The sequence below is a fragment of the Syzygium oleosum genome, unplaced genomic scaffold (genome assembly GCF_021117445.2).
Source record: "Syzygium oleosum isolate NSW1041296 unplaced genomic scaffold, Sole_v2.1 Sole_v2.39, whole genome shotgun sequence".
Lineage (NCBI taxonomy): Eukaryota > Viridiplantae > Streptophyta > Magnoliopsida > Myrtales > Myrtaceae > Syzygium > Syzygium oleosum.
This window is the reverse complement of record NW_026607523.1, coordinates 1,551,133-1,620,064: the sequence shown is the minus strand read 5'-3', so window position 1 is coordinate 1,620,064 and position 68,932 is coordinate 1,551,133. Positions and strand designations below refer to the sequence as shown.

Here is a 68,932-nt window from a genome sequence, read left to right as displayed (position 1 = left end):
ATTTTTTCTGACAATTTTCTCAATGTATACACACTCCACTCTCTCATTTGAAGCAGTAATTGTTTAGGACCTTGTTCGTCCCCATCTCGTGTAAAGTCTATGGGCAATGATAAATATAGTTGTGCTGTGATAAATAAATAAATAAATATATATATAATATAGTTTTTATATAGATGATCCATGCAAGTATGGATTTGCTGCGGGTGGACAACTAGTGGGGGGCACTTTCACGGCATTTCAGGTGTCCCACACAACATTACGACGTGTCGTCGTAAATCATAATTAGGTACAATAATGTCATAACATGTCGTAAAATCAATTTGTCACGATACGGCCGATCGCCGTAACCAAGCTTAAAGCGGTTGTAAAAAAATGGGGATATGGTATATCGGTGTATCTTAGAAATTTCCGTGAATAGATAGGAAGAACTTCTACTTGCTTCTTCTAACAGCCAAAACTGATGATGGATCCACGGCAATGGGATGACTATATGGTCAATGGAAATCTATCTCATCATCAATTACATTATTGATTACTTGTAGACTGGACAAGTCATTTTGTCCAGTTTGAAAATATCATGTAAAACAGTCGACTTGTGCCGTCGGCAATATGTTTCCTTCTCGATTGGGTTGCTAAATAGCGTTTGTTGACTTTTCTGCGCAGCAGCTCATGTGAACACAATTCCTTTTCGATTGACAAGTCACTTTTACTTGCAAGTTGCACCAGCACAAGGACCTTTGAGCTCGACTTTGGAGCCCCCGTGTCCTAAGTGGGACAATAGCAGCTTGCTTTGGAGCCGTCAGCATAACATTCAAACATCTGGGGCATGGAAGTTTGTAGCCCTACAGTACTAAACTTCAAAAGCAAAGCAGCATAGCTGGAAACTGTTTAGGTTTGGTTTCGGGTTTCAAGTCACAGAAATCCACTGAGCAGGAACCTGCCTCCTCATTATATGTCTTTCTTCCTATGCCTAGTTAGTGGTTTTAAGATTAGGAAGTGTCTGAAAGAGTTTTCTTGGGGTCATACAGAAGTCGAGTTCAAATATCATTTAGTAATTCAAATCTGGGAGTGCAGCCAGTTTTGACATAGGATCTGGGGATGAGATCATTGCAACAGTTCAATAAGGCTCTTCTTGGCAAGTGGCATCTTTTATCCTACGTAAGTAGCTTCTGAAGAGTCTCTTAATGATGAAATTCGGCACTCGTTAAGGTGATTGGATAACTAGATTCAGAAGGGGGTATTATACACGGAAGATTTCTTGCATTCATTCAACTTGAGCTATTGGGGCATAATTCTCCTTTAGAAGGATGAAAGGGGTGGACATCATGTTATACTCATATTTTGGATTTTGGCACAGTTCATTTCCTTCTCTAGCAAAAATAAAAATAAAAAGCACAACCTCACAATGCTCGACCTGCCTTATGATTCTCACAGTTTTAACAGAAAAGAGGATACGTCCGTATGGCTTGTCAGTAGAAGTGAAATGGATGGCTTACAGCAGCTACTCCATGAACTCAACATAACTGGGAATCCTTTCCCTTGGAAAATTACACCAGGAGAAAGAAAGCATTTTAACCTCCAAGGGGTTGGTCGAGTGTTAAGCACCTAGTTTGGAGCTAACAGATCCAAGTCCAAATCATGGCGTCATCTTCTCATATCAATAGTGGGGGCCACGTCCGCCACTCTGTGGTTGGAGCCTCACCCCATATACCTGCACGAGACGGCACGAAACGGTTTGTATGTATCTGTGGGGATTAGTCAAGCCGCAGGGATACACCCTGCGTTTTCGATAGGAAAATCGAAAGCAACTGCAATGGCGAGCCTTTTGTGGTGGGAGAGTGCTTGGAAGAGAGTCCTAACCACAGAAAAATCTAAACAGAAAGGGTTGGGTGCTGGTGTGGTGGAGGTCTCTTTGTATCCAAGAAAGCAGAATCTGTATCTTTTCGTTTCTCCTTAATTGCCAACAGGTTAAAAAACTTTGGAGTTCAATATGGCCATTATGCATTAGCTGGGTTGTGGCAAGGTCTGCAAGAGACAGGAACTCTAGCTTGATCATACTCTAATGGTTTCAAAGTAAGAGAATGCAATCCAGTCCCCTTTTGGTGTCATTTGGAAGGAGAGAAATGAAGTGCCTTCTGGAATAAAGTAACTCCAACGGGTTTGCCTCTTTTGGAACCTTTTAGATCCTTTCCAGTTGGTTGTGAAAGGGGTGAGAGAGAAAGGGACCGCATACTCAATTTTTTTTTGGGTTAATTACAGATTTGGTCCTCTAAGTTTTAGAGTTTGTGCGATTTGGTCTTCTAACTTTCATTTCATGCAATCATGTCATCTAACTTTCTGAATTTGTGCAATTTGGTCCTCCGAAGTTTTGCTTGTGCAATCAAGTCCCGTAACTTTCTTGGTTTGTTCAATCAAGTGCTTTGTTTACCCACTATAACTAATATTGTCAAATCAGGATTTCTGTTTTCTTGCTTCTCACATTCTTCTATGTGATTTTGGCGTCAAATTAGTATCACACGTCATTAATAAACTTGACGGTTTAGTTTAAGCGTTTGATGGAAGGATTTTATTGCACAAATTAAGAGAAGACTTAATTGCACAAAATTAAACTTATAGGATGACATCACAGAAATCAAGAAAGTTAAAGAGCACGATTGAACAAAAGAGAAGTTTTTTTGCTAGAAATGAACAAAAGAGAAGTTAGATGACAAAAATTGCACAAAAGCTGAAACTTAAAGCACTAAATATGTACTTAACCCACTTTCTTTTAACAAATAAAATGTAGGTTCTTATAATTGACAGTCACAAGAACACAACCTGAATTTTTCAAGCAGAAAGATTCATCTTTTGTTTACTGAGATGCTAACTTACTGGTTCTATAGTATTATCTTATCGTCACGCGTTGCTCTAGTCACTAGAGGCCATGAAAGGTTCAACATCCGATCGATTGACTGGTTCTATTCACAATGTCAAAACCTACACAAAAATGGTATTGATTCTTCTAATGCCCCACCTTCTTACGTCTCTCTGTCTCTCATACATTCTCCAACTGAATGTAACCCTAAAGAAGCATTTTCTATCAGTGGCGAGAATGTAATTTTCGCTAATGGAAGTCCATTCAAAGATGTAGAGTTTGGTATGTGTTTGCTATGAAATCTATCCTTTCTCAATTGGTTATTTTTTAGTCCTGCGCAAATGCGCTGGTGGAGAAAATTCAGTTCATCTCTTGAGTCCTAAGAAACCTTTGTTCTCTTGTTGCTGGTTTCTTTTGAAACTACTGCTGCTGCAAACAGAATCTATAAAATCGATGAAGGTTTAGAACAAATTCATTTTAGGAATGTGATACTTTATGCTCGTTCGAGGGTGTCATGTTATTTCCAGTGCCTTTCATCTGCTTCATTTTCTCGAGATGCATATATTTTCTTTAATTTTGGCTTTACCGTGCATAGTGTTGAACTTGTGAGATCCTTGTTTTGGATATGAACAGGGGACACTACTGATATCCTTTCAAAGACACTTCCTCAACAATGACTTCCGACTGAAAACACCTTCCTCATAGAACTCATAGATCTGCTCTGTAGAGCATACTATACTGAACCTTCATAAGAAAATAAGCTTAGGGCAATGTGCTTTGTGGTGGGTGTTAGTGATCTCTACAGGTCGCACACAATAGCGAACCGAGTTAATATTTTCTCGTGGCGGGATCTACTTAAAATAAAAAGTAGATTTTAATTTATTCTCCTATTTATCTACGCAGTCGTGCACGTTATGAGATAACGATTAAACGTACGATTGAAGGTGGACAGTTTGGCGGGCCCAAATCGCCCGCCCCACTTCTTTAATTCGCGTAGATAATGAGGATATATATATATATGTATGTATATATATATATATATATAGCATGTGGGTGACAAAAAAACCCTAAGAAAGAGAAAAACGCCTTCAAGAGAATACGAAGAGAATCGTTCTCTGTTCGGAGATCTTTGAGAGAGTCTCGAAGATCAAAGGTGATCGGAAAAAGAAGTCCAAGATCTTTAGCTAGCACTTGGATCGTTGGAGACTTTCATTCGTGTGTGTGGATACCGGTAGAGGCGCAACACTTGGGCGCTAATCCGGACACAATCGATTGTCAATTTACTTTTGATCCGTAAAAGGCACGTGTCGAACTTCTGTTTAAATTTCAATATACACATGATCCTATCTAGGGTTTCGATTTATAGATTCCGCTGCGTTTTTAGCACCTGAGAAACCCTACAGTGGGTATATGAACATTTTGAGGAACTTTTCAAGGTCCGCAACCTCGTGCCTTTGGCTCTTAGACTATAGCTTTCAGACACTCCAAACCCGACCCGATCCCCCCATTTGACGCCCCTATTTCCTGGTCAAGATTTTCTCAGGCCAGACGATATTTACCTCCCTATAGTGATCTCATTCCCCTTTGTTGTTGGTCTACTCGTTGTGTATTGCCATATGGAACTATGTCAGGTCTCTTGCTTCTCTAGAGCCTGAGTGGATTGCGTTTTGTCAAAGAAAATTTCTATAGGTTTGGAGCTCGTTACAGAAACATCCAAGATTAATTGCATATGTGAAACGGTTTTGCTAAATACATGTCATGTTCACAGGGGATGGTCATGCTGGGCATTGCAACCGAGGAAACAATACGTACCCATTTCCAGGGTCAGGCCCATCAATCTGGAGTCATCCCATGTGCTCTTGTCGTCAACAAATTTGATTTTTCCTTAACAAATTTTATCTTGGTCAGACTCATCATGTGACTCATATTTCTCCACAAAAGGCATGTTTTGTGTAAAGTCTTCATGTGACCCTCTAAACACTCTCGTTGCCAATTGGAATAAATCGGCAAAATTATGGCCTTTGAATTTTTCTCCAAGATTGAATTTTAATTCACTGGAAGCCAAACTCATGAATTCTTTCTCTGAGAGTGAAGTAAGGCATCTATCTCTAGCCCTCTTGAATTGACCAACAAATAAATCAACCTACTCATTATCGTATTGATAGATTCTGTCCAAATCAACGATCGATGCCTCAGGTATTGCCCTACAAAATTGAGGATGGAATTGTCCTTTTATCTCAGCCCAAGTATGGATTAAATTAGGAGATAGATTGGTACATCAAGTAAATGCAGTTTTCAATATACTGGTCTAACAATTCCTCTATCAGCAGATATTCGTTATGCAATCGTACCTGTCGATTTGTTGAATATCTGGAAATTGGTATATCTGACCTTGTTTGCCCCCTAGGTTCAGGATAGATAGGTGGAAAAGCCCGACCTTCTTGCCCTCTAGGGTCATGATCGAGGTCCTGGTTGTCGACGTTATGACCAACTGGCAAGTTAAGCCTATGGGGTGCATTCCTTATATTTGGAGATGGAAGTAGACCAAAAGGTCTTTCATTAACCACATTTGGTATTACCCCTAAGGGCCGAATATTTTCATTATTTGTCATATGCCCCACTTGTGGAATACTTTGATTTGCCACATTGTTTTTGTCGACGTTGTTAATATGGGGACGATTAGCCTAATTATTCCCACTAACCAAATTAACCCGATTAGGGTTTTCAGGCCTTTCCAAAAGAGAGATTGTTGACACCTATAATTTTCTCTGACGAGGCGAACATGCATTCCTAGTAAAATATATATAACAATAACAAAATGAGACGAAGAATAATAAATGACAGACCAATATATAAATAAACAAAGAGGAGAAACCAATTTCAAATTTTTAGCAAAACATCAACAGATTTTAAAACCCTTCAGCCCAAAATTGAAATGAGCACTAGCCCATTCCATGCGCTAGAGCCCAATTACTTACAACGAGGTTGCGTTGCCCCGCCTTCATTCTTTCGAGCTTTTGCTGGATTCAATTACTTACAACGATCAATTTTTTTTTGTTTAATTTGTGATTATGTTGTCAAGCATATTATATGTATTTGGTTTGATGTAGCGAAATCGTTTGTCAAGCTTATGAATTTTCGAAGTTTATAATATCTCTTTAAATATCAAAATAATAAAACCAAATGAGGTAATAATTGTTTCCTGCAAACCAAAAAATGAGTTGCTAGAGTTGCCATAAGTACCTGTGTTCCTAAGAGAAATTAAACATACCGTAAAACTCAAGGACAACAAACCTTGAGATAACTTTGTATATACGCTAATTATAGTAAATGATTTCGTGATTTCTCATATGAAAGTATATGAATCAAATTTGCCTGCAAACTCAAGCTGAAGCTATAAATCCTTTGGAAACCCTAATTTTCCTTCAAAATGCAATCCGATGTGCATATGGAAATGGAGTCAAATCACTAAGATCAAGCCCTTTGGGATTTTTTTATGTTCGGGTGCTTCCATGGTGTATGCACAGTCTCAAGCTTTTCAAATGAGTATTTTTATTCGGGCTAATTCCAAAAGAAAAAAACCAATTTTATCTTGAGTGACAATTTTGGTTCGAACTTTTTGTTTGTCTCAATAAAAAGCACAAACTTTACTGTAGTCCCAAATCTGACCCCCATGATGTGAAATTTTCGAATTGTTCGGATCAGATTTGAGATTTAAGTGAAAGTTGGTAATTTTTTATGAGACAAAAAAAAAATTCGAGCCAAAATTGTCGCTCAAGGTAAAGTTGGTATTTTTTTTAAATTTTAATTAGGCCTATTTTATTCTCGACCAACAAGAAGAAAAAAGAAAAGATTCGCCCAATGCAAGCACGACAGAACTCACTGGTTTTTTCGGACATTGATGGGACAGAAACTATAAAACGAGGAAATAATTTTTTCATCAGGAACTGCTAGAGAAAACAATTACTATTCTTGTGAACTTAATGTGCAGCTAGAATTGCCATCATCCAACATATACGTGTTGTAAAGAGAAATTAAACACGTTACAAATTTCAAGCACAATAGACTCCAGGATAAATTCAGAGCATGTTTGCTTGGACTTAAATAAAAAGCGAAAATGATTCTTTTTTTCCGGCCAAAAAAAAAAGCTTAACAATATTATTGGAATTTCTAGGAAATTACGAAAATAAATACGCGGCTTTACGTGTTAACCTTTTGAGTGCCGTCAAAATTCCAGGAGTAAGTCGTAAGATTTACATTAAGCAAAAAAAGAAAAAAAGAGAGGAAAAATCTAAGGTCGGTCCACAACTATGTGTAGGGACAAGATTGGGAAGAAAAAAATGAATTAGCATAGTTCTAGAAGCTATATATGTACCTAAGTTTCCACAAATTACAAAAAAAAATAAAATGAAAAAGAAACAATATTCCTCAGCTTCCTTCCCGTTGGCTTGGCTGGACCAATGAACTCACGACCGTTCTCTCTCTTTTGTTTTTTTGTTCTTGGTCACGACCGTTCTTTCTCAGCCGCTCAACTTTGACGGCTCCCGGCTCCAAAAAAAAAAAAATAATTCCATTTTCCAATTTCATTGACCAAAAAACAAAAAAGTTTCCAATTTCAATTTTCCACTTTTGCATTTTAACCTGTCCAGAACCTTAACCTAATATGCAACGTGATTTCTGAACTGTTAATTTCTTCAACGTTGTCTCCGAACTTTAAACCTAATGTCAATGTAATCGCTGAATTTTTAATTTATTCAATATCGAACATTCTCATGTAGTTCGTGTATTAAATTGAACACGTACCGAAAGTCCATGGATCACATCGAACCAAAAAGTTCATGGATCATGTTGAACAAAATTGAAAATTCTCGATGACGTAATCTGAATTTTAATTTATTCACATCGAGCATCTTCATGCGTTCAATTAAATTGAGCAACGTACAAAAATCCATGGATCGCATCGAATCAAAAGTTCATGGATGCGTGTTGAATAAATTAAAAGTTTCGCGACCATATTGAGCATTAAGATAAAGTTAGAGAATCACATTGAACGAATTAATATAGTTTAAGAAACAACGTCGCGCGTTGAGCCAAAAGTTCAAGCACGCACCTTCCGCGTAGTTACCCCTTTTCATTTTTTTTCAATTCCAAATTTAATTTACATAGCAAGAGATCCGTTACGGACGGGCAACGGTTGTCTAGTCAAAAAATCAGCAAAGCTTGTGGTTGTGGACCCCACGCGCCCCCGAACGATTTTGCCCGGTTCAAAAATTCAAAAAGGGGGCAAAAACGCGGACGACGATTCCACCGCCCCCCCACCACTCCCAGGTGGGGACGACCGCACCGGATCGGGCCCCACCCCAGCCCCCCCACCCACTCCGAAAATGCGCACCCCGGCGCATTATATCACCCGGCACCGCCCCGTGACGTTCCGCCGCCAGCTAACCCGACAAAAGAGAGAGAGGCTTCCACGCGAGCGCCATCTCTCTCTTCGCGTTCTTCTCAAGTCAAAGCTCCGGTTTCTCCTTCCTCTCTCTCTCTCTCTCTCTCCACGTCCGCGCGAGCTCTAGGGTTTTGGCTTCTGGAGGAGTACTGGTGGCGGTAGAGTTCGGGGCTTAGCTCGGTGTTGAAGGAGGGAGGGAGGTTGGTGTGGGTGGGTGGGCGTGGGTGGGGTAGCGATGGCGACGATGGAGAGCTTGATCGGGCTGGTGAATCGGATCCAGCGAGCTTGCACGGCGCTCGGCGACTACGGCGGCGGGGACAACGGCGCTTTCTCTTCGCTCTGGGAGGCGCTCCCCTCCGTCGCCGTCGTCGGCGGACAGGTCCCTCCCTCCCTCTCTCTCTCTCTAGATTTCTTCGCGCTCGGCCTTCGGGAAATCGGTTATGGTGTTTTTTTTTTGGCGGAGGAGAATCAGGAGGAATGTCTCTTTCTATTTTTTATGATGAGAGAGGGAAGACGGGGGCGGTCAATTTCGCGAGCCACTTGCGAAACGGGAAATCCAATTTTTTTTTTTTTTAACAAGGGAGGAGAGAGAAAGCGAGGGATTTGACAGGGTATAGTCAAGTCTAAATTAGCAAAACACGATGGATCTGCGAGAGCTTAGATGTGCTCACGATTGATGTCGAGTGGGGAATGTTTTCTCTTGGCGGACGAGTGTTTAACTGTTGGGTCATGGAAGTTCGACTCAGGGAGGGGGGACTGATTGTCTGACCGGTTGTTCAATTTGCGTTTTCGAGTGCAGAGTTCGGGGAAATCTTCGGTTCTCGAGAGCATCGTGGGCAGAGACTTTCTACCCCGAGGATCTGGTACGTCGGTCGAAACATTCGGCCCCCCGTTTTGATTCGATTCGGGACATTCGATACGAATTAGCAGGCGGGTCTTTGTCTGATTGTTTGCTGAGGGTTGTTGTTTTTTTTCTTTTTTTGCGATGATGGGCAGGTATCGTGACGAGGCGGCCTTTGGTCCTGCAGCTTCACAAGACGGAAGATGGAGCACCGGAATATGCAGAGTTCCTTCATCTGCCCAAGAGGAGATTTTCTGATTTCGGTACAGACTGTTTTGCCTTCTGATTCAATTTTGATCAATGTAATGTACTTGGTTTGGTTGCGTCTTCGTTTCTGGGGTACCGAATCAATTTTGCCCTCAGTTCAGCACGTTGAACTGCGTTGATGGATAAAGTGCCCCTAATTTGCAACATGTGAAGAGTAACTATCCAATTATTGAGGACAAAGTTTCTCTAACTAATATTGAAATGACTATTTAGGACTTGGTATTTTTTTGAGTTCCGGCCGATAAAATCCCTGAGTCTTGTTTACAAAGGACTACTATAGCTTAGTTGTCCTTTCTACCTTTTTTTTTTTGCCTCCACAAAGTCGTTTCATACCTTGTCTTACCGTTGGAGCTACAATCTGTTTCTGGTGTCACGTAGAAGTGAGACTGTGAGCCAGTATGAGAGAAGATTGGAGTCCTTGTCTCTATTTTCTAATCTGTCGCAAGTTTTGGTGCACTCTGGCAATTATTGAAATTCGCTAGCTGCTGGTTCCATTGACAGTCCTCCATTGTGTTTAGCATAGCTCGGGAATATTTGTGCTTTATTAGTTTAAAATGGGAATCGCTCTCTGTTCAGTCATCTTTCCCGAGTGACATCTTTTAGGACAATAGTGTGGGGACAGTGACCCCCCCTTAAAATTGGTCTTTTTTATCCAGAACTGATTGCGCTTTCTTACCTAGACCTTAAGTGAAAGTAGTTGAGCTATGCCACTCCTGTTTTCTAACAATTTTCCGCATGGATTGATTTGTAACTTGTTTTATGTCTGCTTGAAATTTTAAAATGATTTAGGCGACATGTTTATATCATAATATTCTCCATTTCTCGTGCTCCATTTAGAATGAACATATAAGGATGGACCTTTTATTCTGTGCGCATTACTATTTTTAGTGTCATCTTCCAGTTTCTGCCCATCCATTGATAAAATCATGATTTTCCTCCCTGTTTGTTGCTCTATTTCTTATCCTGACTCCATAATTGGTCTTGTAATTTCAGCCCTCGTCCGGAAGGAAATTCAGGATGAAACTGACAGGGTTACTGGGAGGTCGAAGCAGATATCTCCTGTTCCAATTCATCTTAGTATATACTCTCCAAATGGTATGTTTGAGCTTGCGTTCTTGCAAGTTGCAATAGATACTTTGCTGTATTTCTTCATTATGCTGCACTCGTAGAATTTCGCAGCACTAGGTCCTATTTGTGGTTGTAAGAGATAAAACATGGGTTTTTTTTTTTTTTTGTGTGGTTTCTTTAGCTTTAGTATTTGTTGCCTGCTTGCTGGTTTTATTTTCGTATTTTGTTCTTGAAATGATGTACAAGATGTTATTCCGTTGATCATTTGTTTTGTTGTTTCTTCCTCCTATAATTAATTTCTTGCTATCTAACTGTGTAATTCAAAATGCTATGTTGACTGCCGATGTACATTCCTTTTTAGGATTGAATGTTGTCGTCGTCCCAAAATGCAGGTTTTTTCTTTTCTATACTAAGAGAAAAAGACTGAGTTGCATCTAATTGATCAGGCAAAATGTAGGTTTTGTGTTTTTCCAGTTTTGTATGTAAAAATGACCGATTCACGTTTATTTTTAACCTTTAGATATGATTTCTTAGTTATTAAGCCTCTATTTGCTCTTTTTGGGGTATGATACAATTGCTAATTGTGTTTCTGATAAATCTATTTCTTAAATTTGGCATGATTGCAACTCTATCTTATCTGCTTCTCTTGAACTTCTTGTTTTTGTCTTTTCTGCAGTTGTCAACTTAACCCTGGTTGATTTGCCTGGTTTAACGAAGGTTGCTGTGGGTATGTTTCTTGTTTAGTTTAACTTAGCATTAAATTTTTACCCAATATGTTTTCCTTGTACTTAAGAGAGATTTTTCCTCTTCAGAGGGACAGCCTGAAACTATTGCTGAAGACATTGAAAACATGGTTCGATCATATGTTGACAAGGTAATGAGATGTTGCCAATTTTTTAGATGCACTATGTTTACTTTGAAGTTTTCAAATGGTCATGACCATATTGTATTGTGCTATGCAATGTATACGGCTGTTTTATCGGGCATAACTTTTGATCGAGTTGAAGGAAAATATTAGCTGTCTTAGTTTTTCTTTCCAGTGCACGCACATCGTCAGGTTTGTAGCTAATGTTAAAAGCACCCGCAAAAGGATGTGATAATTTTGGGGAAGCAGTTTTGGTTTGCCTTGTAACTTGTTCAGGAGTTAGAATATAAGAGTTTCAGGTTCTATTTGCTTTATTTACTCAAGGTTATGTTATGGGAACTGGTTATGTATATACAAGTGAATATGTTCTTTGTGAAACAGCTTGATCAGAGTTATGATGAATTAAGCAGTTGTAGATCATTTTTGTTCAAATCTTTGGATTGACTTGTTTTCATATTTTTGGCATGTTTATTGGGCATTGAAAATAGCTGAGATGGAGATGATTATAAAGTTAATGCTTCTGCACTAATGCTTAATATATGATTAGACTTGTGTTTTTTGTAGCCTAATTGCATCATACTAGCAATATCTCCTGCGAATCAGGATATTGCCACTTCAGATGCGATCAAGCTTGCCAGGGAGGTGGATCCGATGGGTATGGTCTGCTTGTCTGGTGACAGTTACTAAATTTTTTTTCCCGATATGGATGTTATTAGTCATAATTCACAAAGATGTTTTCATCAGGTGAACGGACATTTGGAGTCTTGACTAAGCTGGATTTGATGGACAAAGGAACTAATGCTCTGGATGTACTCTCTCTCTCTCTCTCTCTCTCTCTCTCTCTCTGTGCGTGTCTGTCTGTGTCTGTGTGTGCTTGTATGCACACATGGGCCTGTCTCTGCCCCTGGGCATGTGTATGCGTGAGTGTGCCTGTGTCTTTTGGAATATTCTGTATGCAATTTCTTTTGCTACATGCACCCCTTTTTGGGGCTAAACATCACCACCTACATGTTTTCTTATGTGCACTTTTTGCACTCAGGTTCTCGAAGGAAGATCTTACCGGCTGCAGTTTCCTTGGGTTGGTATTGTGAATCGATCGCAAGCTGATATCAATAAAAATGTGGATATGATTATTGCGAGGCGCAAGGAGCGTGAATATTTTGCAACAAGTCCTGATTATGGACACTTGGCGAGCAAAATGGGTTCAGAGTATCTTGCAAAGCTCCTGTCAAAGGTTTGACCACTATTTGCATCATCATGGAAGTTCTATTACTTTGGAAGGATTTATTTGTAACAAAGTGATCTTGATTCAGCACCTGGAGTCTGTAATTAGGGCACGGATACCGAGTATTACATCCTTGATTAATAAGAGCATTGATGAACTTGAATCAGAAATGGATCATCTTGGCAGGCCCATTGCAGTCGATGCTGGGGTGAGTATTGTGTAAATGTGCAATTATTGATTAAACTGGTGCTCCTTACGCTGTATTTAACTGAACTCTGTTTCTGTAGGCTCAATTGTACACTATCTTGGAGCTTTGTCGTGCATTTGACAGGATCTTTAAAGAGCATCTGGATGGAGGGTAAATTCCTTCACTTTTTATCTCTTGCTCCATCCAGATTGATGACATTTGGTGGTTGAATAACCTTTATGCTTTTTTGTTATACTTTATGATTGGTTGTGTAATTTCTATGGAAAAAACTGGTATCAATGACCGAACTTTTCTTTATTAAAATTATTATTGGTTTGTTGGTTGTACTTCATCTGTCAAGTTGCACGCAGCTGTTTTGTGGATAATATATAATTGGATTATGGTCATGGAGTGATAGTTTAATAGGAAAATATCGTTCCTCGACATTCTGGAGCTGCTCAGCTTTACATAGTACATGTTTTTGTTAACTTGGGAAATGCGGGTGTTTATGGAGTATGGTCACGGAGTGATAATATTCAACTGTGATCTTTTGTTGTAAATGGGAACGTGGGTGTATTCGTAACTCATTAATTGTTAGCTAAAATTGTATTGGTGACAAAAACTAGAAATTACTTATTTCTTTTATGAGTGGAAACTTTTAAATGCTGATCAATAGAATGTTCCTTCATATATTAAATAATTTCATGAAGCTTAAATTCATTCCGTCCTCTCTGTTGTGTATTTCCTTATTAAGTTGGTTGTTTCCTGTGTCCTTTTCAGGCGACCAGGAGGTGATCGTATTTATGGAGTTTTTGATAACCAGCTTCCTGCTGCTTTGAGGAAGCTTCCATTTGATCGGCATCTCTCTGTTCATAATGTTAAGAAGGTCGTGTCGGAGGCTGATGGTTACCAACCTCACCTGATTGCTCCAGAGCAGGGTTACCGGCGTTTAATTGAGGGGTCTCTGAACTACTTTAGAGGCCCAGCTGAAGCCTCAGTGGATGCTGTAAGTAGTTTTTTTGTGTGGAATCTTATGGTGCCTCTAATTCTTCATACTTCTAGGAAACTCATGAGTGTTACATCACAGGTGCATTTTGTTTTAAAAGAACTCGTGAGGAAGTCAATAGGTGAAACACAGGTAATTTGGAGAGACATAATTATATTCAAATCCCACCCTTTACATTAAGTTGAATTGTGGTCACTGATGAAACAGGAGCTTAGGCGCTTCCCAACTCTGCAAGCTGAAATTGCTGCTGCAGCTGGTGAAGCTTTAGAAAGGTTCCGGGAGGATGGGAAGAAGACAGTGATACGTTTAGTGGATATGGAGTCTTCATACTTGACAGTGGAATTCTTTCGTAGACTTCCCCAGGAAATGGAGAAAGGTGGAAATCCCGCTACTGCAGCAACAATGGACCGCTACACAGAAGGGCACTTCAGGAGGATAGCTTCCAATGTGTCTTCCTATGTTGGCATGGTGTCTGAGACCCTTAAGAACACAATTCCCAAGGCCGTGGTTTATTGTCAAGTTAGAGAGGCCAAGCAGTCTTTGCTAAATCACTTTTACACACAAATAGGACAGAAAGAGGTTCTCTCTCTCTCTCTCTCTCTCTCTCTACACGCACACGCATGGAGAAACGCACAGGAAGGACGTCAAGTTGCTTGCTTGTGTGGTTGCATGTGTTAATATTTTAAACAGATAGGACATAAAAAGAGGAGTTATCCAGAGGGCAGATCTGTGGTTACTCCTGTGATTGATGTTTCAAGTATGCCTACCAAAAAAGGAAGAAAGACGACTGGCGAATGCTATTTACTTGGAATGTGTCAAAATGGTGTGGTCTAGCAGTGTCCCCTTATCCAGAAGGAAAAGGGGGAAAAAAGTAGAGACAATTTCTTCGGGAGCTGGAGCATCTGCACCAGTGTTAAAAGAGCATGTCAACCTAGGTGGATTAATGCAAGTGTGCTAGTTTTTCATGGGTGTCTTTGACTCTTTAGGATAATGTGCTGCCTTGCTGTTGTAGGGAAGGGCTACTAGCCCGTTCACTTCTTACAAGTGGTGGGCTGGTGTAACATGTAGTGCAATAACTGTCAAGTTGGAATTACTTGTCTAGGCTGAATGTAATCCCTTTAGAGTCTGCACATTGTGTTCTTGAGCATTCGGCTGCTTTTTAATCGTTTTGGTTTTCATTCCTTTCACAGGGTAAACAGTTGGGTCTAATGTTGGACGAAGACCCGGCATTGATGGAGAGGAGGCTACAATGCGCCAAGAGGCTCGAACTATACAAGGCAGCACGGGATGAGATCGATTCCGTTTCGTGGGTTCGATGAAGTTAATTACATGTACTAAATTTTTCTGTATGATAATAGTATTCATAGACATGGGCGATTTGTTGACTGAGGAAGCCTTGCTCATTCTTTCAATCACATGCCTTATAGATAGATATAGATGTCTTATTTTGTATTGTTTTTCGATGGATGGCCCGGCATGTCACATTCGAAACCATCGGCGCACGTGATTTACCCCCAGTATCTGCGCAGTTCGTTTATTAGATTGTACAGGAGCTCCGTCTGTCTGTGTATATTGATTGAAAGATTCGAAGCCTGGTCGTGTACCTTGCTACCCCTGGATTGGTGACAACTTTTGTGTATGCAGCATCCTCTACGATGGGTGAACTGTCGCATCGCAACACGGTACAAAGGGCGGGTCTAAAATTTTGGTTCACAGGGCCCACTGAGACCAACAATTTCTTGGGCTCTCTAAATTTTCGGGCAACTCATATTCAACCAGACTCACAAAAAACAGTAGAAAAGCTGGTCTTGCCCGGTTGTCTCCTCTAGCTAGTAATGGGTTGAAATTGGTATAGTGTCGACCTGCTGATATTCATATTTGGTTGGGCTCTACTTCGATAAATCTATTTCAGCTTTGCTTCGAACATTTTAGGGAACCGATACTTCTTCACCTAGCCAAATACATAAAAGTTGTCATAGGTGCAATTGGATCTACTTCAGATCCACAATGATAGTGGAGCTCTAGCTTTCCAAACCAATTTGCCATTTTGGGCAAACCATAGTTCGCCAAGCCTACTAATTTTGATTTAAAGGAAAAATAACTAAGTCTGACACCAATTTGGGAGAAAATTACCAAAACAGTCCTAAACCTATTGCAATTGTGTCAATTTAGTCATAAACCTTTTTTTGTGATAATTCAGTTCTAAACCTTTTGCATTTGTGCCAATTCAGTCTATCCGACCAATTTTGGTCAGCTGGCGCTGGCGTGGACCCTAGCCGGTCGGCCGGCAGGCAAACACTGACGTGATAATTTTTAAAGTATATATTTTTGTTTTTTCAAATTTTCTTATTAATTTTTTCCTTTTTGTTCCTTTTTTTTTTCTTCATCTTCTTCGACCTCTAGCCGGTCGCCGGTGACCGAGGAAAATGACATAAGAACAAGATTAGGGTTGATGGGGCCTTTGCTTCTATGGATATTCTCCCTCCGGAGCATATAATAATCTCCCCCGAAGAGCGACCAGAATTCACGTGTCTTATTGTACGTACATTACTAGTTAAGTTGGTTGTCTTTATGCCCATAATCACCAATTATTACATGATTGAGAATTCATCGGCGGTTGGTCGGCACCCAACCACGGCGTGCCATTTGCATTTCTGGGTCCCGTGGCCGATGCCGGCTGTGGCCCTCCTTCATCTCTAGCTAATATATACTCAATTAGCCTAATGAAAGATTAAAAAATAAGTTAAAATAAGAAGACCACTATTCAAAAGGATGCTATCAGGACGAGAATATATGTGCGTCTTCCTCATCGGACTGAAGCACAGGCTTGCTACTGTCAAGCATAACTGAGCGAGTTCTCTCTCATGAGTGGTTGGTATAGTTTTTGATTTGAGCAAACATGGTGAAGCTAGCTTTTGGTAGCTTGGGGACTCCTTCAGCGTGGGGTCTCTGAGATGTTATCTCGCCGAGTTCATCGCGACCCTCCTCTTCGTGTTCGCCGGCGTCGGGTCCGCAATTGCTTATGGCAAGTACACCATGACTGACCGTCTTTTTTGAGGACACATATTCGCGTGATGTTGTCACGTCTTTAAGCACGTTCCATCCCTAAGTTGCATGTACCGATGTCAAAACAAGGCCGGTGAGGAAACATACGAGTTTCTTTCTCGAGAAATTAGTCTGTGTATATACTGAGTGTTCCATTGTGTGTTTCCGATAATTGGTCGGCTTTTGAAGGAATATGTTTTGTGTTGTCTTAGGCAAGCTCACGTCGGATGCGGCCCTGGACCCGGCCGGACTAGTCGCGGTGGCCGTGGCCCATGCGTTTGCACTGTTTGTGGGGGTATCCATCACGGCGAACATCTCTGGTGGCCATCTGAATCCAGCTGTCACGTTCGGATTGGCCGTCGGAGGCAACATCACCATCTTGACCGGCATCTTCTACTGGATCGCCCAATGCCTCGGTTCTATTGTTGCCTGCCTCCTCCTGAAATTCGTTACTAGCGCCGAGGGACATACTCTTGCACAGGACCATAAATAAATCCTAGGATCAATGTATAAAATATGATTTGGCTTAATGATGAAATCCAGTACATAACTATTCAAATCCTTACTCAAATCCTTACTGTAGAGCATACCAACCCATACTGTTGCTGCTAGCATGAGTTCAATAGCAGGCCTAGTTATGGAGGTCATCATCACTTTCGCACTGGTCTACACCGTGTACGCCACAGCAGCCGATCCCAAGAAGGGCTCGCTAGGGATCATTGCGCCCATCGCCATCGGCTTCATCATCGGCGCCAACATCCTGGCCGCTGGCCCGTTTAGCGGCGGGTCCATGAATCCCGCCCGCTCTTTCGGGCCTGCCGTGGTCAGCGGCGACTTCTCTGAGAATTGGATCTACTGGGTCGGCCCGCTCGTCGGAGGAGGGCTTGCCGGGCTCGTGTACGGTGACATCTTCATTGGTTCCTATGCCCTAGTACCCCCTTCTCGGGACTATGCTTGAGAGAGACAAAACTCTTGTGCTCTGTGTTTTAAGTTTCAGCAATTGGGTTTCCTGTTGTTCGTGACGGTGTGTTTTGCTTGTTGCTTCTGTGGGCTTGCTCTTGTTAATAAATCACAAGTGTACAGCAAAATCACTTCAGATTAAACTACCGTTGCTTCTTTTATTGGGTGTCCTAGCGTCGCGACCCGTAGCATGAGCACAACATCTCAACCTTGAATTAACCGCTTCATACTACACAAATTTTACATCCGAGACTTGTCTAATGTCATTCACGCACGAACTTGAGTGAATCTCGAGCCTTCCACTACGTTGTAGTGACTGAGTTGTTAACATGCTCTATTTGTTCAGCGAAAAATGAAGGATTTGAAAAATACTCACCTAAAAATGATCGCTTGAAATAATAAGTCAATGAAAAATATTTTCATTATCGATAACAATTTATCTCTAAACATCTTCGTGGACAACGAAAATATTTTTCATTCATTCATTTTTGTAAGCATTACAAGAAATTATTTTTGCAAAAGTATTTTTCAAATCATTCATTTCACACGAAATAAACGGAGACTCTTAACCAATTTGAATCGTCAAGATGTCAAATCACCCGTCGCGAGGTGAAAAGAAGATGTGGAAATAACATTACAGAGTCGTCCACTATAGTCAGTAGTTTATACAATGAAAGGGCACATGTACAGCACATCAGGTCGAGGCAACAGGCACGCTACTACTAAACCAGCTTATTCCGGCGCGCACCAGGTCCATGCCGGTGTAAATACAAGGCGCAGCTGCCCTGTCCTCGCCAGGGCCTCGACAAGGGCCGACGACCCTCACCAAGCCACAAGAGAGGGCAGACGACCCTGGCTATGCCACAGCTCATCTGAAAACATCACTGAGAGCACAATCCACTTGCAAGAATATAATATCTGTCACCGTCTCATCATACCAATGGCAAACACAATGCTAATTCTCCCAAAGAGATGAGGAAAAAGAAGTGCATTTGATCTCATCAATCCGACAAAGATTGTTTACACAATTCCAGCATCATTATCAGTGCAAGAAAATGTATACCTCGTAGACATCCATGACTGTAGAATGTGTTGGTTCCAATCAAGCCCCAGGAGCAACAGTTCTTTATTACGACACCAGCAACCCACCTTTTTGCTCATTTAGCAAGAAACTTAAAACAATTCATCAAGACTTTTACAACATGTTCAAACCAAAACTCAAGCGAATTACTCCATCTGTATAGCAAGTTCCAGCTAAGTATTCAGATGAATGTAACTCGAATGCCATCCCGCAATTCTCAACTCCACCAGATGGCTGTAATTTGTCAAGAACCATCTCAACAAAAGGTCCAAAAATCATAAAGTCGTTCATGTGAGTTACTTTACCCATAATATAGCTCTCGACAGTGGTTCCGTGTTGGAGCTCTCATTCCATCACCGCAACTCCTCCAGCAGCCTTTATCTTCTCCATTATGTCATTTGCCTCTTCCTTGGTGACACCCTGTTTAAGCAAAACAGGGGCCTTCTCGACAAGGTCCTTAGCCTCCTTCAACCCCAAATTGGTGAATGCCCTGACTTCTTTAATCACTTTAATCTTTGCGGCCGTATCGAATTTCTCCAGCTTCACATCGAATGCTGTTTTCTCCGCCTTTTTCTCCTCGGCCTTGGCGGATCCTGCGCCCGCTCCTCCATGCGGGCCTACGTCCATGCCTTCGGTAGAGATCGTCTGCATCTTGGGATGCCTTAGTCTCTCCTGAAGAGCAGGCCCAATTTGGGCACGCTCTTCGGGCGTCATTCCAGCAATGCGCTCGGCAAGCTGCATGATTTTATCCGAGGGCGGAGGTCTAGGGCCGTACGGATCATAAAAAGCCGGGTATTTATACCTCTTAGGCTTGGCATTGGGATCCCTGGGGACAAAATCATGCTGGAACGAGCGCGACTGCAAAGGTCCCGTAATGCCCCTGAGGCCGAGCCGAACATATGCAGACCTGACAACTAAATCAAAAGAAGACCAAGATGCATTAGCTCATTCGAGCAGCAAGCGAACCGCCCCGCCGCCCGCCCCCCACACAACTCCTCCTACTTCCGACCCCAGTTATCAAATTCAGTCGTCGGGGGCACAAGGCAACGCATATGGGGGACCTAATTCACAGTTCGCAAAGCAACGTCGTTTCGCAAAGCCAAATACACAGTAAAGGTAAGGAAATGAACAGTACCGGAACAAGCAAAAGTCTAGAGACGCTACCTCCCTCCATCCGGCGAACGAATCCAAAGCCAGGCCAAGCCGCCGCCGCCCGCCCCCCCGCTCAATCCTCAGCTCTCGCTAATCGCACGGTCATCTGAACACGAGAAAACCAAGAAAGAAAACGTCAGAGCCCCCCTCCCGCACGCGCGTCCATCAGGAGCCGAGCTGAGAGGAAACGGAACAGCCTCCGAAGAAGAAGAGATGGACTCACCGGCGGATCGGTATCTCCGGCGAGGTGGAGCTAGGGTTTCGGCGAATCAACGGCGAGGGTAGAGAGAGAGAGAGAGAGGGGGGTTGGAATGGTCGAAGCTGAGATTTGAGAGAGAGAAAATAACCCCAAAAAAAAAAAAGAAAAGAAAAAAGAGGAAAGAGTCAAGTGAGATAGGTAGAGCGCATGAGTGACGCTTGTTCTGTTTATTGGGCCCGGTGGGCTATGCGGCCCAAACTTTTTGGCCCAATAAAGAGGGGCTCGGCCCTTCTCCTCCCCCTCCCCCCCTTCGAGCTCCTCCATCGGCGGCGGGGCCGTCGCGGATGACCCCCCCAGTCGACGACCGTCTCCGGCGACCCTCTTCTCGTCCGAGCATATACCGTCGGCGGCGGCGGCGGCACCACCACCACCGTTGACTGCTCGTGCTTGTTTTGTGGCCCCACCCCTGGCGGCGCGGTCTTGATATATTTCTATTCGTTTTGTTGTTTCTATAAGTTACGGTAACGACTACATCTATAGATCAAATGATGGGTGGTGCGTCTGTTTCGCCGAAAACTTCGTGATAAAGGAAAATATTATCTATGGAAATCATTTTCATGGAAAACAATCAGTTTTTCATTTGCTTGGTGTTTTGGGAAAAGTGATCTCCTTCTTACTAGAATCGGAAGTCGTTTTCCCAAAACTAAGCTTATTGTTTTCAATCCATCAAAAAAACGTTTCTCGTCAATCGATTAGTTTTTCATCATCCAAACACCGTAAAGTCGAAAAATAATTTCTCGAAAATAGTTTTCCTTCAAACAAACGAACCCAAGATATTAGTTAGACGAGCCTCCCTATAATCTACCGCAATCAAATAACTATTGGTTAACAAATTACTGCATCAAGATATTAGTTATGATTAAATCAAATCAGAGAGTTCCACATTTTTTTTGTCGAAAGAAAATTTCATTCATTTATCGAGATCAAACATGAGAGGAATGTAGAAAACTTACAAGTAAAGCAAATCCCAATGAGATGCAAAATAAAACAAAACCCGAAAACAAAATAGTATAGCCCGCATCTATGAGCACGCTCTCATCCTAAAATAACATGAAAAAACAGTCGATGGCCGATCACCGGAATCGTCACTTATGGGCACACACCGAGATCTTCCCCTCTAGAAACCATGACTTGCAATATGAGCCTAGGTTCGACGCCCTCAACACCATAGCCGTGCGGAGAAGACGACGAAGACGACAACAACAACAACACGTTGAACTCCCATAGATCGAATGCCTCTAAGGAACTCCCAGGGTTAAATATAGACTTAAATGGGGAGAAGAGAGCTTTCGCCGAATCCGGAGAAGTCATAGAACCATGTCCCGGACATCGTGCTGGATGGACTGGTGATAACGTTCTCACAAAGTTTTTAATTGCAAAAAGATTTATTCGCCATGGCGAGCAAAGAAAAGCTATCACAACGAGAGAAAAAAGACATCAAACGAGGCGAAAAAAGACTGCCAAATTAGATTGTGAGAGCAAAAATATATAAAATCAAATCCTAAGAAAGAAAAGTGGAGCAAAGCAGGCTCTGAACTTCAGAGCGTGCAAGTGAAGTTTCCTTTTAAGGAGAGTTGGTTTCGAGATAAATGAACGAAAGAAATAATAATAAGCATTCCACCTTTTTAGGCAGCGATAGAGCACGTGGTCAGATAAAAGGGGAAAAATGCCAAAAAAGTCATAAACCTTTTATATTAGTGCCAATTTAGTCCTAAATCTTTTTTTTTATGTCAATTCAGTCCTAAACCTTTTGCATTGGTTCCAATTTAGTTCTAAACCTTTTTTTGGTGCCAATTAAGTCCTAAACCTTTTAAATTGGTGCCAATTCAGTCCAAAATCTTTTGTTTTTGTGCCAATTTAGTCCTTCCGGTCAATTTTGATCGGAATTTGCCGACGTGGACGCCTGCCGGCCGGCGGCCGGTCACTGGCGCGACGTGGCGCTGACGTGGACAACTTTAATAATATTTTAATATTTGTTTGAATTTTTATTTTTTTTCCTTTTTTTCTTTTTTTTTCCACTTTTTTTTTGGTCCGCCCTCCTTCCTCCGGCGACCGGCCAGAGGCCAGAGGCCGGCGAGCTCGACCTCGCCGGCCACTGGCGACTGCGGCGGCCTCGCCCGGCGAGGGCGAGCCTCGCCATGGTCGGGCGAGGCTCGACCTCGCCAGATCCGGCGAGGTCAGGCCTCGCCCGACCATGGCGAGGCTCGAGCCCTCGCCGGAGGCCGCGGCGTCCACGTCGGTAAATTTCGGTCAAAATTGGCACAAAAACAAAAGGTTTAGGACTGAATTGGCACCAATTTAAAAGGTTTAGGACTTAATTGGCACCAAAAAAAGGTTTAGGACTAAATTGGTACCAATGCAAAAGGTTTAGGACTGAATTGGCACAAAAAAAAGGTTTAGGACTAAATTGGCACCAATGCAAAAGGTTTAGGACTTTTTTGGTACTTTTTCCCCAGATAAAAGCATACTAATTTTCCCACCGTAACTCCTATAAATTTTCATTATCGGCTTTGAATGCGAAAGATAAACGTGCTTCCTACTTGGGATTTTAGTTGCACGAATCTAACTCTCAAAAATTCGAAAAGTCGAGAGAGAAAGAGGAGTGGCGTAACCCAGTGATAGTCTTCTCTCTTTCGTTTCCCTTACAATGGCTGGGCTGGCTGCCCATGTTGAAGTTGATATAGCATGGACGCATCCTCCTCTTGTGGCCCTAACTCTTTGGTCGAACTCGCCGGCGATTTAACGACGGGGCGTGGATCTCGCTCATCCGACGTGGGACGAAGCACGACCGGCCACCTAACAAAATTCCGCGACCGTCTTTCACTAAAGGCTTGGGCAGGCCGGACCTAGTACTCGTCCTAGAAGTCCCTGTCTGATCATCCCTCATGCTTAAATTCATTAGGTTTTCTACAAAAATGAAATGGGCCTAGCGGGCTGGCAGACAGATTAGGCTCAGACAGGAATCGCTTGCCCAACTGGCCCATTTTGCCCGATCGGACTCGGGTAGGCCCAAACATGCTCGAGGTATCTGCTGGTTGATCAAGTTTATTCTTCACTAACAAAAGATACTTAGCTCTCATGAGACGGTTGATTAAGAATCGTGAAGTTACGCACGCTAGTAAAGTTCATTGACTAGTACTAGATGCAGACGACAAGGATGACAAGCAAAGCTACACAAAAAATCAACACGAGTGGGACTTAATTAGTGAAAGAAGATCATCTAAATTTTGAATCACTGCAGCCTGTTCTTCCATTTGCTAACCATATGATGTTTGCTTCATAGGCAAGTCATTCCCTCGCTCCGCATGACTTTCATAAATTTTCGCCGTCTTTGTGCTACGTTTCTTTATCACGAGCATTAAGGTGGGATGTCGTGTGACATCCGAAAAATTTCCCTACGTTTATCAATAGGTAAGAATTTAGATGTGGTAATTATTGTAGGTGAAAATCCAAGTCGAACGATTAACGTGGCGGTAACGGAATGCCTGAACTAAATTATTATGCTCATAATTTCGGTGAATGGGTCTACTAGCAATTAATTATTGAATAATTACTTATGGATTGATTTTCTAGAGTGACGATGATACACGTATCGCCATGTTAGTTGCCGACGGAGATTGTTATACCTCGAAAATTCTTTTGCCGCTTGAATGTTGAGTTGGTAATGTATTAAATTGGGTATTTTCTTATGCTCGGAAAATTTTGCTAAAGGTTTGGACGGATTCAAAATATTTTTTAGTCATCAATGTTTTTAAACGGATACTAGTTCTCTTGTTTTCTAACCGATTCAGCTAGTGTTTGGCAATTATTAAACATCTACTTTCGAAACCATGTGATTGAGCCATTTGTCCTTCTTTGATCTATATCATATGCCCTTGATGACATAATGTGCTACCTCATCTAATTTAACCTTAGCCCATAAATGCCATTGTTGAATCACTCCCCATTTGGACGATGGAGATGAATTCTCCCGAAATATCTTCCCTTGCGGCTAATCTTGTTGAGCCACTTGTGCCTAGTTATTTACTTAGCGCCACATGAAGCATTCTTATTGGAACAACTTACCTCTCTACCTGTAAGTTTAATGATTTCACCCTAGGAGCACATATTTACTTTAACCATGATTGAGTTAGCTTATTTCTTCACTCTTTGCCGAGATAGAGCTCTCAAGCTAAGACCCGTCCCCAATTATTTCACCATTCAACTTCTCACTTCCTCTCGATTCTCGCTTTCAATTCCCAAGAGTAAAAGTGAAGGTCTCACGTTCATATTATTATAGTTTTGCTCCAATCTTTCGAGTTAGTCAAGATAAATCATTAATTTCCTGTACCTTCCATAAATGGGTTTTATCGTTTTAAAAGCTAGAGTTGTTGATTTACATTATTGTTTGTTTTGCTTTGAAGGGATTTAAGCTTGATCTTTACACAAGTCATTTTCGAGGTAAGTGAAAGCTCTAGGGACTAAGTTAGGTTATTCTACTTGGTACTCTTGACTTGATTGTATGATAGTTGATATTTTAGTTTGAATTCGAATGCTATGTGTAAGAAGTTGTTGATTTCCGTGGAAAGTTGCCGAACGCAGCAAGAAGTTACTAATAGTCGACAAGACAACGATCTTACCGATAGTCGACAAGCCGACGATCTTTCGGATATTATCGGTATCGCCGTGCCGAAGATCATTCGAATTAGTCCTTTAATTCGGTCCTTAAAACTAGTAAATCGGGGAGACCCATAACCGATTAAAGTTAATTCTCATATATTCAAGGTTTTCTAAGTGTTGTCGATTAATCACGTGGTCGATCTTTGTGTTGTCGATATTTATCTTGCTGATTAATTGAATTATAGATGTTCATGTTACCGATTCTCTAAAAATGCTATCATGACTTGCATGAAAACAAAAAGAGGTAAGTGATGCATGGAAAAACATGACGATTGTATTTCGGTAATGATTTGCATAAGATGATGTCATATACCGAATGTTGGTTGTGAGAATGACTATGCATGAAGGATGTTGTTTGTTGAACATTAATTGTGGAAATGATGTGAGTATCTCATGTTGAAAATTTCCTTCCCACAAAAATAAAAAATCTAGCCAAAAAAAAAAAAAAACACGAAACAACGGGTATCGAAATCGCAAACCGAGTAAAAGCAAAAGACCAGAAAATTTCATGGAAAATCACGATGCCATGACGGACATACAGAAAATCTAATCCTTGAATCAAGGAAGTAAATGAAACTTGAATTGCAAAGAACAGCAGTTATTCAGAAGTCTCGCCACTAGCTCAACCACGAAACTATAACGGTTTCATCTGTCCAAAATTTTGGAAGTGAGCCACAGTGGTCCTACCAATACTCAAATTTATATTCAACCCGGAAATAAAGCGGCAACCATTGTATACCATGCATCTACCAGTTAAGCTAACTCTGAACCCCGTCTCTCACTCTATCGCTTATGTGAATGTGATTGTCCCCTTGCTTGTTTCTTTTCTTGGATAAGCAAAACAACTTCTTGCTCCTACTATTTCTCTTACTAAAATTTGCAAGGCAATATGAATGAATGAACATAATCACGGCCCTTCTACAGTTTAGGTTCGAAATACACGGGTTAGCTATCCCGCGACAATAAGTTCCTCGATGTGATAGTAATTTTCTCAACATGGGCCAGTAACTTTTGTTATCAAGTCAGTAATTTTCCAAGACTATTATTATTAGTCACGGAACCACAGAAAAACCAAGAATCGCATATGTTCCAGTCTAATTCACAAAACAGTCCAATTTGATTGCCCGGTTGAGTCTAATCGTTAATGATCAGTCCTAGCGTTGATGATTGATGGAGAAAAAAATTCTCAAAGCCCCAAAAAACCAAATACCCAAAAAGAAAAACCGAGAGAGACGAAGAGAAGGGGGAAAAAAAAAAACAATACCTTCAATGGCCAACCAAAAGAAGCAGAGAGATCGAGAGCGAGCTGCTGAGAAGGGACATGCGGGTCAGCTATGGCGACAACTTGGACGCCAAAGGGTTGAAGATGGTGCAGGTTGATCAGGTGCTCCCCTGCCCATCATCCCTCCCCCGATGATCCCATACTTCACGGTACGTACTGTCACCTTCCATGGCTGTCGGAGCTCAGGAGAGTCTCGAGTTTTCAGTCAAACACCGGGGGACTCACTCGCTCGGTCACACTGTCCCACTTTCCAAATGGAATCTGAATCGTCGTAATAGGAAGAACGTAGGGGCAATGACGTAAGTCGCAGGCCCCGCATTCGTCTGAAGTCTGGACCTTCAAAAATGCAGGAATATGCCAGAAACTCTCTCAAAGTTGAGATCTTTAATGTTAGGTTGCATTTAAAATAATACCTAACAAAAAAATTAAAATAAATATTTACAGTTATAATTAAGGGTTTATATAAATACGGGTCCATACATGTGTTGATCGGGAGTAAGCCTGAACTGGTCCGAGTTTTCTAAGGGACCAATCAGGAACTCTATAATGGTAAACTAAGGCAACAGCAGAAATTAGATTACACTTTTTATTTTGTTCAAAAATTTTAAAAATTAAATAAATAAATATATATATGAAAAAAATTAGAAAAAATATATATTTGATAGGTATGATTTTGACAAAATGACAACTACAAGAACACGATTGTATATATTTTTAAGCATTTGCTCATTGTTATCTACTATGCTATAATAAACATTATGTTAAAAGTATTATACAATAATTTAATCACAAGATAATTCATGTTTTTTTTTGTAAAAAAATCTGCTCGCCCCTATGTCACAGAGTGGAGTTTGCTTAAAAAAAAAAAACAAAGGGGGAAAAATGTCCCCGCGAAAATGCGACATTAAACATGCGATGCGCATGTGACGGCCGTCCAAAAAATTGGCCGTCGATGAACTCGACGGGTTATTCAAGACACGGTTGTCCATTTTAGGAGTTTTTCTCGAAACAAATCCCACTTTATAAGAAGTTCGAGAAAATAACCCCTTTTGGAGGAGGAGTTTTTTTGACATTTTTCGTCCAAATAACCCTAGGTCTTGACCAACTCATTGAACCACCCATCCAAGTCGAGTGCATATACATAACTTGGGCTCTGGAAGTTTTTATAGCACACTAGTGTGCTTTACCACTACTTAGTTTATAACTCCTATACACTTGATCATAACGAATGATCGTAAAGTTCCAAAGTGATTTGAAGACGTATTACACCATATTTGTATGATTTCTACAAGACGTGACCGTTGAATGGTAAAATTAGGAAATGAAAGAAGTTATAAACTAAGTAGTGGTAACACGTCTTGTAGAAATTATTTCCTGATTTTATCATTCAACGGTCACGTCTTGTAGAAATTATACAAATATGAAAGGGGAACTAGATAGGCCGAACTCTTATTCGATACCTCAGTCATCTCAACTGTTAATCAATGTGAAAGGGGATTAGTTTTGCAACTTATCTATTGAAATAGTAATCGAAACAAGTGAGGATTCAAAGGATAGTCTGACTACGAAAACAGAGGATATCTTCATCCTACCGTTTCCACGGCTCATGCTCGGAATGCAAATGAATGAGCTTGGAAACTACCAGGACATGCTAAGCTATAAAGCCAACTGCTTTTTTTTTCTGTTTTCACCGAAAAACTGCTTTTGGGGTTACCATCCATCGATAGAAATCAAGAGGGAAAATGGCACAAACAGTCCTTCAACTTTAGCTCAATGTGTAATTTGGTCATTTAACTTTTAATTTATTTAATGTAGTCTCTAAACTTTAACCCAATGTTCAATGTGGTCCCTGAGCTTTTAATTTATTCAATGTGGTCCCTAAATTTTGGTGCATGTTCAATATAGTCCCTGAATTTTATAAAAATGTTCAATATAGTCCTTCCATTAATTTAAGTTCATGAACTAAATTGAATATGTACCAAAAGTCTAATGATCACACTGAACAAATTAAAAGTCCAGGAACCACATTGAACATTAAGCGAAAGTTCAGTGACTACATTGAACAAATTAAAAGTTCATGGACCAAATTGCATATTAAGTCAAAATTCAGGGACTGTTTGTGTCATTATCCCAAATCAAGAATCTACAAATATTTCAAAGAAAAAAAACTCCATCTTTTTTTATTAGAGCAGGACGAAAGTTTCCAAATTGACCGGACCCGAATTTAGGATTTCTTGCCTCCTCTCTCATTCGCCACACCTATCCACGTGGCACGACCAGATTCTCCGGGATCTGGCCCCCGACCACCCCCAACGTTGTCGTTCTCAGCTTTGCAATGGGAATAGATATGACAATTCTCTAGGGAAGAACATTAGAAGTGCCAAAACTTGTGTATGGCGCTCACTTTAGTGCAAAAGCTTCCGTCGGATCACTTAAGTGCCAAACTTTTGAAAACGATTACTTAGTGCCAACTCCGATCAATTTGATCGGAAATCCGACGTGGCATTTTTTTATTAATTTATGAAGCCGATGTGGCTCGCCGGAGGTTTAGTCGCATGTACACTTCAAAACGACGTAGTTTAGCATGTACACTTCAATTTTTTAAATATATTTTTTTGATTTTTTGATTTTTTTTCCTTCTTTTCTTTCTTCTTCTTTTACATTGTGGGTCCATAATGGCCACCGGTGGTGTGCTTCGGCCGGCCTCGCTTGTATGTGTACCAGAAGAAGAAGGTGGTGAAAAGTGGGTGAGAGGGAGAAAAAGAAAAGAAGGAAAAAATAGAAAAAAATCAGAATTTTTTTAAAAAAATCAAAATATACACGTGGAAATGTCATATAGACTGATTTTTTTTTTTAAAAAACTCAACTCAGATTAAAATTTTAATTAAAAAATTCACGTATTAATTTGGCCGAAATTTCTCATTGTTGGTACTTACGTGATCGTTTTTTTTTTTTTCGATTTGGTACATAAATAATCCGGCGAAAACTTTAAGATTAAAGTAAGTGCACTACAAAGATTTCGCAGATTTCCATCCTCAAGCGGGCAGATATATATATACTTTTCTTCACCAGATAAAGCATCTCCACGAGATTTGAGTGATGCCCATGAATGTGGCAGCTTCAGCCACTCGTCATAGGTAACGCGCCCCCACCACCCAAAAGGGAACGGCCCTTTTTCGCGGCGGCGGCGGGGGGTTGCTGGTGGTGGTTATCGCCGCCGGGCATTGTGGTATAGAGGGGGAGAGGAGAATGGCGTTCGCGAAGAAGGCGGCGGCTCAAGTTCTGGGGGTGGTTGCTAACGGGTCCTTCAAGTCCTCGAGATTCGCTGGGCAGTCCCTTGGCTCGAGGTCTTTCACTCCTCTCGCCCACGGAGTCCACGTTTTCCACTGCCCCGTGAGTTTTCAATCCAGTCCCTCCCAATTTCTTCTTGCCCGCGGGCTCTTTTACTCCACTTTCTCGTCATTTGCAGTTTACGCGGGAAAGGTTCCCCACACCGTTCTCTTGTTTTGCGTTCTGAGATTTTGATTGTTGTTCGGGCATTGGAGCCGGTTTTTTTAAGACGTGTCACGGACTCTTGATTGTCTGGTTTCGTCCCCTTCATGAAACTCCGTGGATGTCATGGCCATTGGTGATGGTTCATGTGGTTGCTGAGTTTTGGGTCTCGAGTTAGGAGTGCGAAGCTTGATGGCTTACGAATGTAACAGGATGACGTTGGAATTGTGGCGAAGCTATCGGATTGTATCGCTTCCAGAGGCGGGAATATACTTGGGGCCGATGTTTTCGTGCCCGAAAATGAGAACGTCTTTTATTCCAGAAGGTACGCGTGTCTTGTTGGTTTAGTTTTTCTCTGTTGTACATTCTGTGTTGTTGCTTTTCTTTCCTTTGTCATTGGCTTCTGGTGTAGTGTTAAAACTGTTCTGGCCAAAAAAAAAGGGAAAGAAGCGCTAAATTGTTTGTTACATTGCCTCAATGGAGTGGGTAAAGTTAGTTCTTTGTGACGTGAGCTGAATGCAAGTGCAAGTTTTTTTTATGCAGATGATTCTTGGTTTGCCCATTCTGATATATGTAAATCTGCAAGTAGGGAGCAAAGTTATTCGCGATTCAATCAGATTAGTTCCCTCTTTCTATTATGGCTAGGCTACCCCTCTCTGGGTCTCTAAGTCAATTTAGAAGATGGGATGGTTACTGGTTAATCATGTAATATGTGTGGGTTATGTTTGGAGGCTGATAATGGGCGTTTTTATCATCTTTCCTGATAGGTACCGTCGGTTTTAATTATCACCTGTGTATCTTTCTAATGGAATGTTAAATTGTTAATGCAACATTTCCGCAATGAATCGAGTAAATTAGTTCTTCAGGAACTGGGCAAATGCAAGTTTTTCTGCAAATGATCCTCGGTTTGTTCATTCTGATACACATAAATCTGCAAGTATGGAGCTAAATTATTCACGACTCTTTAGAGCACTGTATTTTCTTTGAGTCTCTCTAGTCAGTTTAAATTGGAGAATAAATTGTTGTTGGTTTATCGTGTGATGTGTGTGGATATGCCTGTAGGCTCATTGCAAATGCACTTATTATCATTCTTGATAGGCACTATATGTATTGATTATCACTTCTTGAATTCTGAGCACCTTCGCATTTTTTCTTCCTCAAACTTAATAGTGAGTTCATTTTTGACCCGATTAAGTGGCCACGGGGGCAAATGGATGAGGACTTCCTCAAATTGTCCAAGAAGTTCAATGCGATGAGATCAGTTGTCCGTGTTCCAATTTTAGATCCCATGTACAAGATTGCTGTGCTTGCTTCAAAGCAGGTTCGTAGTACGAGACTAATCGTCTCTATCTTCTGTTTTGGTCTGCGTATCTTCATATTTGCTGTGTATTGATCAATTTGCAGGACCATTGCCTGGTTGATTTATTACATGGATGGCAGGATGGGAGACTTCCTGTGGAAATAACTTGTGTGATAAGGTGAATTTCTCATCTATGTTTGACCGTATCTGCATTGTTGTTTTAAAAATTTGAATTAATGAGGTTGTTTTCTGGAACAGTAACCACGATAGAGGCCCAAACACCCATGTGATACGATTCCTCGGGAGGCATGGCATTCCATATCATTATTTGCAGACGACCAAAGAGAACAAGAGAGATGGAGAGATGTTGGAATTGGTCCAGAACACCGACTTTATAGTACTTGCCAGGTATATGCAGGTAAATAAGCTTGTGTATTGTGATTTATTATCACACTGAAGTCAAAGTAGAAAGTATCTCTCTGTGGATGATTTTGTTCTATGATTTGCAATTGAAGTAACACACATCTCTCCTTTTATTCATCATTCCAGAATCACTTGTTAATGCAATCTGTCCTTTTTTAGTCACTGCTAATGTGCAGCTGAAATTTTTCCACAGATACTCTCTGGAAACTTTTTGAGAAGCTATGGGAAGGATATAATTAACATTCACCACGGCCTTTTACCATCATTTAAAGGAGGAAATCCGTCTAAGCAGGTTAAAAAATTAATAACTCGGAGCTATATGATTTTCAGTTATTTCACAGTTTCATTCTCTGTGATTTTAGTTTTTCCTTGATTTGCTTGAAAAAATTATCAGGCTTTTGATGCGGGTGTCAAATTAATTGGAGCAACAAGTCACTTTGTGACAGAAGAACTTGATGCAGGGCCCATTATTGAGCAAATGGTAAGCACTCACTTTCCGACCCTGGTATGGGTTTTGCCTCCATATATTCTTCAGTGGACTTGACAGATTAAGGTCAATGCCGACTAATATTTTCTTGTGCTCAAAAGGACTTTAATGTGGGTAAAATAGGCACTTGGTAACTACCTGAAGTCTGCATACACATAGGTTTCTATGGATGTCAGTAGTTTTTTATCAACTGAATCTTGAGTCCATTTTGCCTTCCGCTTTATTTTTTTTCTTTGTGCCTATAATTTCTCTTCCACTCGACAGTGTTTTGATCTTTTTCAATATAAAACCTATCAAATGTAAGGGACAATCCCTAGAGACTTCATTAGACTCTCAGCTTGCTTTTGTCACCAAAGTATAATCATCTTAATGGTTCTAGGTTTTGCTTGAACTAAATACTAGCCATGAAGTCTTTATTGAAGGTGAAGAAGAAATCTGCAAAGCTTTGCAGAATGGAACTTTATATGGCTGTCCTCTGCAATTATTTATCCAAGACCTTGAGCATATTATGAGTAGAAAAGCACTGGGTTCGAGCATGCCTAAACCTTAAATATAGAGATCTTGTTTGTTGCCCGTAGAATTTTCTCATTGGATTATAGAGATTCTCAGTAGTACCTGTGATCTTAAAGTGTTTTTAGATAATGCCTCGTTGGACATTTGCTTTAAGATCTACATTTTTCTGTTCCCTTCTTCTCTTGGTCAAAGAAAGAAGGATTTGGAAGGAAATTGAGGACTTGCTTATGAAGGAAAAATATTTTTTTTTACCCACAAGGTTGACTGAGTGGTCGAGGAATAGATATGTGCCTATGCATTAGATGCACAACACCAGGTTGATTGTGCACGGTATCAAGCACAAGCAATCACATAGTCGAACCTACCCACCTGGGCTTTGGCCCGTTTCTTACCTGGCATAGCCGCCTAGCCCGTACCTGATGTTATTAGAATATTTCATGGCATGAGGTTTTCTTGCTGGAAGCGAGAATCGTGATTTGTTTTTCCTCAATTTGATCATCTTCATAGGCAATCAGCTATGTCCGTCAACTTTGGCTGTTATATTGTGTTCAAGATCAATAACGATTTTTGTCATACCTCCGGATTTTATCCATTTACTCATGTCAAGCGAAGACAGTTTTGTCCGCAAACTATTTCTAAAAGACTTAATCCGCTATTTGTCCAAAAAAGTTCATCTAATGAATCTCGCTTTCTAATCACTTTTTGGACCTTTTCAATTGTAAGCTGGTTTTAATATTTCTTCTCTCTAATTGCAGGTTGAGAGGGTATCGCACAGAGATAACTTACATAGTTTTGTGCAGAAGTCAGAGAACCTCGAGAAACAATGTCTTTCGAAGGCGATAAAATCATACTGCGAACTGCGAGTATTACCTTACGAGAAGAATAAGACTGTTGTATTTTGACAAGGGGAGGCGCAGTTCACGGAAACTGCAATGTCTGCGCACTTACTCACTTGAGAATTCTTTACGACAAACCTCTAATCCCGCGAAGAGTACTAGAGACATCTCCACATCTGTTGCCGTCGCTACACTTGCTTTTACTATTCCCTTGGATGAAAATCGAGTGAAGATGATTTGTAAATTCATTGTTGCTATGAGATCCAAATATAAAAGCTACTTATTTCTATCTTGAGAAGCACTGTCATGAAGGTTTCATTTTGTGTCACGAGTGATCTAGAGGCAAACGGGCAATACCAAAAAGTGTTTCTTCATACCATGCTCCTATACCAAAAAGTGTTTCTTCATACCATGCTCCTGAAAAGTATCCAAGTACAATGCTCCAAGCTTGTGCGGACAGTTATCTTACTTTTTCTGCATGTATTAGGACATCGGAAGAGGGGAAAAAGATATTTACTGTCAAAAGATAAACAGGCATCGGAATCAGACTCCTGATTTCATTAATGGAGTTTCTTCATGTCCTGTTTCCGGAGCTGACACCATCAAAAACTCGTAGACTGATGCTGTTACTGATGTTTAGAAGCTCTGGAGAGCACTCAGCAGCTTCAACCCAGTTACCGTGACGAAGAAGGTTGTGTATTGCATCAGCCCATCTCTGCTTATGGGCCTGATTCTTGCACTTGAACTCTAGAAAACCCTGTGCCGTTCTGAGACCAAAGAAGACTTCTTCGGGGTTGTCTCTTTCTGTTCTGTATGGCCAGGCGGAATTCTCATCGCATATGCCATAAACTATGCCTGGTAACAGTATAGAAATGTCAGACACCGAGTTGACTATATACGATATATGCAAATGAAAAAAGCTAGGATAAGGTACTGACATTTACTGTTCGTCGAGAATGCTCCTCCAATGTGCTTGCTCTTTAGCTTAAGAATGACCTGACAATGCGCATAAAGTTTTAGTGCCATTTCTTTCTTTCTTTTCGTAAGTTTCTGTGTCAACTCCGCAGTAGAGAAAGCTATTTACCTGGGACTTTTTGTTAATGTACACAGACGCATGCTTCATTTGAAATAATCCTGAAAAATTCAATGGAATACAAGTCAAATGGCAATTGCTCATGCAATAAGTCGAGTCAAACCGTTGATGGGGCTTTATACAGTGAAGCTACTATCCTCCTTTAGATAATAATATCACCTTTTGTTGTATGCTGCCAAAGTTCGCCTTCGCATGGAGTACTGCTTTCTTCAATGTGGCTGCGAAGAGTCATGATGGTATGTGTTTCTGCCATTCCTTTATCATAGGGACTTATCGCTGCGTTCCTCTTTACTTCGTTTTGCCTTCTTACTTTCAGCGCCGCTTCTCCTCTCAAAGCTGAAGCAGGGCAGTGCCAAATTCAGCTAAACATCACCACTTTGTGTACTGATTCACATGAACTTCAACTGTACATAAAATCTATTGATTGCAGTACCTGTAGCGGCAGCTGCTGTGAGAGTCACGAGATCTCCCGCGTTACGTATGTCCACAGCTGATTGGACTACAGATGCCACTCGATCATGCTCAGCTCCGGCTAGTTCAGCTAGTTCGACGCAATGTGATGCTAGTAGTTCTGTGGCTGAGGCCAAAGCCACACTCATCTTTGAATCCGAATTGGAGCTTTGTGCTGCAGCCACGGCAGCCAAACCGGCAGCTAGCCCGGCAATAGAAATAGCTGAATGAAAGTGCGCATTTTCCATGCGCATACTCTCTTTCTTCTTCATCGCGTTCCTGTCGTGCTCCTTATGACCCTGGTGGTGGTGGTGGTGGTGATGGAGGTGGTGGTGGAGGTGGTGGTGGATCCATTTCCCAAAAGACCCCGTCCTCCTAGCATGAACTGAATTCATAACCTTCGATGCCTGTACAAAAAAAATGCGAATCAGCAGGGTTGCTCGGTGCAATTTGTAAACCAACCAAGTTTCAGACCAAAGCCAAAGTAAACCATTTGAACAACGGGAAATTTCGATTGGCAGGGTGTAATTGCTGTTTGGACCACATGGGTATAAGTACAGACTTTTCACGTGTAGAATGTGAAACATGCTTGACAATTCAAGTGAGAGCTATCCGAGAGAATGGAATTCTGTTTTTGGTACTTTGGTTTTGTGTTTCTTGAGCACCATCCTAATTCATAAGTCGCTGTCTTATCCTCTATTCAAAATCATGAACGTGAACTATGACCGCGGAAACAAAAGAAGGGAAACTGTGACTCACAAGAAGTTGAGGAGCAACAGGTGCCTGCGGCTGTGGACATGTATTGAGGTTCTTGTTATGTATTGTGTGTATGTCGTTCTTTTTGTGAGCCAGAGCTTTTGAAACCTCCGATGGGGAAAGGCTCCACGACCTTGACAAGAACTCCATCGGCTCCTTCGGCGTCTGTGGTTGAGGGACCGATGGCAACGAAGACGCTCCTTTCAGCTCCTCATCCTCTTCCACATTTTCCAGCTTGAATGAAGAGTTGAACTTCCAACTGAACTGATGCACACCATCCATAACAATCCTGAAAGTTATGCCTTTCTGTTTGTCTTTCTTCTGAGAACCATATAGCTTTGGCCAAATGCAATTCAGACTACTTCAGCCAGTCCTGCTGCAACAAACAAGGTAATAAGCAGGCTGATTTCTGCGCTCGGGAAAAAGGGTAAACCTTCAAGTAGAGAAACTTCTCATCAAACAGAGATCTGCCGAATACTCGCTGCGGAACTTCGAGATACTGACCTGAACAAAATCAAAAGTAAAAGGAAAAGCAGAGGACTGAAATGACACCTTATGCTTCACATGTGAATGTTGATCCTAACCTGATTGAGAGAAAGGAGACAAGTTTTCATTCACACATGAAAAGCTCGAGAAAGAGACCAGAACACAAGAGATGGTCCTCACAGACGTATGAACCAAGCGGGCTTCTCAGCAATTACTCATGTCACGCACCATCTCTCAAAGCAAGAAAAGACTCAACCCTTTATATATGCATAAACAAGCATGGCCAGAAACAGGGAACGAAGGAACAGATTAGCAGGAGAAATAAATCAATTTCTCGTGCTTTGAAACGGGCCCAGATTAAGGTCGGGTGAACCAGACACAACCCGCTTCGCGAAACTCAAAACGGGCGATTAAACTTCCAAATCAAGGAACATAAACTAAAGACGCACCCAGGATTAGCGGGGGCTGTTTCACCACGACGGTACAAGCAAACGGGCAGGTGTCCATCACGAAACATTTGATTAAGGGGAACATCAGTCCGAGAAACAGACAACTCGGAGCGATGCGTTAAATAAATGGCGGGTTTGCATGATGCTTCGCGGGTAGCGAGATCAATGGCTTTCGGGGGGTTGGGTCTAGTCCCAAAAGAGTGCGTGCAATGCCGACCAAAAGTCGCTGTGCATGAACCTTATCCAGTAATCCGACCGCCGAAAGATTTCTCCCTTTCTCACGTCCTCTCGGAACAAGCAGCAAGAATGTTAAATTCTTTTTCGACATGATTTTTGGACTGTAACTTTTCCGAAACACCTAAAAAATTTCACCCGGGCCACGGGGGACCAATCCTATTTTGTCCCTAAGAAGAAAACTCATGATCTTTCAACGTGTTGTCAAGGGACCATACAGCCCTGTTGGCTTTTTACCTTGCACTGTTCATACAGAGGTTTAACGAGCCAGGGGACCCTTTTTCTCACTCAACATTAAGTGCCTTGGTGTATCTCGTGCACGGACAGTATCGAAATTCCATTGTCTTGTATGTCACGGGTACATATGCTGTGTCTTTGTATGGCATTGAACAAGCATACTTGAGGAAATTAAGATTCCTGGTAAGTCAGATGTCGACGCCTTAACAACCGAAACTAACCCCGTGAAGAAAGGCGCAAAGTGTTAATTTACACGTTCCTTTCGGTGGATTATTAGTCTTAATCCTGTTAAATTAGTCCAAAGCATGATCTTTTCAAAGCTAGGGGTTGGAAGTTTGGTGAAGCAAAGCAATGTGTTGAAGGCAGTTTTTGAAGGAGTCGATTGATGCTAGTTTTCTTCCTTTTTCCTCAACCTGATTTATTAGGCATTAGTTGCATCATTCCATTCTAGCTTATGCCTTTCCCCATTTCTTTGCCTTTTTTTAACCCAAAAAAAGAAGAAGAAGAATTGGGTCAAAATCTTCCATTTGATTTTGGGGTTGATGGGTAGATAGACCGACTGGTCATGCCCCTTGTGGGTACTCTTATAATTTATAGAGAAGCACTTATTTGAGAAATTAAAATTGTGTATACCCTAAAGAGAAAATGTGGTGAATACTATAGCTTTTCGCTAAATTTATATAGCGATTGATGTATCGAGGTATATCGATCATTCATGGCTCGAAATCCAACTTTACACTTGATTCGACCCGAGCATACTAGCGCGAGCTGAACACCTCTTTTTCTCCGTTACCGAGCTAGTAAAGCAAATCGACATGTAAAGTGAATAAAAGAGAGCCTAGCTAGTTGCACGGGACAAGTAAATGCGAGGAAAACTAACTTCTCGAAACACACTTTATACTATAATCAATGTTAGTTTCGCGTACCTGGAATAGTTTGTCTCTCTAACTAATCTTAAGGATATGACCCTTCGCAAAAAGTATTCAGCATTCGGGATTTTACTCTCGGGACAACTCTCTTCTTTGTCTTCTTTCTCTACCGCGAAAAGGGCAAAAAAGAAAGAGGCGAACATGTGAGATAAAAAGATGGCATGATTGATCCCACAAAAGCGTCCACTTCTGTCGCATGAGCACCAAACTATGCCTCTTCATCATCCCTCACCATATCTTCATCTCCATGATAGTACCTTTCGATAAAAAGAAACAAAAGCATCTTCCTTTAGACAAATCTTTTGTCAGTCTTTTCCTGATCCGAGGCTAAACTCTCTGTCTTCTTTTCAATTCCTTCGAGGGCATCAAGAAAAAAGTTGGTCCTGACTGCAATTATTGTTCTGTAAGACTTCTTCTCGTGATTCGACATTTCTTTCTACCCTCTTTTCTTTCTGCTTTTTCAGCTTGAAGTTCAGATTCATTGGAAAGAAGAAGAACTGAGAAATGATCTCAGATTAATTTATCAGATAGACTGAATCTGCTTCTTTACAATTGCTTGCTCTTGCTGAACACAACTTTGATGTACCTTTATTTTTGTAGCTCAGTTAATCATACATGTTCTATACTAATCGATAGTATGAAAACTACCAATTTCTTTTTTTTTTTTGCCATGGAGAAACTGGTTCAGATTTCGTAATTGAAAGAGTCGAATTTATAAGCTACAATTTACAAAGCTAAACTAATAAGAGAACCTCCAAAAGTACCACGTATGGAAAATGATTCTCAATCACGGCTCTCACCAATCACTGACGAAGTCGCACGACCTTTTTGAGCCACTATAGGGGGTGGCGGCTCTCATAAATGAGGGTCGTAGAATCGGAGCCATAAAAAAAAAAGCGAAAGTTGCCCGGGACTCTCGCCATTGCTTTGGGCCCCCCTTAATTTTTTCCCTTCAATTTTTAGTAAAAAGACTACTCATAATTTGATAAATGTATCTTATTACGTAAAAAGTAGTTATATATATATAACTCATCATAAAGAAGGCTTTCCACTGTCAGATAAATTTTATTCATGAATAGGCGTTGCATACCACAGGACATATGATATTACTAAAAAGGGAAAATGATATAAACAGTTCCTAAACTTTGGCTTAATATGCAATTTGGTACCTGAACTTTTAATTTGTTTAATGTAGTCCCTAAACTTTAGTTTAATGTTCAATTTGGTCCATGAATTTTTAATCTGTTCAATGTGGTTCATGGACTTTTGGTATATGTTCAATTTAGTCCCTAAACTATATGAAAATATTCAATGTAGTCCTTGAACTTGGAAAATGTTCAATGTAGTCTTTCCATTAATTCAAATTTAGGGACTAAATTGAACATGTACCAAAAGTCCAAGGACCACATTGAACAAATTAAAAGTTCACCGATCAAATTAAACATTAGGCTACTGTTTAGGGACTACATTGAACAAATTAAAAGTTTAGAGACTAAACTATATATTGAACCAAAGTTCAAGATCTGTTTGTGTTATTATCCACACTAAAACGTTCCAATTCTCATTTTGGAGGATAAATATTTACAGGAAATAAATTGACCTCACATCTTGTATAATGCCCATGGGCCATGGGCTGGGCTAGTTCTAACCATTCCGGTCGGGCTAACCCGGCCCTCTTAGATCCGGTTCAAGATAGAACGGGTTGATGATGGCACTCACAAGGAGTTCGACTGAAAATCTCAAAACCCCATTAAACCCTACGTTAGCTTCTTCTCTGTTCATCTTCCTTCATCCTCAGCTATGAGTCTTCGGCTGATGCTTCATCTTCAACCATCGAGCTGCTTGGGATTCCATAGGTAAAGATCTCTCTCTCTCGCCTCTGTTGCGCGCTTCCTCGTTTTTGGGTGTTTGAATCTGTCGGGTAATATCAATTCTTGGTTGGATCGTGTGTGCATTTGGGAGAAAGGGAGCTGAGGTGAGTGCTGGTAGCTAGAGAACATAGTTGAGTAGCACGGGTTTGCTTAACTCTAGGAGTGTGTTGGGTCTTGGTAGATAGAGATTTATAAGGATAATTGTAGATTTGCTTGATTCTGCAATGTTACTTGATCCAGCTTTTGATTTTTGAGTGTTTGACTATATGTGGGTGTCGATTTAGTTTGTTTTGCATGCAATGTTATTTTCTGTGTCTGGTTTGGTCATGCTGAAACTTATCGAGAAGTCTTCATTTGTCCGAAGAAGAAGCTGGCAGGGAGATTGGAGGCGAATTTGATATCTGCCGAGATTGGTATTACCATAAGACTGGAATCCGTGATTTTGGCGAGTTGCTTTCTCTTCGGCTGTGCTTACATGAATTGTCGTCTTCGCTAAGACTGTAAAGCATGAAGCTTGATTTAGTTGTCAGATCTGCATATGTTTGGCTTGGTGTCAGGGGCATTACAGGACCTTTGCAATCGTGCTCATTCCAGCATGATTTTGTTCCCAGAGATCCCAAAGCCAAGCCTAAGCGGTATAAATACCCAGCTTTTTATGATCCATATGGCCCTAGACCTCCGCCCTCAGATAAAATCATACCGCTTGCTGAGCGCATAGCTGGAATGCCGCCTGATGAACGTGCCCAAATTGGGCTTGCTCTTCAAGAGAGACTACGGCATCCCAAGATGCAGACGATCTCTACTGAAGACATGGACCTAGGCCCACAAGGAGGAGCAGGTGCAAGATCCGCCAAGGCTGATGAAAAAAAGGCAGAGAAAACAACATTCGATGTGAAGCTGGAGAAATTCGATATAGCTGCAAAGATTAAAGTGATTAAAGAAGTCGGGGCATTCACCAATTTGGGGTTGAAGGTGGCTAAGGACCTTGTCGAGAAGGCCCCTGTTTTGCTTAAATAGGGTGTCACCAAGGAAGAGGCAAATGACATAATGGAGAATTGAAAGGCTGCTGGAGGAGTTGCAGTGATGGAATGAGAGCTCCAACACAGAACCATTGTCGAGAGTTATACGGGTAAAAGTAACTCACACGAATGACTTCATGATTTTTGGACATTTTGTTGAGATGGTTCTTGACAAATTACAGCCATATGATGGAGTTGAGAATTTCAAGATGGCATTCAAGTTGCATTCATCCGAATAGTTAGCTGGAACTTGCCATACAGGTGGAGCAATTTGCTTGAATTATGGTTTTAACATGTTGTAAAAGTCTTCATGAATTGTTGTAAGTTTCTTGCTAAAGGTGGGTTACTTGCAAAAAAAAAAAAGAGGTAAACATGGGCCGGGCTAGTTCTAACCATTCCTGTCAGGCTAACCCGACCTCTTAGATCCGGTTCAAGATAAAAACGGTTTAACCCTTAAACCCTCCATCAACTCCTTCTCCATTCGTCTTCTTCAGCTTTGGTTCTTCCTCCTCGGCCACAAGTCTTCGACCAGTGCTTCATCGAGTTGCTTGGGATTCGTAGGCAAAACTCTCTTTCTCTCTCTCGCCTTTGTTGCGTGTCGCTTCCCATTTTTGGGTGTTCGAATCTGTCGGGTAAAATCGATTCTTGGTTGGACATCATGTGCATTTGTGTAAACCTGTGTTTTTCTTGGAACTATTTATATGTCCGTGATGTGCAGAGGGTGTGGGTGTGTAGGAGAGAGGTAGCTGAGGTGAGTGCTAGTAGCTAGAAGACGTAGCTGAGTAGAGCCGGGTACGAATCTATCGGCGGTACGGTGTTGGATTTGCGGGTTGATTCACGTTAATGTCCAAACCGTAGACAAGAGTTGCCCCTTGTCTCTTTTTCACCCCAGGCGCGGGATACTACTATGCATGCCTACCCGATGGTAGCCAACCTAAACTGACCTGGAGTTTACCTTCTCCAGCCAAAGGCCACTTAGTTCCTTCCAAATCTTTTTTTTTCCCTGGAGAGAGGGAATACGGAAGAGTTTGAGAGAACATACTTTTGTAGAAGTGAGAAGTCACAAACTTCCCACCTCCACTGAGGTGTTCCTTCCCCTTATCTTCCTTAAGCCTTTTTAGGTCTTGCTTAGGACCAAGTTCAATTCTCATTTTGGAGGATAAATAATTTACAAGAAATAAACTGACCTCACATCTTTTTATTGTGCCCATGGGCCGGGCTAGTTCTAACCATTACGGTCAGGCTAACCCGGCCTCTTAGATTCGGTTCAAGATAAAATCGGGTTAACCCTTAAACCCTCCGTCAGCTCCTTCTCCGTTCGTCTTCTTTAGCTTTGGTTCTTCCTCCTCGGCCGCGAGTCTTCGGCCGGTGCTTCATCAAGTTGCTTGGGATTCGTAGGTAAAGCTCTCTTTCTCTCTCTCGCCTCTGTTGCGTGTCGCTTCCCATTTTTGGGTGTTTGAATCTGTCGGGTAAAATCGATTCTTGGTTTGGACATCGTGTATATTTGTGTAATCCCGTGTTTTGCTTGGAACTATTTGTATGTTTGTGATGTGCTGAGCGTGTGGGTGTGTGGGAGAGAGGTAGCTGAGGTGAGTGCTGGTAGCTAGAAGACGTAGCTAAGTAGTGCCGGGTTTGCTTGACTCTGGGAGCGTGTTGGGTCTTGGTAGATAGAGATTTAGAAGGATAATTGCGGATTTTCTTGATTCTGCAATGTTACTTGATCCAGATTTTGGTTTTCAAGTGTGTGACTATATGTCGGTGTGGATTTAGTTTGTTTTGCATGCAATGTTATCTCCTGTATCTGGTTTGGTCATGTTGAAACTCATCGAGAAGTCTTCATTTGTCCGAAGAAGAAGCCGGCGGCGAGGAGATTGGAGGCAAATTTGATATCCGGCGGAGGCGAAAGATGTATGTCGCACTGAGATTGATATTACCATAAGACTGGAATTCACGATTTTAGCGAGTTGCTTTCTCTTTGGCTATGCTTGCATGAGTTGTCGTCTTCACTCACTAAGACTGCGAAGCATGAAGCTCGATTTAGTTGTCAGATCTACATATATTTGGCTTGGTCTCGGGGGCATTACGGGACCTTTGCAATCACCCTTATTCCAACATGATTTTGTCCCCAGAGATCCCAAAGCCAACCCTAAGAGGTATAAATACCCAGCTTTTTATGATCCATATGGCCCTAGACCTCCGCACCCAGATAAAATCATACAGCTTGCCGAGTGCATAGGTGGAATGCCGCCAGAGGCTGGGGCTGGCGTGGTTGGCCTCGCCGGTCGCTGGCGAGGTCGGCCTCGCTAGCGGTCGGCCGAGGCTCGTCCTCACCCATAGCTAGCGAGGTTGGGCGAGGTCGGCCCCACTTAAAGCGATCGGCGAGCTAGGCGAGGCCGACCTCGCCGGCCGTAGCCTTTGGCCGATCGCCGGTCCAGCAACCAGCTAGAGGTTGAAGAAGATGAAGGAAAAAAAAGAAAAAAATTAATATAAAAAATTCGAAAAAATAAAAAATTTATTTTAAAAATTTCCACGTCAGCATTCACCGACCGGTCGGCGTCCACGTCAGTGTCGGCCGGCCAAAATTGGTCGGATGGATTGAATTGGCACAAATGCAAAAGGTTTAGGATTGAGTTGGCACAAAAAAGAGGCTTAGGAACCACTCGCCTGGTAGCGCTGCTGGAGCGCGCACTCTTCCTCTCGTAAAAGGTTAAGTGTTCGAATCCCGGGTGCCGCAGGGTGACTTAATCGGTGCACGTGTGTGGTGGCTAGCACGTGTCGTCCCCAGGGTTTACCTCCCGGCTGTCGGCCGTGCGGGACTTCCCTGGGTCATCAAAAAAAAAAGAAAAAAGAAAAAAAGAGAGGTTTATGACTGCATTGGCACAATTGCAATAGATTTAAGACTGTTTTGGTAATTTTCCCCCAATTTGGTCACCCTCTAGCTAGTAATGGGCTGGAAATTGGTCTATTTCACACCATCTAAGACTTATATTTAGGTGGACTCTACTTTTGTGAACATATTTCAACCTGCTTTTGAAATTCTAGCCACTCGTATTTCATTCGGCTTGCTAAATATGAGTTAAAAACTGGGTCCTCAATCAAATTTGCCACCTCCAGCTAAATATGATTTAAAAACGGGGTCCTCGATCAAATTTGCCACCTCTAGCGATTAATGGGTTGAAAATGGATCAAAGCTGCCGAGACACAAATTGGGTTCAGCTCAACTTCGATAAATCGATTTAAGTTGGCTTTTAAAGATTTAGTGTGCCGATACTCTGCTCGACCGCTAAACATGGGTTAAAAAGGGGATCCTCTTCCCAAATTGTCTTTGGTGCGACACAGAGGAGAATAGAAAGCAATGATGGTATTATAAAAAAGAATGGAATGAATGAATTACACTAAGGCTCCGTTCGTTTGGCGAAAAATATTCTCCTTTTGGAAAATATTTTTCCGGAAGTCATTTTCCTGGAAAATGTTTTCCCGGAACATAATTTTCCGGTGTTCGACGATCAATATGAAAAAGTTTCGGAAAATATTTTTCGCCGGCGACCGGGCGGCGGGCGGCGGCGGCCGGCGACGGCGGCGGCGGCGGCGGCGGCGGCCGGCGACCACGGCGGCGGCCGGCGACCTTAGTGAAGAAGAAGAAGAAGCTCCGGAAAATGATTTCCGCTTTTGAAAAAGCTGAAGTCATTTTCCGTAGACTTAGGCTATTTTGTGAGGGGGAAAGGAAAATATTTTTCCACGGAAAACGTTTTCCGCCCCCCGAACACCGGAAAATATTTTCCGCCAAACGAACGGAGCCTAATTCAACACTCCAGAAGGTGCACTTGATATCACAGCATCCAGCAGAGATCTTAGTTTTCTCATGTTCGACTTGTAGGATTTCAAGCCTCGATTCCTGCGACCTCGGCATTCTTCTCCAGCTCCTCCAATGCTTTCCACAGTTTCGGGTTGAGAAAATCCGTAATGACGAAAGCGGCCCCGGCTTCCGTCAGTAATTTCTCCGGATTCCTTGTTCCTAACCCCACAACTGGCATTCCGGCCGTGACTCCAGCTTTTGTCCCTGAAGCTGAGTCCTTCAACGCCGCAAAGAAAATGATTAGGATGCAGATGCAAAGAAAGCAAAGGTGCTGTGTTGTGAAATTGTAATTATTATATGAGATATATACTTTGGTTAAAGCACAAAGAATATTTAACTCCTCTTCACATTCTATTTAGCTGCAGATTTAGTTTGGATATCTAGCACGACTTGTAATGATGCAAACAATAGCTAACAATACTCGATTGTACATAAGCACAGAAAATGAAGTGATAAATGGATATCAGAGGGCACAAAACTTAGGTTTCTGAACCTGGAGGCACCTTTAAACCCGGCAACAACATAGGCAGGCATACAGCATCACTGTCATTGTTCCTAATCGGAAGATGTGCAGAAAACAAACTTGAGGAAGCTGAGGAGTACCTCAAACACAAAAGCATGCTTTTCAGACACTCCAAGCACTTTCAGGGCCTTCAGGTAAGGGTCTGGAAAGGGTTTCGCGCGTCCACATTCACTTCCGATCACAAGAGTCTCGAAGAAATCATTAAGGCCTAGCAGAGAGAGTATGAGCTCGGCATTTGGTCGAGGAGCATTCGTCACAGCCGCTCGTCTCACGCCCTGGCCTTCAATCCACTTAAGAAGCTTCTGCAACCCTTTGACAGGTTCCAACTTTTCAGATGCCAATCTGTTTGTTCAGTTGATACGAATCCAAACTTTAGCACCCGAAAATTGGATTGTCACCTCTAGGGAAATAATAAAGAAGAATTATGGCAACTCTGATGGCTTTTCTTTTTACATTGTATCTATAACCACTGTTTAGAACCTCAAAGATGAAGAGTCTCATTTATTCATCATGCTAATTTTTGTAATTTCTGGTTGCCTGCATGTCTTGTCCTTCTCCAAACAAAATTTGCATTGTTATTGTGTGACTTTCGGAAAATATGCAATCTATCGCTGAACATTACAAAGAGATAACAGAACTCCATAACAAATGCGTCAAAGCATATACTCCCGAGTAAAATTGATGATGAAGCAACCGCTGCTTAAGGCATTTTGGTTCAACATTTTGTGGAATGAAAACATCATTCCAGGCTCTCAAAAGTGTCCTGAGGACCACTTATTTCACTCTCTTTATCCTCCTTGATATCTACCATGGTAGTATATGATACTATCTATAAGGACTAGGAACAATACCTTCGGAACATCTCTTCCTTGTCTTCCATGAATTTGCGGGCTTTTTGAATCTCCCAATCGGGAAACAGGAAATGACAAAGCTCTTCATTGTGAATGCCACTAATTTTCTTGACATAGAACTCCTCGGTGATCAGAATGCCCCCATTAAAGCCGACCTGCGAGGCACTGTACAGTTTTAGAACACGCTGCACATGGATATACTTCTAATGCAATTGAAATATAAAATCTGAAAACGGGAGGCAAGTGGATCAGTTAGTCACCTCTTGAAGCATTTCTCGGAAGGCATAGTAATGGAAAGGATCGGAATCACAGAGTGTGCCATCAATGTCAAAAAGTATTGCTTCAAGCGGTGCAAGAGCAGCCAGAGAACTTTCACTGTTGAAAAAGATATTGCCATGACTACATCGGTAGCTCTTTGGCCGGACAATCACATGAACATTCTAAATGCGGGAGAACTATTTTGATTGCATTGCATATTCATGTTGCTTACCTCTCTACTATTGGAATATTGCGTCCGCATATGACGCAGCATTGAAAAATTCAACAATAAGGAACGCGAAAAATGCAGAAGAACGGGTCAAGGCCAAAGGGTATCAGATCCCAGTTCCCAAATTAAAGCAACTGTCCAATCCATGCCATCTTTTTCAGATGACACATCAACTACTAATAGCAAGTCAGCAACAACAGCAAACTAAGCCTTGTCCCATCAGGTTTAGTCGGCAATGTAAATCCCTTTACGTTATTGTGCTCGGCTATAAATTTGAAAAGTCTTCTAATACTCTTATGCCATCGAACTTATGCAGACCCTTATGCTATATTGTGAATTGCAGCATAAGCATTATCCTGTACACTACCGTATGAAGTACAGAATTACCAACATTCTCATTTTGAAGCTCGGAGAACAAAAGGGTAGAACCGAAGTCGATAACAAAGAAGTCAAAGATTGCGAACCTGGACAAAGAGTGAGAATTATTTGCAGGGGGAGACATCCTAGCGACAGCAATCCTACTAGCAAGCTTCCACTTTGGACAAGTCGAGGTGGAGCGATGGGATCTGAGGAAGCGGTCTGAGAGGCAGAGGTGGCTGTGGTGTTGAGGAAGGCGAAGAAGGAACGTTGCAGATTGCATATTATGCCGCAGAGATGCTCTTCTGATTCTCTCTGTCTGAGAAAGAGAGATGGCAAGTGAAATTGAAATTTTAATGGGAGTTTGATGCTCCTGGAAGTTCCAGGAGAAAGTCAACAATTGTGTTCTTTCGCTGTGATCCAAGCAAACCGACAGGAATCGGACACTAAGCAGAAAGTATTCCACTCAAATTACCCAGCAATAGCAAATTCGAACTGAAAATGACACTTCAATACTTCATACCAAGATAAACATGTCTTTTACTACGAAATCATCCGGAGAACCACTGGGGAAGTAAAAAATAAAAATAAAAAAATCTAATTTTCACCATGGGTGGCGATGCAATTTGCTCGAATGAAATTTAACCAAATCAATTCGGAATTCCAGCCCAAGTTCCCATTTTTCAACGAGATAACAGTTGGACTGGATTTGCCGAAAGCATCGTGGGTGAATTTTTTCAGCAGAGTCATCGCCACAGAAACAGGAACAGAGAAAGAGCCGAAATCAAATCAAGCGCATCTACCCAGTAGAGATTTCGAAGCCTATCCACGATCAAACTCAAAAAGATTCAAGTGGGTTAACGCGATCCACGACCGTGCAAGGACAAAACAAAACAACCGGACAAGAAATCTCCGAAACACAACAAGAACGATGGACCCGCAATAAAATGGTTCGAAAGACCCACAATTCAGAATCCGCTACCTGACGTAGCGGTTGGTGACGCACGATGGACCCGCTTTCATTCACGAAATCGGGAGGGAGTTAGGGTTTGCGGGGACTGACCCGGTTCGAGCTCGATGCCTGGGAGGGGATGACGATGACGATGACGATGACGATGACCGGTGGATCGAGGGAGGTGGCGCAAGTCAAACTGGGGAGGAGACGGGATCCGGTAGAGAGAGAAAGCGGAGCTCTGGAAGAAGATGACAGGTTTCGGGTGGGCTTGGGAGGGAGCAAGAAGATCATTAGGTTCTTGTTTGTTTCTGGTGGGCTTGTTTCGGGCAGGCTTGGGTAGATCCAAAATAAGCTGAAGCCTTGTTTCTACGGTTACCCAAATAAATTAAGGTCCAACCCAACCCAATACAAAAATTTTATGTTTGGGTCGGATCGGATCGGGTCGTGTTTCAGCAGGTTCTTTTGACACCCCTACCTGGAACATGGGGTCCTCAAGGGCAACTTTTGTTGGCTACCTCTCCCCGTTGTTTCTTCCACGTTAGTTCTTCCTCGCCAATTAAAATTATTAGACTGAGTTTTGGCCAGACAACTTTAGATACAAATTTTGATTGAAAGTGAAAGTAGGTGATGCCAATTTTTTGTAGGGTTAATATCATGAAAAATCTCAAATTGATATGATAAATTTACCCAAATTAATTTTTTGACCATCAAAAACTCCAAATTGGCAAACTTGTAACTTTACCGTTCATTAATTTCCGTTAAATTGGATTAATACAAAAAAAAAATCAGTACACAAGTGACAAACGGAGAGCAAAATCTCAAACTGGTACATCTGTCAACTGTCTCGTGTCATCTAACTCATCAATTTCACGGTAAAATTTAACAGAAACTAACATAGGATAAATTTGTCACAGGTATACCGATTTATTGTTGGGGTAAATTTATTATAAATGTACTAGTTTTGGGTTATTCGTGATATTAACCATTTTTAGTAAACTACCAATAAATTGCATGGAGGAAAACATGAACTCAACAGGTCTATAAAATGGTCAGATCTTTCTTTCATTCCTAGGCTGTCAACTAAACTAAAACTGAGTTTTGCCAATTTTTGATTATATGTTATTTTAGACGTTCAAAAGACCGTGTTAAAAACGTCTTGTGCTTTAATATTCCGCTATCTAACTCATATGGGCTTGCATACAAGTAATTCTCTTTTTTCCTAAAAGAAAACAAAAGACAGTTCTGGAAATATCATGAATGGTTTTGATACGGTATTTGGTAGGTTGTCAGTAAAATGGGAAATTAGACTTTTGGTACATCTTGCTTGAGTTCATATACTTTATTTTTGAGATGTGGCCTGGGCGAGGCTGACCCTCGCTAGGCCTCGCCCAATCTGGTGAGACCGGTCCCTTGCCCAGGCCATGGTGGCCTCGTCGGGCGTCGCCCCTCGTCTGGCTAGGCCTCGCTTGTGGTAGTCAACTGCGACCCTCGCCCAGGCAAGGTCAACTCGCTCAGCCATGGCCGATGGTTGGCCATCGCTTGTGGTCGGTGATTAGTCACCAGCAAAAGGAGGAAGAAAGAAAAAAAGAAAAAAGAAATAAAAATATCTAAAAAAATATTAAAAATTTATTAAAAATTTTCCACGTCAACACTGGCGGTGCCGTGTTGGCTAGCTAACGCCCATGCCAGTAATTGTCGGCTAAAATTAGCCGGAAAGACCGAATTTGCACTTTGTCAAAAAATTTAGAACTAAATTGGCACTAAAAGAAGGTTCAAGACTACATTTGTACTGATGCAATAAGTTTATGACTTTTCTGACACTTTTTCTGAACTTTTATTTGTCTTACACCAACTCGGACTCGAGATCCAAATTTGGCACTCGTTAAGCCGCCATCAAAACTTACCGCGGCAATAGACGTGGAACATGCGCCTCATGCTGTTGCCGGGCCTGGTATCCAAACCCATCGAAGCGACGCCGTTTAGTCAAAAAATAAATAGGGCGAGGCGGGAGAGAGGACGTTCAAAAATTGGGGAAATGCTTGGGCTAATATGGTTCTTCAACTTCAATTGCAGCCACAGGGTTCTTCATTTGGGGGCAAAATTAAGGTTTAGGGGGAACAAAAGTTTAGGGGTTCTTGCTATTTGAAAGGGAAATCGTCCTCCACTGGAGACAGCAATAGAGACACTGAAGTATTCCTATATTTGCATTCGGTTCTATTTGGATTTGGATTGAGATTTTCAGTAGAGAGACCGGAGAAACCAAGCCTGATTTTAATAAGGGCTCGAAGAAACTATGTCGGTTTTGATGTGTTTAGAGGTCTGGTAAGAAAATAGCGTGAGTCGCGCAGTCCATGTCCGTCACCACGTTAGCTATGGAGGGCGGATTGGAATGGCGGCTCTTAACGGGTGTCGGATTTGGATATCGAGCCATTTTTTTTTTTGTTTTCCGACAAATGAAGGCTGCGTCCAAATTAGGCGACAGCCATAAATTTGTGCTTTTTATATAAAATTGGGCCCTTTATTTTCTACGATTATAATCTTCATTTGAGTTTTTGATGGCGATTTCGTCATTTTTATTGAATTTTCGTCTGAAATCCAGCGGACATTGTAGAGCAAACTGTGGTAATCGACACGAGTTGCCTACGTCTAAAACATCCTAGCAATTCGAAAAAAAGATGTTTTTTTTTTCATAATCCAAAATTGACCCAAAAAACTAATGGGAAAATTATCTAAAAATTCATAAATTTATGACACTTTTGCCAATTCAGTCCTAAATATTTTAATTTTGCCAATTGAATCCTAAACTTTTTCATATTTTGGCAATTAAGTCCACTCAGTTAATTTTAGTTGAAAATTGCTGACATAGATACTGACCGTCATACATGATACGGCTGCCGCTTATGGGAACAATTTTTAATGATATTTTATATCTTTTTAATTATTTTTTTTTGATTTTTTTCGTTTTTCTTTTTTCTTTTCTTTTTTCTTCCTTTTACTGATGGCCGGCCAAGGGTTGCCTATGCCTGCCTCGAGCGAGGCCGCCCTGGCCTGGGAGTGGGCTGGCCCCGCCACGTCTGGTGATGGAAGCCCTCGCTAGGACTTGCCCTTGGCCAATCCAGATTTGGTGAGGCCGGCCCTCGCCAAGGCTAGGGAGGGCCGGCCTTGCCAGATCTAGCTTGGGTGAGGTCGACCCTTGTCGGGTCTTGCATCTTGTGGCGAGCAAGGGTGACCCTTGCGCAGGTGAGACCTGCTGGCCCGGCCACCAACAAAAAGAAGAAGAAAGAAAAAAAAAAGGAAAAAAATATAATAAAAATAGAAAAATATTAAAAAATATTAAAAATTGTCCATGTCAATACTGTCTATGCCATTCAGGATGTCCGGTGACCAAAATTAACTGGATGGACTAAATTGACAAAACGTAAAAAGGTTTATGGTTAAAATGGAAAAATTAAAATATTTATGATCAAATTGATAAAATTGTAATAAGTTTATGAATTTTTGGATAATTTTCCCAAAAACTAACAACAAAAGTCCAAAATGAAAAGTTGACTTTGTGCGCCATGTTAGCCAACAGTATAGGGCCGATACAGCCCAAAATTGACCCCAAAACCTTTCAACAACTAAGGTTGATAAGTCTCATTGAAATTAATTCGACGACAAGCAATGACAGCATCCGTTCACTAAAAGTACCAAATCTTATATGCGCTGCTTTATGCAACACAGTCCGAAACCTTTCAATGAATTTAGTCAAGTGCTGAAGTTTTCTTATAAAGTGTAGTTAAGTCCTTTACGCGAACAATACATAAGAGTACCTAAACTTTTCTTTATCAGTAAAATGAATTCCATGCGATGTTCTCCAACTTTAAAAAATGAATCGAATGAGGTGAACAAATGGTTAGAATCTATGACTCGAACGCGATCGGAAAGTAGGAGAGAGCCTAATTGGAACTACAAAAGCAAAAGTAATCTAAACACAAGCAAACAAGATATTCAGGCATGAGGATCCGATTTGAAAGCAAAAGACCATCGAAAACCAACTCAACGAGGCTCGAGGATGCTCAAGAAAGGGCCGCCCGCGCACCCACATAGATCCGCACATGGGCTGCGTCGCAGGTGACAAGACAACAGCGTTTCGACCAGAGACCTTGGCCTTGACGCTTCATCACGGGAACCTAGTGCTCGTGCCCAGGTCCCCAGAGGTGGGACCCGAGTCTAGAGAGGCCGAGCTTGGGTACTCGGTGGCCCTACTCGAGTACCCGGCTCCTGATCCCACTTCCATTGAGGCCGGGCCTAGGTCCATGAAGGTTGGACCCAAACCTCGGTTCCCGTGCTCGAGTACTCAGTTCCTATGCCCAAGTCACTAGTGTCGAGCGTAGGTCCATCAAGGCCAGACTTAAGACCTCGATGCTTGGTGCTCCGATCCCCAACGGCCATGCTTTACAAGATCAGGCCCACAAAGGCCAAGTTCAGGATCCCAATCGAGCGCTTGGGCTCGAGTCCTTCAAGGCTAGGCCTAGGTTTCTATAGTGGTTGGGCTTGGGGCATGTTTGGGTCGCCCAAGTGGCTATGCCTAGGTACTCGGCTCTTGCGCTCTAGGTCCACAAAGGATGGGCCCAGGTCCCTTGAGACTGGGTCCAAGACCTCAATGCCTATGCACAAGTCCCTAGCGACCGTGCCTGGGTACCTAACTCTCCTACCCAAGTCATCGGCACTCGGACTCGACTCTATTAAAACCGGGCTTGGTTCCTCAATGCTCATGCTCGAGTTCCTAGTGGTTGTGCCCAAGAAGCCCAGGCTCCTGCAATTGGGATCTCGACGGCTAGTTATCCTTGATATCATGGGAATAGTGCATGTCTCTTTAGGAAAATAAATTCAATGTTTTCTTTTCCAAACAACGAAAAAAAATTTTCAAGTCATTTTCAGATCTTAACCTAACATCGGAAAAAATATTGCATTTTCCCTAGAAAATGACTTATTGAACTACATTTTTCAGAAAATATCAAATTTTTCAGGAAACAAAAGGAGCTTAAGCCTTGGTTTGTTTTTGGATAGTGTATTGAAAGTCCAAAAACTAGTTACAATTGAGTCCTAAAATTTTCAAAAGTGCAATTAAATCCTAAAACTTGTCAAATTGGTTCAATCAAGTTCTTCTATTAACTTTGTCCAACTTGGTAACGGAATATATTGACCTGGCTTTTTTATTATTATTTTCTCTCTCCTACGTGGCGATGATGTGGCTAAAACATCAAACATAAGGCTAAAATAATGTTGTTTTGGTCCAAATCCGATTGTTCAATACAAAATTTATTTAAATTATATTAAAAATAAGTAAACTTAAGTAAATACAAAAAAAAAAGAAAAAAAGGGAAACTCAAGTGAGGGCTCACCACTGCTTCCCCACCTTATCCTGGGAAGGACCGATGATGGTGGAGGAATGGTCACCAGGGCCCAGCTATCCCCGCTAACTGCGACCCTCTCCCAAATATGGGCAAGGGCCCTCTCCCAGATCGGGCGAGGGACGCTGGCCCTCGCCTAGGTCTGGCTGAGGGTGGACATTGACGGCCAACTCCACCACTGGCGGCCCTTGGCCAGACTTGGGGGAGGGCCGCGACCTTCGCCCCAATCCTGCAAGCCCTCTTGCTTGCGATTGCTGAGGGCCGCCAGCCATCCCCTTTGGCGATGGTGGGCCGATGGCGAGGGCTGCAAGCACTTGCTTGCATTATCTTCTTTTTATATATTTTTTAGTGTTTGCTTATTTTTTAAAAATATAACTTAAAAAAATCGTATTAAAATTTGGACCAAAATGATATCTTTTAGTTGCGTTAGTGCCACATAAGATAGAAAAAATAATTAAAAAAAAATGCTAAATCGGTATTTTCTGTTAGCCAAATTGGACGGAGTTAACGCAAAGACTTGATTGTACCGATCGGACAAATTTTAGGAATAAATTGACCTTCTCGAAAATTTTAGGACTTAGTTGTATTGTTTCGATAAGTTTTAGGACTTCTAATGCACTCGTATCTTTATTTTTCCTCCGTGACTCTCTCCCTGACTCCTCTTCTCTCTCTTTCTGATTCTTCCCGTGCGTGCACTCCACAGTCCACCAGAACGCGTGCTGCTCTCTCCCTTGCTTTGTTTCAGCTCCTGCACATCCCCCCTTTGAAAGATGCACTCTCTCCCTGACTCCTCTTCTCTCTCTTTCTGATTCTTCCCGTGCGTGCACTCCACAGTCCACCAGAATGCGTGCTGCTCTCTCCCTTGCTTTGTTTCAGCTCCTGCACATCCCCCTTTGAAAGATGCTGATCGGTTCCCTCTTGTAAATTGCCGAAGAAGATACCACGAAATACGGTGATGCCACCAAGTCGATGAGGACTTCGTGGAGTCAATGAGGACTTTGGTGGAGCTGATCCTGGACTTTCCTGATCTCCTTCCTAGAAGATTCCCCTTTCCTGATTCAAAATGAAAACAGAGGCCCCTTTTCGTGCGTGCAGTTTTTCCCCAATCTCATCTCTCCCATTCATTCCACTAATGCATTGACCGAACATGTCATTTTCTTCATTCTTGCCTTGCTTAGAGTGGTCCGTGGGAAAAATTGTCCAAACAGTCCTAAACCTATTGCACTTTTGCCAATTCAGTCCTAAACCTTTCAACTTTACCAATTGAGTCATAAATCTTTCATTTCTTATCAGTTGAATCCTAAACCTTTTCATTTCTTGCCAATTGAGTCCATCCGGCCAATTTTGATCGGAAATCGCTGACATGGACGCCGGACGGCCACGTGGCGCTGACGTGGACATTTTAAAATAATATTTTAATAAATTTATGATTTTTTTGTGCTTTTTTCTTTTTTTTATTTTTTATTTTTCCCTTTTGCTCTGTTTTTTTTTTTTTCTGGGTTTCGACTTAGGGCCGGTGAGGGTGGCTGGCCGACCCTCGCTGGCCACGGGCGAGGGCATCGCGGCCCTCACCAGCTCTCGGCAAGGGCCGCGACGCCCTTGCCGGCCAAAGCGAGGGCGCGCGAGCCCTCGCCCAGATTCGGCGAGGGTCGCGACGCCCTCGCCAGATCTGGCTAGATGAGGGCTTGGCGGCCCTCGCCGGCCCTAGGCGAGGCATACAACGGCCTCGAGTGCCTCGCCTGGGTCCGGCTAGGGCCGCCAAGCCCTCGCTTGGCCAGATCTGGCGAGGGCATCGCGACCCTCGCCAGATTCGGGCGAGGGCTCGCGCGCCCTCGCTTTGGCTGGCGAAGGCGTCACAACCCTTGCCCAGAGCCAACGAGGGTCGGCCAGCCCTCGCCCAGAGCCGGCGAGGGTCGCCGGCCCTCGCCCGTGGCCAGCGAGGGTCGATCGGCCATCCTTGCCGGCTCTAATTTCAAACCCCAAAAAAAAAAAAAACTGAGCAAAAGGAAAAAAAGAAGAAGAAAAAAGCATAAAAAAATCATAAAATTATTAAAATATTATTTTAAAATGTCCACGTCAGCGCCACGTGGCCGCCTGACATCCACGTCAGCGATTTCAGATCAAAATTGGCTGGATGGACTCAATTGGTAAGAAATGAAAAGATTTAAGACTCAACTGGCAATAAATGAAAAGGTTTATGACTCAATTGGCAAAATTGAAAGGTTTAGGACTGAATTGGTAAAAGTGTAATAGGTTTAGGACTGTTTGGACAATTTTCCCATGGTCCGTGTATGGCATGCACAGATGCCACTTCCATGTTCGATGCTGATAGATGCTATTCTTAAACAAAGTTGTCCGTAATTTCTAAAGGCAGAAGAATGCAATAGAGGAATGAGAATGCAAGATTATGCGCTATGCATGTTTTTTGTTCAAGTGTTAAATTTTGATGTCATAAGTGGACCCGATTTGTAACTTTCGCTCGATTTGAAAGGGACAAAATTCAAGTGTCAACACTTCAGACTAGAATATATGGATTTATTTCTACTTTCTACTTAATATAAAATCTTGTGCACATGCATTATATACCCACCGGGCACGCGATCCAGTGTTAAGCGAAGTGGGTGGGGTGGAGACGTTTAGTTTCAGGAGTTGAGTTAGATTTTCACGCTCTACAAAGAGATAGATAAAAGTCTGAGAAAGAGAGAGAGAGGAGAGTCAGAGCAGTAAAAAAGAAAAGAAAAGAACTGCACCTTATATAAGGATGGGTTTGGGCTCGGATCAGAGCCTTAAATTGAGGTCCCGTGATTACAATTCTTTTTACCTTCCCGAGATGAGGTGACCGAATACATGTCCCAGCAATAATAATTTCTTCAAATGAATCGATCTTGTTTGCATCTAACCAATTGATTTCACCTTTAGGTTAGTCGATTCATTCGCATTATCGTATCAAGTACGCCAGATGGTTAAACTATTACCGTAATGCCCTGTTGGTGCCACTTTGTTCCCCTTGATAAGTTGACCTAGATTTCTCTCCAGATGAATATCATTCAATCGAACGCCCATCCCATCCGACCATCACTCCATTACCCATCGAGTGCTCAAGTGGCCGTCTGCCGTCAACGAGCCCCACACCTCATCACCTTCGTCTCCCAGATGGTCGTTGCCAGAGCCGTCGCTAATTCGACTCCTACCCTTCGACGAATCGAATCGCTATGACCGACCGAGCATCCACGGGGAAAGGTGCACCCTTGTAATAAAAATTTAGTCCTAGCCATGGAATCTAAGCCGTAACCTCGGACGCGGACGGGTCTTGGGCTTTATGGAATCTTGAGCTGGGGAAATTTACATTGCCCGTTCGTTCCTTTTAAGGTTCGGGCGCGAGGGTTGTCTGTAACTGTAACCGTCAGGATCACGCAAAGTTGCCAATCGACCCACACCACCCAACGAGCCTATAAAGCCTCGATTCACCAGCTTCTTCCTCCTCCACCATCATCTCTCCATCTTCCTCTCAGATCTTTGTCTCTCTCGCATTTTCTTGCAGAGGTAATCCTCTGGATCTAATGCGTCTCTCTCTGTCTCTTCCTGCAAATTTTCTTGGTTTCGGTTTGATCTGTGTGCGGCTTTCGAGATCCTCCGTGCTTTGCTTGTGCTTCCGTTTGTTGCTTCGTTGCATGCTCGTGTCTCGTGGGTTTTGCTGGATCTGATCTGGTTTGGCATTTTTATTAGATCCGGTTGGTTCCATCGCTTTTTTGTGACGATTTTGTGCGCTGTGAAGTGCGAACGATTATCAGCTGCTCTGCGTTTCGGTTGGTGTCTCTGTTGGAATTTCGGAACGTTTCGGCTCTGAATTGTTCGGCGGGCCTAGTTGTTACCCGACCCACCATTGGGATTCACCTCTTGCGGGGGTGATCTTTCTTTTTCAGCATTTGGGTTGACAGGGTTCTTGGAAGAGAGCTGAGGAGGGCGAAAAAGAAGAGATTTTTCTTCTTCCTAGTTGAGCATTGTGTCAAAATGTTCACTCGTTAGATTCAAGTTCCTTTTTTTTATAAAAGCATAGGCGTATCTGTTTAGTGTATGCGCATACGATAATCGTAAGTTTAATGCTTTTTCTCATACGATTACTTAGCTATTGAAATATAAGTGCAACCATCATGCAGTGAATTCAATCGTACGATTTGATCTTCCAAGTTGTCATCAGTCGAGTCAATGATCTGGATTTGTAGGGTTTCGTCTTAAGGTGTTCTCTTTGGGATCAGAGCTGATCTGTAGAATGGAATAGTTAATAGGTTATACCGAAGCTATTCCACAACAGTCAGAACACCTTGATTTTGTGATGGGTAAGAATGTTTTAAGCTCGTATGGATCAAGATGATCGATCGGCAGATATGGTGCATGTTTGCAAGCTGATCTGCTTTTGTGCCAAATTATATGTCAATGGTTTCTGGTATTTTCTCTCTGAAATGCACTCCATTGTTTGGAGCTTAACATGGCCTCTACTTGGCAGCCTCTACCAAGAATTGATAGCATGAATTTAGCTGTTCTAATACAATTATTCTTCTTGGCGATCCAGATCTTGTGGTTCAACATTCTTTAGCTGGCTCTCATGGGAAGTGTTATTGATGTTGCAATTGAGGCAAGCATCTAATTTCTTCTCTAGCACGGCTTTCTTTTGGTTACTTTATGTTCTGTTTTGAATGTTAGTCCTAAACAGTAGCCATGATGTAATGCCTGATGTGCACTCAAATGTTATTCATTCTTCCAATCTGGAGTAGTAGACTTCTCAATCTCAGTTATTTCTGCATCTCCATGCTCATGTTTGAATTTCATTCATACTCAAACATTTAGTAAGAACTTAGAAGTTCCTTTTGTTGCTGAGAGTTGGGGCCATATCAAAGGTATCTCGACACCCTGCTTAGGTGATAATAAGGGATCAAGTTGAGCACAATGGACCGCAAAAGTTGAAACTGAAAAGTCTGATAAAATGCACTAAGCATGCATGATGATTAGATAAGATGCATTTGAATTGCTAGGTCAAGTCTCCTAGTGAAATTTACTTTAGAATAAAATGCTTGACTGGTTTCTCATTATACATTATCGTAGTCTAGAGCATTGAGTAACTGTTCTGCTGAGCATGTTCCAGAAAAACTTTGATTCTATCCCTCCCCCTCTCTGTCTCTGTCTCTGTCTCTCTGTGCATGCGCGTGTGCGTATGTGTATGTGTATGTGTGTGGTTGTGGGTGTGTGTGTGTGGGGAGGGTGGGGTGTGCTCGCGCTTGTGTTAATCTAAGGTTTGTGTGACATCCATGTATCAAAGTGACTTGACAACTTGCTATGAGAACATATTCAGAGGAATTTGTTGATATGAAGAATACTGGTAGTTGTGAAGATTCTCTCTCTAGGGCAAAGTTGCTTTTGACATATTCTTCCAACTTCACTGATGTGCAATGCTGACATGAGAAACTGCCCTGCTTACAGGAGGGAAGCTTGACAGATAAGAAGCCCACAGTTGTTTTTGTTTTGGGTGAGCATCTATTCTTAAGTTTCTGCAACTTGCTTTAGGGATAGCGGGGTCCTTTATTTTATCAGTACGATCTTTTTAATAATAACCAATTCCATCAGTTAGCTTCTATTAGATTCCATGATGCTCTATTTTGATCTATTATTTAAGTTTGTCAATTAGCAGAAAGTAGACTCAAATCAGATCTTTCAGCAGAGTTGCTTGAGGGATGCATTGTGTTTCAAATTTTCAATATGTTTGTCTTTTGTTTGAAGTTTTGATCCTTTTCCTTTGGATCATATGCTTGGTGCTTGATTTAGAGTTAGGTGAGATTTTTTTCTGTAGGACAAAATTCAATTTAATCACTCAGTTTTTCTTTTTCTTTTTGAATTTATTTGATTCCTTTTCCCCCTTTTTTCAGCATTAACCTTTCTATTTTCTTTTTCAATATATTCTATTCCTTCAAAACTGAATGAGCATTCGGTAGCTCCATCATGTTAATTTAAATATAAATGATTCATTTGAAATGCATCATATGTTATGACTAGAGGCATAATATGTGACCATTTGCTATTATGCAAGTTTAATAGTTTTTGCTTATTCTCATGATAAACTGGGGTTCATGTCTGTCTTCTGGATGGAGAATAGTAGAATTGATTTTTTAATGGCCGAAAGTTTAAATATGGAGTATATGATTCAATGTATTCACATCTAATTTTGCTTATACAGATTTGATATGGGTCTTTAAATTTCTTTTAATTTATTGGAAGGAGTGCTTTTATCGCTTCAGAAATTTCTAAATTCTTATTTGCCAAAAGAGTAGAGGCTCTTTCAACGTTTTTAATTTAGCTTTCTTAAGTTTGTAGGTGGACCAGGCAGTGGAAAGGGTACGCAATGTGCCAATATTGTTCAGCACTTTGGCTTCACACATCTCAGTGCTGGTGACCTTCTCCGAGCAGAAATCAAATCTGGTTCTGAAAATGGGTAATAATGCCGCTGTCATTAATCTTCTATTATTTCAGGAAGTTAGTATAGATAGTATCTGTACTTGTACTTTTCGCTAGAGATATGTGCATTCTCTATTCTCCATGTGGTAGGATCCTCTTCTTGACTAAACTTAAAAATGTAAGTCCAGGTATGCTCAAGTAAAGTTTTATATGTCATGCTATTTTTCTTTCTTTTGTAGTTCTTTTTAATGCTCAGTTAAACAGGATTGCTTGGTCATTTCACAATTGTTTTTGGCTTTGTTTCCACTGAGATAATGTTTCATGAATCGTTACGTGTTAGATGATATTGTTGTTCACACCCACATTAGTTGTAATGATACTCTGCTTTAACGGCTACAGAGAGAGAGAGAAGGAGGGAGGGAGGGAGTGACGGAGAGAGAGGGAGGGAGAGAGGGGGGGGGGGGTGCTTGGTCAGCAATTGGTTGCACTGTGTTGTTATTGATTCACTGGAGTTTGAGCTCTGGTTGAGATATCAAGCCGGTTTGAGACATCACGCACTCGCGCTCGCACGCAGAGCTTTGCCACTTGGGCGGTGATTGGTTGCACTGTGTTGTTATTGATTCACTGGTGATTTTGAACTCTGGTTGAGATGACGAACCGCCTTCAAAGCTGCAATTTGTTACATGGGTTGTGCATGTGCATGCACATATTTGGCGCTTGGGCAGCAATTGGCGGCACTGTGTTGTTATTAACTCACTGGAAGCTGCAATTTGTGACATGGGTTGTTCACATAACCCATATTTGACTTTTAGTTAGTTCACTGTTTTGAACCCAACATCACAGCATAAACGGTGAAACATGAAAAAGGACCATGTCCTACATAAGTTAACACTTGGCAGTCTCTTAAGCTCATTCAGAAATGTGTATTTGACTGGTTCAACTATTATTCATCACACCTTGTCACTTACACACATTATAACCTGTTATCATATGCTTATAAGTGACAAAAAATGTTGTTAAACAAGCTTGTTTTATATGATCAATTTTTTTTTTGTGTTCTGAAAATTTGATGCGAATAACTAACATGTTATCCCTGGGTCAGACGTATTTATATTCCTGCTAATTGGCATTAATGATTAATTGCGAGGTGGAAACTTCAGTTGTTAGCCCTAACTACACGGTTGACATTCCTATATGCCTTTTTTAACCGGAGAGATGACTGAAGCCATCTCGAGATGAATGAATGCACATGATAGGAGCCATGTCTTTTAGGTTCTTGTACAATTGAGTTGTCTCTTTGAAGGCCCAACGACCAACCAAAATTCCTCTTTCAATTGGCAGAACTATGATCCAGGATATGATTAAGGAGGGAAAGATTGTGCCTTCAGAAGTGACAATCAAGCTCCTGGAGAAAGCAATACTGGAAAATGGAAATGACAAGTTCCTTATTGATGGTTTCCCTCGGAATGAGGAAAATCGTGCCGCATTTGAAGCTGTTGTAAGTTTGGCCACACCTCACACCTGTTTTTGTTTGTAATGCACTGCTCTAATCTTATTACTGATCTAGTATCATCCCACATATTTCAAATGTGAGCCTATTAGCTATTGCATGTTGATCTTCCTTCTGAAAGGGATAACAAGTGAAATTTCTGCAGACTAAAATTGAGCCAGAATTCGTGTTGTTTTTTGATTGTTCTGAGGAAGAGATGGAAAGGCGCTTGTTGAACAGGAATCAGGTCAGGCATTTATTTCTTCACCACCTTTACCATACAAGCACACATCCCTGCTTTTGTCACCTTTCCAGCTCACGTAGTCATTTTAGAAATCTGATGTTTTTCCATTATCTGTTACTGGTTTTGAAGGGAAGAGAAGATGACAACATCGAAACAATAAGGAAAAGGTTTAAGGTGTTCTTGGAGTCTAGCCTCCCAGTTATCGAGTATTACAATTCCAAGGGAAAAGTCAGAAAGGTGAGGAAATCTCTAAATGTGTTGAAATCTTCTGTGGGTGTATTTGCATGTTCTTATTTCATTTAATTGCTTATCTATATTGGCTTTTATTCAGATTGATGCTGGAAAGCCTGTCGAAGAGGTCTTTGAGGCCATTAAAACAATTTTCACCTCAAACTCTGAGAAGGTAAAGCGCCACTGTTGTGTTATCTTCACTTAAACGAACAAATCAATGGTGATCAATTGGGCTGTATCGTCTTCACAAGTTGATATAATGCTATATGTTTTTTAAATATGGTTGTTGCACCTGAGTCATTCCTGAAGTAGCTTTTAGAGAACCAGTACTTGAGCATAATATCTAATGAGATCATTTAGCATAATGATGTAGCTTTTAACAACTTTGCATGTGTACATTGATCTAATTACACAAGGCTTCTATTTCCACACCCAAAATGGCTCTAGTCATGTCCAACGGCTATTATACCCTCGTTTAATATCAGGAGTAAAAATTGCAGTAGCTCTGCCCCTTATTCCCCAGCTCCTGTTTCTGGTCCCTCACCCAGTCTCTCTCTCTCTCTCTCTCTCTCTGACGCTAAAGCTTTTCAAGCTCTATCATTGTTTTGAATAGAAGTAATTCATGCATTGATAAGGATTTAAGATTTTCCAAAAAAGTTTCCGTCATATTGTATGTTACCTTGTTAGTTGAAATGGATGCAATGTAGAGCATGTTGCATTCTATGAATAAAAGATCAAGCAACCTTTGATTGGTTGATCAATCAAGTGCTGGTTTTTCATTCTTTGCAGAGAAGGCCAATTGGTTATATTTTAGAATCTTGATAGAAGCTAATTTCATCTTTTGAAGGTGCAGCTTCCAGTTTTTTTAGGTCTGCAGCAGAATGAAAGAAGTAAAAGATTTAACATAATAAAAACTCATCACTACCCCATAATGAGCTTTCTACAAGACTTTTGTGCAATATGAGAGGGGGGGGGTGTGGTTGCGGGAGAGAGACTCTTTATATATCAGATAGTTTGAGTAACCTCTGTGGGTAGAAATCCTTCTTTGAGAGGAACTAAAACCACAAGCTCTGGGATTTACAGAGAGGTGTGTACAGCGCGTCAGGGCTTCTACCAATTGTTCGTTCTCCCTTAGTTAGGAATTCACACTCATAGGAGATAGAGTGAGGATGGCTTATGAAGTGCGGTCAACATGCTATTCATTTTCATGGGTTGCCTACTTATCCCAAAGGGTGTTCACTCATTTTAAGACGTTCAATTTCTGAAGCTGTGGCTGCATCATTTGTAGCTCTGGAAATAGCTCGAGCCTTTGTGCGGTCGTACTTTTTTTCTCAATTGGTCCTATGCAGTATTTTAAGTACCACAAATAAAAGTTGCTTCCAAGGGAGGCTGAAGATGGAGGTTACCTAGTGCTATGCATGGTGAATTGGTAGGTCTACATATTATCATGAAATGCTGAAATTTTAGCATAACTCTGACAGAAAAATGCATTTCAACACCTTAACTAGGGTATAAGGAATAAGAGTAATATTTCGAAAGTGATGAAATTAAGAGTGGGGATGCTCACAGTTATTAACTTCTCCATTTACCACTTATAAAATTGAAAGGTGATGGCGCAGCCAGTTTTCGTCGTGTCAACAATTTACAAAGGCCTTGCGTTAACAATCATTGCCAATAGAATGAACATAATAGTTATTCTGCCATAAGTGGCATGTCATGGTTGAAACGTCAGGCCAAGTTGCTCTTTCCCCCCTCCTCCTTGGGTAAATAGGCAAATAGTGGTTGACCTACTTTAATTCTTGCATGTACTTTTTTACTTGATTTATTTGAATATATTGTTTTGGTAAAAAAGGATGGGAGCTGTACACGCTAATTCTATCTTGCACATTTCTGCAGGCTACTGTCTAGAGCATCCATATATGTTCTGTCATCAGCTTTGGATATCCTGTGGTAACTCTATTATCTTATTTTTTACAAGAACCGTTTCAATTTTTTCAATATGAATTAAATTTTAAGGTTGAAGAAATGAGTGTAGTTCTTGTTCTAGTGGTCATGCAAAGACCTTGTCCTACACTGCCCCTCGTTTTGAGATAATTAGCTGGGTGGGAGAGTACAAAGGTTTCTTGACCTTATGTTAGTACTATGATTTGAAATTGGCTTAATGATGTTGATATCCCAAGTTTGGATTCTGATATGTTTTTATATGAAACAGAACCTGATTCTGTGCTCCACTAATTGAAAGATGGAATACATCTATTTAAGTATATACCCGCTTCCACTTCATATTCAGACCCTTGAAAGTGAAAACTCTGCTTCTTCCACGTAAAATCTTTTATATGGGTAGGAAGGTTCTTACAAGAATCTTCATTGAGTACATTCCTTTGTTCCTTTTGGAAAGGGGTGCTTTCTTTCGTTGTCATTTTTTATGCTTTCTTTTTTGTTGGGCCAATGGCTGGTAAATGATAGAGTTCGATGTCTGGTTGGGACGAACCGTTTAGTCAGTTATAGGCCTAGGAAAAGTGAGATGGCTGAACGCAGCTTTTATTCTGCTAGCATGCTCGACTCTTTTAGTCTCCCTTCTCTACAAATCTTTCAATGTGTTGTTTCCAAGAGGCTTCACTGAATGGACTTCCATATGAGAATAGACAAACTTATAATGCTGAGAAATCTGGTTATATGGTTCTGAACACAGCGATGTAATGCTGGATTTTTGTTTGTTCCATGCCAGGTGATGACGCTGTTGTAGCTGCCTATTGTTACTTCATTTTGGAGGATTTTCTTGTACCTATTTTAACAGTAGAAATTATTATACAAGTACGTAATGGGAGAGAGGCTCTGTATTCTTATGCTGACTGCATTTAAAAAGGTTATTAACCTGAAAATAAAGTTTTTCTACACCCCTAGGCCCAGCATCGTTTATTTTTGGTTTTTCCTCCTTTGCCTCCGGTGCCCATGAATGGACCTCCATGGAGGTCTCTGAGATTTGGGAGCAGAGAGAGGGAGAGAACGATGGTAGAGAGAAATTGCATAGAAGAATGAGCGAGGCGGAGGCACCTCGTGCATAGGGGGAGGGGAGGTTTGCGACGGCTGCAGCTGTGGCGGTGAGGGGGGGTCAATGGCGGCGGATGGTGGTGTGTGGTGAAGAAGACATGAGGGTTTGTTTGTGGGAGCGTCTGGGAGTAAAAAGTCTAATCCCAAAGTTTAAATTAATAGATAGAAAGAGACTTTTCGTGAGATTTCGGTACCCTCTTCTCCAGTGTAAACCGGACTGAGAATGACACATGGAATTGATGGCTGGGAAGCCTCGGCCGTGAAATAAATCTAGGGCGAAATCGGACTCTGATACCATATTTAAAAGTTGAATCCAACGACTTTGATATAATAAGTGGGTGGAAACAATATTTATGTATATATATATAAAAAAAGACCTTATAGCGAATGTCGTGGGATACTTTCTTAGTTACTAATAAGAATTCGTAGTTTTTCCAAAGCTACTAGCTGCACTAGAATTATGATTTTTACTGTTATTATGAATACTCTTCATACTTATGGTAGTGACGGTAACATTTTTATATTTAGTTTTGATAGCACTTATATTATTAGCACTGTAAACATTTTTTTTAGGCCATTTAAATCCAATTTTTTGAGGGTTAAACTCTTTCGCCTCCCATTTGGATTGTCATGTAATAATTCTCCATCGGAGATTCTTTGCTTGATATATCATCGCATGTGAAAAGTAGGAAAATTTCAGGTGTTGGAATATATTAACATTAAATCTGATAGCTTAATTTTTTAAAACAGTTGAGTGGTCCCATCAGTAACAAATCAAGTAAGGTGCGCATGGAATGCATTCGAATAAAATTCTTTCGAATGCATTCCGAATAAATGCGTTTGTTAAAAAATTTCCGAATGCGTTCAGAGCGATTTTGCATTCGGAATAAAAATGCGTTTGTTAAAAATACTGATTCCAGAGAATTCGATTCCAACGCATTTTTGATTCGAATGAGTTTTGACAAGAAAAGAGAAGCTACTTTTGTAGCTTCGATTCCGGAATGCATTATCCCCTATTTTCTCACAATTTTTTTTTTTCAGAAAATGCATAAAAATTTAAAAATTCTAGAAAAATTCATAAAAATTTCAGAAAATAAAAAAGTCAGATTTCGGGAAAATATGAAATTTGGTGAATTTTTTTAAAAATAAAAAAATCAAAATTTCAAAACTTCATGAATAGCTTAAAACACATGCGTGTACCCACTTGAGTGAAATTTAAATTTTTGAGGTGCCCAAAAAAATCAAAAATTTCAAAACTTCACAAAATGGCTTAAAATACCATAGCCACCTACTTTGAGTAAAATTTAAATTTTTTAGGTGCAAAAAAAAAAAAAAAAATAAAAATTTTCAAAACTTCACAAAATGGCTTAAAATACTTGTGTACCACCCACTGAGTGAAATTTAAATTTTTGAGGTGCCCAAAAAAATAAAAAATTTTAAAACTTCACGAATGACTTAGAATATCTGTAGCCACCACTTTGAGTAAAATTTAAATTTTTTGAGGTGTCAAAAAAATAAAAAATAAAAAAATTCAAAACTTCACAAAATGGCTAGAATACCTCGTGGTACACTTTAAGTGAAATTTTAATTATTTTAGGTGCCCAAAAAAATTAAAAAAAATAAAAATTTCAAAACTTTACAGAATGGCTTATAATACATGTGGCCACCCACTTTGAGTAAAATTTAAATTTTTTAGGTGCAAAAAATCGACAAATCGAAATAGATTTACGTAAAATCAATTTCGGAGCGGAATTAGTCATGTTTTATCAAACAGATTTCTTCTCCAGAAATCAATTTCTGGCAAGAATTTGATTTATGGAGTAGAATGGTTACCATTCGCACCCTAAGATGCAAGCTAAAAGTCAAATAAAATTTAACCTAGCCTTAGTCGTGAAAAAGCACCAATTTTCAGTCGGTAGCCAATGCCAATTCTAGCTGTCATCGAGTTTCTGTTAAGCTTTTGCCGAGTACACATGGAATAACACGTCAAATCTTTAACGACATCATTAAACAAAAACTTGATGGGAGTCGGATTTGGGTATCGACTAAAAGTTGGTGCATTTTTAGGAGATAACAAAATATTTAGATAAAAATTGAGATCCAACCTAAAGTTAGTGCTTATGAGATAAAAAAAAAATTTGGGCCAGAATTGGGACGCGACCTAAAATTTGTGTTTTCTTTACAGGACAAAATAAAATTTGGGTCAAAATTTCGGACCCGACCTAAGTTGGTGCTATTTAAGGGAATTACGCCTCTAATTTTGTGACGTGGTGTCCACGTGTTTGAGAAAATTTAACCTTTTCTTTTCTATGTTCCTGATCATTATATTTTTCTTTATTAGAGAAAGACTGACATTCACGTGATAGTCGCACCAATCGCACGCAATTCGTGCCCCTTAACTTGTTGATCAATAAAAAAAATGAAAATCCAAGTGACATTTCAACATTGTCTTCTCAACATCGAAAAGATCATGAAAAAGAAAGAAGAATAAAATTATTTGATTAATCTAAATTTTGTTGGCAACCCTAGTCAGCATTTTTGGCTGAACAAGCAAGCCACGCCAACATTTTTATTGAGTAAAACGAGCCATGTCAGCGATAAACATATGACGTGGCAATTTTTTTTTAACTGGGGCACTATAGTGAGTCACTTTTTTGAGATATTTGATTGAACAAAAATAATTCAAGTACTTCATTGCGAAACTAATTAAAAGTTAGGTATTTGCGGCGCCATTATCTTTAATATTAATATATATTGAAGATCTAGATGAACATTGAGATTCTTATTTGGTAGGAAAAAACCATTAGGCTGTTATTGACACGCCCGCGTACACATTTGAAGTGTCATTCTAGAGAAAGTCTTCGACCTTTTCTGGATTCATCAATCACATAAAAAAATTGCATCAAGTAAGATAGCAACTCTTTTCAAAAAATTAAGCGTTAGAGCTTTAATTGTTAAAAAATGATTTCGGACCACGAGTTAAATATCCAGATAACGAAATATCACGGTTCCAAATGCATTAATTGTCATTGTGACGTGAACAATCGATGCTTTGAAAATCGAATGCGTCCACCTCGAAACGTGTCTTTAGCAAGCGCCTTAACAAAATCGAAATTAAAATTACAATTGCATACACGATGTAGGATCAAAGTGATTGACAAGATTGGATGACTCAGATGCTACCAAACGCCCTGTGTTTACCTCCTTTTTCGCCCCCCCTTTCTTAATCTCTCGATACTTTCCAAGTCGATTAACATCTTTTTATATAATTATTAAAAAAATAGAAAACTTGTTCCAACAAATGAAATTCATTTTCTAATTTATTGTAAATACACAGAGTCAAGCCAAGAGGAGAAGGTGGTGTACAAAAAGTCCGCATGTTTCCACTTCACTTGATGCCAATGCATTGACAATCGTGTAGTTGGGTGCACCCGTCTCCGCTCCTGTCCATTTTCTTTTCTTTTTTTTATTTAAATTAATTTACTTATTTATTGTTGGGAAAATGACACTAATGGTCCTTAAACTTTGGCTCAATGTTCAATGTGGTCCATAAACTTTTAATTTGTTTTATGAGGTCCCTGAACTATAGCCCAATGTGCAACGTGGACCCTGAACTTTCAATTTTTCAATTTGTTCAATGTGGTCCTTGGACTTTTGGAACATGTTCGATTTAGTTCCAAAATTATATGAGAATGTTCAATGTTGTCCTTGAACTTGAATTAAATATTGAACATATTTATATAGTTCAGGGACCAAGTTGAACATGTACTAAAAATCCAAAGATCACATTTAATAAATTAAAAATTCAAGGATCATATTATATATTAGGTTAAAGTTCAGGGACCGTATTAAATAAATTAAAAGTTCAAGGATCATATTGCATATTGAATCAAAATTTAAGGATCCTTCGTATCTTTATCCCTTTTGGCTACGTTTGGTCGTCCGGATTTCTAATCAAGATAGGACTGGATAGGATAGGATAGGATAAGAAGTCATGGGATTTTGTCATATCCTATTTACTATTTGGTGAATTTCGGATTTAAAGTCGGATATTTTTATATCCTATCTTATTCATTGTTTGGTAGAAATCAGATACTAATATAAAGGACATATATGCCCCTATGTAGTGTCCATGAAATAATATCAATCTCATCATCATAAAATATCTTTCCGTGACCAAAAATGACACAAACTGCTGTCACAAATTCACAAGGTTTGCTACTCTAATGCACATGCCGACTAACATTACTAGCCATAAATTAATCTTAGCAGAAAATAT

General features: G+C 41.0%; 7 protein-coding genes and 1 pseudogene across 13 annotated transcripts; 5 read left to right on the top strand and 3 right to left on the bottom strand.

Moving 5' to 3' along the window:
• The first annotated feature begins 8,530 nt into the window (after positions 1-8,530).
• LOC115691952 (phragmoplastin DRP1E) lies at positions 8,531-15,186 on the top strand. 2 transcript variants are annotated; one of them, XM_056305818.1, is made up of 15 exons: positions 8,531-8,676; positions 9,097-9,160; positions 9,294-9,401; positions 10,399-10,500; positions 11,150-11,200; positions 11,286-11,347; positions 11,903-11,980; positions 12,070-12,147; positions 12,378-12,572; positions 12,652-12,771; positions 12,851-12,921; positions 13,531-13,756; positions 13,838-13,888; positions 13,964-14,335; positions 14,947-15,186. In XM_056305818.1, exons 1-15 carry the CDS (start codon positions 8,533-8,535, stop codon positions 15,073-15,075), a joined length of 1,851 nt encoding a protein of 616 aa, XP_056161793.1. In that variant the 5' UTR covers positions 8,531-8,532; the 3' UTR covers positions 15,076-15,186. The 2 variants fall into 2 exon arrangements, with proteins under 2 accessions (XP_056161793.1, XP_056161792.1); XM_056305817.1 differs by having other exon boundaries at positions 11,903-11,993; positions 12,083-12,147.
• A 1,469-nt stretch (positions 15,187-16,655) lies between these two features.
• LOC115691950 (probable aquaporin TIP-type) lies at positions 16,656-18,175 on the top strand (annotated as a pseudogene).
• Positions 18,176-18,736: 561 nt separating this feature from the next.
• On the bottom strand, positions 18,737-20,314 carry LOC115691949 (uncharacterized). The gene is made up of 3 exons (XM_030618700.2): positions 20,218-20,314; positions 20,007-20,100; positions 18,737-19,756 (listed from the first exon to the last, which is right to left on the bottom strand). Exons 2-3 carry the CDS (start codon positions 20,014-20,016, stop codon positions 19,188-19,190), a joined length of 579 nt encoding a protein of 192 aa, XP_030474560.2. The 5' UTR covers positions 20,017-20,100; positions 20,218-20,314; the 3' UTR covers positions 18,737-19,187.
• Positions 20,315-29,304: 8,990 nt separating this feature from the next.
• On the top strand, positions 29,305-33,543 carry LOC115691947 (formyltetrahydrofolate deformylase 1, mitochondrial-like). Its single transcript, XM_056305825.1, has 8 exons — positions 29,305-29,587; positions 29,899-30,011; positions 30,857-31,007; positions 31,091-31,164; positions 31,245-31,404; positions 31,603-31,701; positions 31,804-31,890; positions 33,165-33,543. The coding sequence occupies exons 1-8, from the start codon at positions 29,444-29,446 to the stop codon at positions 33,309-33,311; spliced, it is 975 nt and encodes a 324-aa protein (XP_056161800.1). The 5' UTR covers positions 29,305-29,443; the 3' UTR covers positions 33,312-33,543.
• An 89-nt stretch (positions 33,544-33,632) lies between these two features.
• Positions 33,633-36,755, bottom strand: LOC115691945 (VAN3-binding protein-like). 6 transcript variants are annotated; one of them, XM_056305824.1, is made up of 7 exons: positions 36,129-36,755; positions 35,548-35,920; positions 34,772-35,186; positions 34,498-34,674; positions 34,330-34,379; positions 34,184-34,241; positions 33,633-34,100 (listed from the first exon to the last, which is right to left on the bottom strand). In XM_056305824.1, the coding sequence occupies exons 2-7, from the start codon at positions 35,824-35,826 to the stop codon at positions 33,820-33,822; spliced, it is 1,260 nt and encodes a 419-aa protein (XP_056161799.1). In that variant the 5' UTR covers positions 35,827-35,920; positions 36,129-36,755; the 3' UTR covers positions 33,633-33,819. The 6 variants fall into 6 exon arrangements, with proteins under 6 accessions (XP_056161799.1, XP_056161798.1, XP_030474552.2 ...); XM_056305823.1 differs by having other exon boundaries at positions 34,772-35,195; positions 36,049-36,746; XM_030618692.2 differs by having other exon boundaries at positions 34,772-35,195; positions 35,548-35,977; positions 36,129-36,746.
• A 2,840-nt stretch (positions 36,756-39,595) lies between these two features.
• LOC115691948 (50S ribosomal protein L12-1, chloroplastic-like) lies at positions 39,596-40,805 on the top strand. The gene is made up of 2 exons (XM_056305827.1): positions 39,596-39,735; positions 40,118-40,805. Exon 2 carries the CDS (start codon positions 40,258-40,260, stop codon positions 40,765-40,767), a length of 510 nt encoding a protein of 169 aa, XP_056161802.1. The 5' UTR covers positions 39,596-39,735; positions 40,118-40,257; the 3' UTR covers positions 40,768-40,805.
• Positions 40,806-44,573: 3,768 nt separating this feature from the next.
• LOC115665208 (haloacid dehalogenase-like hydrolase domain-containing protein Sgpp) lies at positions 44,574-48,024 on the bottom strand. The gene is made up of 6 exons (XM_030587096.2): positions 47,907-48,024; positions 46,951-47,162; positions 46,260-46,374; positions 46,000-46,154; positions 45,229-45,490; positions 44,574-44,842 (listed from the first exon to the last, which is right to left on the bottom strand). The coding sequence occupies exons 2-6, from the start codon at positions 47,124-47,126 to the stop codon at positions 44,651-44,653; spliced, it is 900 nt and encodes a 299-aa protein (XP_030442956.2). The 5' UTR covers positions 47,127-47,162; positions 47,907-48,024; the 3' UTR covers positions 44,574-44,650.
• An 8,525-nt stretch (positions 48,025-56,549) lies between these two features.
• Positions 56,550-64,499, top strand: LOC115691940 (UMP-CMP kinase 3-like). Its single transcript, XM_030618688.2, has 10 exons — positions 56,550-56,737; positions 57,765-57,827; positions 58,670-58,715; positions 59,558-59,675; positions 60,980-61,136; positions 61,294-61,374; positions 61,501-61,608; positions 61,703-61,774; positions 63,499-63,552; positions 64,331-64,499. The coding sequence occupies exons 2-9, from the start codon at positions 57,798-57,800 to the stop codon at positions 63,508-63,510; spliced, it is 624 nt and encodes a 207-aa protein (XP_030474548.1). The 5' UTR covers positions 56,550-56,737; positions 57,765-57,797; the 3' UTR covers positions 63,511-63,552; positions 64,331-64,499.
• Positions 64,500-68,932: the final 4,433 nt, after the last annotated feature.

Bases quoted from the DNA above. Each gene is read 5' to 3' on its own strand.
- LOC115691947 (XM_056305825.1), top strand. From the start codon at position 29,444: ATGGCGTTCGCGAAGAAGGCGGCGGCTCAAGTTCTGGGGGTGGTTGCT. The intron at 30,012-30,856 runs GTACGCGTGTCT...CAAACTTAATAG, and splicing joins AACGTCTTTTATTCCAGAAG to TGAGTTCATTTTTGACCCGA. The intron at 31,891-33,164 runs GTAAGCACTCAC...CTCTAATTGCAG, and splicing joins GGCCCATTATTGAGCAAATG to GTTGAGAGGGTATCGCACAG.
- LOC115691945 (XM_056305823.1), bottom strand. From the start codon at position 35,826: ATGGATGGTGTGCATCAGTTCAGTTGGAAGTTCAACTCTTCATTCAAG. The intron at 34,675-34,771 runs GTACTGCAATCA...GCCCTGCTTCAG, and splicing joins CACAGCAGCTGCCGCTACAG to CTTTGAGAGGAGAAGCGGCG. The intron at 34,380-34,497 runs GTGATATTATTA...TGAATTTTTCAG, and splicing joins TTGGCAGCATACAACAAAAG to GATTATTTCAAATGAAGCAT.
- LOC115691948 (XM_056305827.1), top strand. From the start codon at position 40,258: ATGAAGCTTGATTTAGTTGTCAGATCTGCATATGTTTGGCTTGGTGTC.
- LOC115691940 (XM_030618688.2), top strand. From the start codon at position 57,798: ATGGGAAGTGTTATTGATGTTGCAATTGAG. The intron at 57,828-58,669 runs GCAAGCATCTAA...CCCTGCTTACAG, and splicing joins TTATTGATGTTGCAATTGAG to GAGGGAAGCTTGACAGATAA. The intron at 61,375-61,500 runs GTCAGGCATTTA...CTGGTTTTGAAG, and splicing joins GCTTGTTGAACAGGAATCAG to GGAAGAGAAGATGACAACAT.
- LOC115691952 (XM_056305818.1), top strand. From the start codon at position 8,533: ATGGCGACGATGGAGAGCTTGATCGGGCTGGTGAATCGGATCCAGCGA. The intron at 9,402-10,398 runs GTACAGACTGTT...TTGTAATTTCAG, and splicing joins GAGGAGATTTTCTGATTTCG to CCCTCGTCCGGAAGGAAATT. The intron at 12,573-12,651 runs GTTTGACCACTA...ATCTTGATTCAG, and splicing joins TTGCAAAGCTCCTGTCAAAG to CACCTGGAGTCTGTAATTAG.
- LOC115665208 (XM_030587096.2), bottom strand. From the start codon at position 47,126: ATGCAATCTGCAACGTTCCTTCTTCGCCTTCCTCAACACCACAGCCAC. The intron at 46,155-46,259 runs GTGACTAACTGA...AGTGCCTCGCAG, and splicing joins TCCGAGAAATGCTTCAAGAG to GTCGGCTTTAATGGGGGCAT. The intron at 44,843-45,228 runs GTACTCCTCAGC...GCGGCGTTGAAG, and splicing joins AGCATGCTTTTGTGTTTGAG to GACTCAGCTTCAGGGACAAA.